This window comes from Tachyglossus aculeatus, chromosome X3, assembly GCF_015852505.1.
Source record: "Tachyglossus aculeatus isolate mTacAcu1 chromosome X3, mTacAcu1.pri, whole genome shotgun sequence".
NCBI lineage: Eukaryota > Metazoa > Chordata > Mammalia > Monotremata > Tachyglossidae > Tachyglossus > Tachyglossus aculeatus.
Window position 1 is genome coordinate 17,272,538 of NC_052099.1, and position 72,089 is coordinate 17,344,626.

The window sequence follows — 72,089 nt, forward strand, 5'->3', positions numbered from 1 at the left end:
AAAATGAACTGTATATTTTCCCATTTAGAATGCTTATTCATCTTAGATCTCAAAAATATCCTCTGAAAAAGGGCAAAGTTGCCATTGATAATTATGGCACTGATTAAACACTAATTATGTTCCAAACACTATACCAAGTGCTGAGGGAGGAATCAGATTAGAGTCAGATGCTACACCTCATGGAGATCACAATCAAAGAGGGCGGGAGAACTGAGGTAGAGAGACAGGCACAGAGTGGGTTCTGTCAAACAGGAGAATGAATTTTGGGGATCAGTTTAAATTTAGAGAAAGACAACATAAGTGATGGGCAAATATTTGAATTCTGCACTATGATCTGCATGAATATATTAGGGAATAGCATAATTGATGCATCCAAGTGCAAAAATGTAATTTTCTACCAGGGAAAAGGTACTTAGAACAGTGCTTGGCACATAGTAAGCACTTAACAAATACCATCATTATTATACTGTGCTGTGAGTTCAGGCCCTGGAACTTTAGATTAGGGCTTTTCCATTTTGTGAGGTGCACGTCTTGGGCTTGCAGGAAGGTGGAGATGTGAAGTTCGGAGACACCAACACCTCACCTAGCCGTGCATCTTACAATCTCACAGAGGCTGAAATTACCCATCCTCCAAATTACAGAAGAATTAGCAGTTGAAGGAAAATAAATCAGACCTATATGATCTTAGAATCACAAGAGTCCGTAATGGCTATCGTTGCAATTACCAATCCTATAAGACATTACTGCCCAGGAGAAGAGGTTATTTGTAATTCCCAGAATGCTTTGCACCAAGATTATCATCACATTTACTCCACTCCTTTCCTTAGACAAGCGTATAAATCCCCTAAAGCCATTACTGGAGCTTGTAACTCCTAAGAAAGAAAATGATATGGATCATTGACTACCATGGGTCATTTGAAACCGTGTAAAATTTTCAGAGTGGTTGTAGCTCCTGATGGAAAGAGACAAAGGTCATGACATGCACGGGGAGTTCTACCGGTTTACTGTCCTGGGAATTACGAGCCGTGGAGTAGGACCTCCTTTTCTAGTTGTGAGCAGCAACCCCTGACTCCACAAATCTCTTTTCCCCGCAGAGATCTCCACTATGTCCTTAGCCAGCCCAGCTGAAGGATAACAGCTCCCAGGGCCCAGCAATGGATGAGCTATGGGGGTGGCTGGCAGAAGCTTGTGATTCTGGGAAAAAACGAGTCAGACCTTTTCTTTTCTTTAGGATATTGGTTAAGAACTTACTCTGTGGCAAGCCCTGTTCCAAGTGCTGGGGTAGATACCAGATAATCAGGTCGGACATAGTCCCTGTCCCACCTGGGCCTCACATTCTAAGTTGGAGGGAGGAGGATTAAAACCCAAGTTGAGAATTGAGGTAACTGAGGCACAGAGCAGTTGTGACTTGCCCAAGGCCACACAGAAGGCAAGTTGCAGGAATAGGAATTATAACTCAGATCCTGAGACTCCCAGGCACGTGCTCCTTCCACTAAGCCTGCACCTACATTATCCTACTTACTGCTTCCTTTCCCATGGTTAATTGATCCTACTGCCTAATGCCAACTAATCAATTGAGTCTTTATTTAGGATCTCCTTTGAATGCAGAGCACTGCACTGAGTGTTTGGGAGAGTACAACAGAATTAGTAGACAACAGAGTGAGTGCTTAATGTGTGCACAGTACTGTACTAAGTGCTTGAGAGAACACAATACAACACTAAGCAGACATATTCCCTGCCCACAGGGAGCTTACAGTCTACAGGGGGAGACAGAGATTAATATAAATAAATTACAGATACGTGCATAAGTGCTGTGGGACTAGGAGGGGAGATGAATGAGGACTGAGCCTATTTGTTGTTAACAATTCCACCTGAGTTCTGTCTCCTCTCTTTCTGTTACTTGTGTAAAACAATAGAAATAGGAAGAGATCCACAGTGGACTAGCAGCACCTAGAAGAAAAGCATTTTGTTTCACAAGTGGCTTCGGCTGGATGGAGGAAAGTTGTTACCTAAATGCCAGTTTCAGTTTTCAGCCTCTCTCATCATTTTTGGTGCTGGATCTCCTGGGAAATGGCTTTACAGTCAGCTTGCCTGGATCCTTTAAAGCAGGTCCAGAGGTCTCAAGGAGTGCCTACAGATCTTACATCTGATTCTCAATTTAAAGCCCAATTTGACCATCATCGGTGAATCACTTCCTATGCTGACTGAAAAACAGCATGACCAAGTACAAAGAGCATGGGCCTGGGAGTCAAAGGACCTGGATTCTAATCCTGGCTCTGCCACTTGTCTGCTGTGTGACCTGGGGCAGGTCACTTCACTTCTCTGTGCCTCAGTTCCCTCATCTGTTAAACGGAGATTAAGACTTGTGAGCCCCAAATGGGATATGGACTGTATCCAACCTGATTAGCTTGTATCTACCCCAGCATGTAGTACAGCGCCTGGAACACAGTAAGCGTTTAACAAACACCACTAAAAAAAATGGGCAGAGTAACCATAAAGAGAGAACCCGTATTGGTGGACAAAGCACTGCTGATATCTGGCAAGCTGGTTTTCAAAGGGATTTTCAATATCCATGGATATGAAAATGAGGAGAGAAATCACTGGACCCCATGGGATTGGAATTCTAAACAACAAGTGTTCACTCCAGCTCAGTTCAGTCTGCCACACATTAGCATGCAATCGCCAGTATCATCTTCTGCTGACTGAATAGGAGGAAGTTATTTTGGATACACTCAAAGGAAGCAGTAGGTATTGACTGTATCATTTTCATCAACAAAACCTAAATGATTTTTTAATTCGTACCAGCTAAACATGACAGTAAGTGAATTACTGCTTGAAACCGTTCAGACTTGCACTGGTGATACAACCAAAGTGTCACAAAATTGCATCACATCATCCAGAGTCACGACTGTCAAGATCTTGGAAAATGAGAAATTTTATGACAAAAGTCAAGACACACACAAAAAATGCAATTAGTCAGCTGAAGGTTGTCTCCGAATCAGTTTACGTAGTCTACTCATTCAAGGACTTCCTCAATTATCCATCTTTCCCATCTCTTCCTGCTCTTGGTAATACATTCTGTGTCTGTTTCTCTCCTTGGGCTATAAATTCCATGACCGTAGGGAGCGTGTCTCCTAATTCCTTTGGACTCTTCCAAGTGCTTGATACAGCACCCTGCATAGAGTAAGTGTTAGGAAAATCAATCAATTTGGAGTTGATTAAGTGCAGCCAGAGAATGGATGGTTTTCTGCTAATGGTTTTCTGACCTTCGGACCAGTGTTAGCAGAAGAGGTTTTCAGTAACACCATCTTGGTTATAAATAGGGTTGAAGAGTGGCCATCACACCAACACAGTCAACCTTTCTCAATTTAGCATAAGCTCCTTGTGGGCCAGGAAGTTTGTCTGAAATGCAAAAACACCTGAGTTTCTTCTAAAATGTAGTGGGGCAAAATAAACAAAGACATTGCGCCTTGCTGCAATGTTATGATTTCATAAGGCAGTAAAGTTAGTAACATGATAGTAATAATGATGATAATGATGGTGAGGCATTTACTAATTTGTGGCCACTTTGTTTTGCACTTCCCAAGCCCTTACTGCAGTGCACTACACCCAACAGGCACTCAATGAATAGCATTACTACTATTACCATCACTACTACTACTCAGAAATTTGAAGAGCCTTGAAAGCTAAGTGATCTCTTAGGCCAAATCTTCTTTCATTTGTTTTTGGGACATTGTGGCACTAAACATAAACATAAGCAGCAAGGCTTAGTGGAAAGAGCCCGGGCCTGGGAATCAGAAAGACCTGAGTTCTACTCCAAGCTCCGCTATATGTCTGCTGTGTGACCTTGGGGAAGTCACAACTTCTCTGTGCCTCAGTTACCTCATTTGAAAAATGGGGCTAAGAGTAGGCACCCCATGTGGGACAGGGACTGTGTCCAACCTGATTAACTTGTATCTACTTCAGGGCTTAGAACAGTGTTTGGTACACTTAACAAGTAATATAATTATTATTACTATTATTATTATAACCTTTCCTGAAGCATACAAGTATTTGAAACCTCTGTGCAGATATGACCCTTATTTTTGGAGTGCGGCATGCTCCTGCCAATTGGTAAACCTCTCAATCCCTTGCTACATTACAAGTATCATTCTTTAGACTGTAAGCGCAATATGAGCAGGGACTGTGTCTGCTAATTCTGTTGTATTGTAGTCTCCCAGGTGCTTAGTACAGTGCTCTGCACATCACTCAGTCAATTGTACTTATTGAGAGCTTACCATGTGCAGAGCACCGTACTAAGTGCTTGGGAAAGTAATATAACAATATAACAGTTATATTCCCTGTCCACTACAAGCTTACAGTCTAGAGGGGGAGCACATAATAAGTGATCAATAAATACCACTGATTGATATATTATTTACTCGCCACACTGGATCACATGTATATAAATGAACAGCCTATTAGTTCCCCCTGCCAGAAATTTATTTAATGATAATCATAATTGTGGCATTTGTTAAGCTCTATATGCCAGGCACTGTACAAACTGTTCAATTTATTTGGTGGGAAGGAAGAGACGCACTTCACCCTGAGGGCTTTTTCTGTACTCCTTCACTAGTGAATCCTTTAAGAAAGAAAAAAGTCCTTGAATTGCTTCGGCTTCAGTTGCAAGTCTATTAATGGGATGATGGGCAGAGGGTTGTAATGCTTGGCTGCTTTTGGCTGAGTGAGAGAAATGCAAGGACCTTCTTTCAAAGTGGCATTGAAACAAAATGAACTCTACAAGGCATCTGAGTGGCTTGGCGTGGGAAGCAGAAACGACATTGAAAAATAGAGTTTTCCCTTTCACTCTCCCATTTCAGGGGGAAACTAAGGGCTCGCTGGCAACAACTTAAATTGGACTGAGGTTGACAAAGAAGCAAACAAATCGATTCATCAGTGATTGTAGGGCCCGTCATCCTAATGAGGTCTCATCAAAGGACCACGCACTGATATGTGCTCTTAGCTCTAGAAGCTTTCCAGTTTTTTCCCACACCACTCCTTGTGTTGGAATTGCAAAGAAGGTTATGGCCGGTGTCTAGGGGTCATTTTGTTGCCTTGTAAAGTTCCTATGGTTTTCCAAAAGGATTAAATGAGAGTTCTTAAGCTGTCCCAATTGGCATTCACAAGTGATTTGCGTTTACACTGAAGTTTATTCTTCTTGTCCCATAAGAGGAGAGAAAGAAATGCCAAAGAACTGAGTCTGGTATGCAACAGAGGCAAAGCAAAACTCAATAATATGAGGAATCAAAGGGCAACCTACATTTGGCTATGACTTATGCATATCTCAGTTTGCCTGTAATGGATAAACATGAGTTTCTTCAAAAATGTAAAGGGGTGAAATAAACAAAAACATTGTTTATTGCTGCAATATTATGATTTCATAAAGCAGTAAAGTTAGTAACATGATAGTGATAATGATGATAATGATGGTGAGGCATTTCTTAAGCAATTACCAGGTGCCAAGCCCTGTATTTAGCATTGGGGTACACAAAAGATAGTCAGGTCACACAGTCCCTGTTCCACTTTGATAATGGTATTTGTTATTTGTGCCAGGCACTGAACTAAGAGTTCAGGTAGATACAATTTCATCAGAGAAGTAGCATGGCTTCGTGGAAAAAGCCCGGGCTTGGGAGTCAGAGGTCAGGGGTTCTAATCCCTGCACCGCCACTTGTCAACTGTGTGACTTTGGGCAAGTCACTTCACTTCTCTGTGCCTCAGTTTCCTCATCTGTAAAATGGGGATGAAGACTGTGAGCCCCACGTGGGACAACCTGATTACCTTGTATCTACCCCAGTGCTTAGAACAGTGCTTGGCACATAGTAAGCACTTAACAAAAACCATGATGATGATGATGATGATGATGATGATGATTATTGTGTTCGTCACAGAACTTGTTCTACAAGGGACTCAGAATCTAAACAGGAGGGAGAACAGGTATTTATTCCTTATTTTATAGATGAGAAAACTAAGGTAAAGAGAAGGTAAATGATGGAACAGGGTTGGACATCAGATTCCCCTACTCTCTGGCCCACACTCTTTCCACTACATCATGCTACTATCCCAAAATACTGCCACATGTTAGTAGCTTTGAGCACTTTCTATTTGTTGGTTTCCTGGTCCTCAGAGTACCCCTGTGAATTAGATAATTGGCCAAAATATCACTTTGGAAATCAAGACATGGAAAGGCTGGGCCCTTCTGCCAAACTCTTAATTAATCAGGAGAATTGAAGAAGAGATATTTCCCCAGTCCAACCCCAGAGCAGTTAGGTTTCCCGTATCTCACAATAATCCAGGAACTAGACCATGGGGCTCCCCCATAATAATATGTGTGGCCATACCCAGACAAGCATGCCTGCTCATTAATTACAGACCTTCTCCATTCTTAATGTTCCCTCTTCAAGACAAGATTCACACACTTGCTTTTTCCTATCTTCATTTAGCTGTATCAAAGAACAATCAAGTGTCTGACGTGTCACATTTCTTAGGCGAAGGTATAATTCAAAATCTCAGCCAACCACCGTCTGGGAAAATGTATTTGAAATTCCAAGCAAGAAAGTTTTAGGTTTACATTATAAGACCTGCTAGAGGATACACTGTTTGTGAATCTAGGCCTTGGCATTATTTCTGGGTTTAAGCGAGGTTTTCATCTGGAAAGAATAGGCCATTTTAAGGCCTGAACCTCCTGATAGAAGACTTAATTATAGAGCTGGGATTTGCTCAACACCACTTGCTCTTTTTCATCCCTGTTGCGTCATCCTCAAGGTCAGGGGTATTTTTCGAATATCTTCTGTCTATGGAGCACTATACTACGCACTTGGGAGAGTACAAAGAGTTGTAAGACATGGTTTGTACCCTCAAGGAGCTTATGGTCTGGGGACAGAATGCAATGAGGGATTTTAGCGGACAGTGGAATATAAATGGGAACAGTATATTCTGGCTTGAATTCTGCTAAAATTAAGGCTTGATGTTGTTGCTCTGTTTGAGGGCCAATTGTTTTAGTTTTTTATGGCATTGGGTAAGCACTTACTATGTGCCAGGCACTGGGGTAGATAACAAGATAACTGCGTCAAACACAGTCCCTGTCCTATATAAGGCTCACGGTCTTAATCCCCATTTAACAGATGAGGAAACTGAGGCACAGAGAAGTGAAGTGACCTGCCCACGTTCACAGGAGACAGTGTGGCTGAGTGGACAGAGCCCGGGCTTTGGAGTCAGAAGTTAAGGGTTCAAATCCCGACTCCGCCAATTGCCAGCTGTGTGACTTTGGGCCAGTCAGTTAACTTCTCTGTGCCTCAGTTTCCTCATCTGTAAAATGGGGATTAAGACTGTGAACCCTGTGTGACAACCTGATCACCTTGTAACCTCCCCAGCGTTTAGTACAGTGCTTTGCACATATAAGTGCTTAATAAATGCTATCATTAAGTGGCAGAGCTGGGATTAGAATCCATGCCCTTTCCACTCCCAGGACTGTGCTCTAACCACCGCTTCTCATAGATTGCAGGTTGACTGACAAACTTATAGAGCATTGGTGATTTGAATGGAATTCCTCAATGAGAATGACAGAAGAGAGTTGGTCCTGGGGCTTGTGGATGGAGATGGAATACTCTGATATGGGATCTATGAAACGCTGGAATCTGATCACCTGTTTGAATCAATCCAGCCTACAGTACTGTGAGCCTACTCTGCATCTGGAGTTCCTCTTTCCTCTCCCCCTCGTCCCCCTCTCCATCCCCCCGTCTTACCTCCTTCCCTTCCCCACAGCACCTGTATATATGTATATATGGTTGTACATATTTATTACTCTATTTATTTATTTATTTTACTTGTACATTTCTATCCTACTTATTTTATTTTGTTGGTATGTTTGGTTCTGTTCTCTGTCTCCCCCTTTTAGACTGTGAGCCCACTGTTGGGTAGGGACTGTCTCTATGTGATGCCAATTTGTACTTCACAAGCGCTTAGTACAGTGCTCTGCACATAGTAAGCGCTCAATAAATACGATTGATTGATTGATTGATTGATCTGGAGTTGTATTCTGAATGGAGACCAAGCCAACTGCCCTAAACTGATAATTGTACAGATGTCTACAGAGAGTCAGGGCTATAGAGATTGCTCTGTTCCTTAGCAAATGGATCAGTGTTTATTTACCCAGTAAGTAAAAGATTGAATAAAGAATGATGAATAGCAAAGTGATTCAAATGTCATGAAATGGTCTTAGAGAAAGGTGACATTAGCATGCTTGCTGATCTGCATTAATTTTGTGGGAAATGAAGGTGACGGGGCATATCCTAAGCTTGCAGTTCTTCTCATTCTCTCTTGGTGACTCACTGTGGGCAGGGAATGTGTCTGTTATACTGTTACGCTGTACTCTCCCAAGCACTTAGTACACCGCTCTGCACACAGTTAGTGCTCAGTAACTACAATTGGCTGACTGACTAACAGAGACCAGGGTACCTACAGCTTCTGTAGTTCATGGACTTGGGAGAGGAGAATTGCTGGGATCCACACAAACTGTGTGATGGAGATGCGTACTAATGATAGTATTTATTAAGGGCTTACTCTGTGCAGAGTTCTGGGAAAGAATGCCGAGGTGGGAATTAGACATGGTCCCATCAGAGATGTGGGAAACAGAAGGAAAAAAGGTTGGACCAACTGTTTTTTAGACAAGGCAAGGCACTGAGGGCTCCAGGTCACAGGGAGAGGGTAGACAGGGGTGGGAGACCTCCTAAAGCCATGGGGATGGGGTTAAAAGTTTAAAGCAGGATGTGGTGAGAAGTGCAAGAAAGGGAGAAAGTGGGAGAGAGAGCAGCACTAGAAACGATAACAAAATGGTGGCAGAAAGCAATCAACGGTCACAGAGAGTTTTCCAGAAATAGCATCAACAATGGCTAGTGCAATCAGAACTAAGGCAGCCTGTTATTGCAAGCACCACTTCGTCTGGCTTCTCCAAGCAAAACTACCTAACAAGTGAGAAGCCATGAGGCTTAGTGGTTAGACCACAGGCCTGGGAGTCAGAAGGACCTGGGTTCTAATCCCAATTCTACCGCATATCTGCTGTGTGACCTTGAGTAAGGCACGTCACTTCTATGGGCCTCAGTTAACTTATCTGTAAAATTGGGATTAAGAATTTGAGACCCATGTGGGACAAGGGACCGTGTCCCACCTGATTAACTTGTATCTACCCCAGTGCTTAGAACAGTACTTGGCACATAGTAAGCACTTAGGAAACACTATTATTAATATTATTGTTATTATTCTTATTAAGTACCTTTTTTCTTTGAAAATTTGACAGTTTTGCAGAGCTTGGCTTTCTTCAAAATCCAAAAAAGATTTTTATTCCCCTAAAAACTTGTCCAAATAATCGGCAGGGAATGTGTCTACCAATTCAGTTATCCTGCACATTCCTAAACACTTAGTTCAGTCATCTGCAGGCAGTAAGCACTAAATAAATACCATTGATCAATTGGTTAAGTGAGTGTAGATAACCACTGCTGAGTAACTGAAAGTTTACTGTTTGGGCAAACTCTGCAGTTGACGAATGTGTCCTCTGCGGGGCTCTGGTTGGTCTCTGAATTTCTCCACAGTGGAGAAGGGGATTCATATTACAATGGTGAGTTGAATTCCTCCCCTTTCATTTTCCAGGCATGTGTATTTTGGAGGGGAGTTGTGCAGGCGGGGGGTGGTAACTTTGGAAGATTCCCAGTGGTCATATGCCCACAGGAGTACAACGTTGCTGGCTTTGGCACTCTGGACTGTCAGTGGCCCCGACTGAAAAACTGCAATCAGAAAACAGAATCCACTTCTCTGCACTTCATTAAGTTTGGAGAGTTCAGAGGACGATGGGTTGGCAAGAGGCTTCTATCAAGTCTCCTTTTTATATGAATCTTTCCCAGTTGGCAGATGTTCGTTGAAGACAATTAGGCAGAAAGCCAAAGGACTAAGATTTGTTATGATAAATTGAGAGTACTATTTAAATGATAAACATTTATATTCTCTATCTTTCTGGAATAATTAAGAAACAATTACCTAATAATAAACCTTCTAATGTTCTGTTAACAGATGGTGAGAGAGTTAAAAATATGTGGGATCCTAGTTAATCAGAGGATTTAATAGGTGTGGCATTCAACTTCTCCTTCACTAGTCTCCTTGCTTTCAAACAGTCAATAGCATTTATTGAATGCTTACCACGTTCAGAACACTGTAGTAAGTGCTTGGGAAAATAAAAAAACAGTTGGTAGACGTGATCCTTGAGAAAATCCTCTCTGGGAACATAATTCATGATTTGATTAGCTGTGTCATGTAATACCATGATTGTGGTTTTACATGATTTTCCTTGGTAAACTTGTGGGTGGCATCGCCTAGTGGATAAAGCATGGGCCTGGGAGTCAGAAGGGTCTGGGTCCTAATCCTGACTCTGCTACTTCTCTTCTGAGTGAACTTGGATAAGTCATTTCACTTCCCTATGTCTCAGTTACCTCATCTGTAAAATGGGGATTAACACTGTGGGATAGGGACTGTGTCCAATCTGATTAGCTTGTGTCTACTCTAGTGCTTAGAAGTGGGTTTGACACTTAGTAAGCACTTAACAAATATCATTATTATTATTCAATTTTCCACAAAACTAAATCAAAGATTCGGATTCCCACCTCTGCGAATCTACCTCACCTGCTGATGATAGTGGATCCCTTTAAGGCAGATGGAAAAGTTCTCAGAGACACAGGCCATTATAAGCTGCAATAATAATGGATAAACAGCGTGGTCTAATATGGGCCTGAGAGTCCAACGACCTGGGTTCTAATCTTGTTCCGCCACTTGTTCATTCATTCATTCATTCAATCATATTTATTGAGCGCTTATGGTGTGCAGAACACTGTACTAAGCGCTTGGGAAGTACAAGTTGGCAACATATAGAGATGGTCCCTACCCAACAACGGGCTCACAGTCTTGCTGTGTGACCTTGTGCAAGTCACTTTATTTCTGTAAAATAGGGTACCTGACCTCCTTCCTAGTTAGACTGTGAGACCCTTGGTACAATGCTTGGAACATGGTAAGTGCTCAATAAATACAAAAATGATATTAATGATAATGATGGTAGTTTTAAAGCACTCACTATGTGCCAAGCACTGGGCTAAGTCCTGGAACGGATTGGACTAAATCCCTGTCCCCCACAGACTCTCATCACCTGAGATTGAGAATGACACTCCTAAGATTTGCCAATGGTCCATGGGAACTTGAACAAGTCACTTTTTTTTAATGGTATCTGTTAAGTGCTTACTATGTGCCAAGCACTGCTCTAAGCACTGGGGTAGATACAAGCTAATCGGGTTAGACACAGTCCATGTACGACATGGGGATCACAATCTTAATCCCCATTTTACAGATGAGGTAACTGAAGCATGGAGAAATTATTTGCCTAAGGTCACACAGCAGAAAAGTGGTGGAGCCAGGATCAGAACCCAGGTCCTTGTGAGTCCCAGGCCCATGCTCTTTCCACTAGGCCATGCTGCTTCCCTAACCTCTCTGAGCCTCAGTCTCCTCATCTGCAAAATGGGAATAAAATACCTGCTCTCCTTCCCCCGTAGACTGAGATAGTGGGCTTGATTGATCTGATTAGCTGCTTCTATCTGCCACAGTGCTTAGCACAGTACCTGGTAGATAACAAGCACTTAATAAAGAGTAGGTGAGCTTCAACTTTACTTTGCACCTGTCTACCATCATAGCTCCTGGCTAGAGGAGTCTCTGAAGTCCTCAGGGGGCTTTGCTATCTATTCAAACTCCTGGAGGCCCCAGTCCCAATCAATCAATCAATCCACACTATTTACTGAACTCAAAAGCATGGGCTTGGGACCCATAGGTCATGGGTTCTAATCCTGGTTCCACCACTTGTCTGCTGTGTGACCTTGGGCAGGACACTTAATTTCTCTGTGCCTCAGTTACCTCATCTGTAAAATGGGGATTGAGATGGTAAGCCCCACATGGGACAATCTGATTACCTTCTATCAGATTACCTCAGTGCTGAGAAAAGTGCTTGGCATATAGTAAGTGCTTAACAAATACCATAATTATTATCTATGTGCAGTGCACTGTATTAAGCACTTTGGAGAGTACAACAGAATTAGTAGTCACGTCCCCTGCCCCTTAACTAACTTACAGTCTTGAGGACTGCAAGTCTAAGCTTACAAAACCTATGGTTTAAGGTCTTAAGAAACTACAAACCTCTCTGCTCCCCCACTGGGCATTGGGATCCGGTGAGGGTCTCGTCCTGAGCCAACAGTGCAGTGTGATACTGGGGACAGGCCAGCTGACTGCTGGGAAATTCCATGCTGACCTGCCTGCCTTCCAAGCTGTGAGCAAATGCTGGGGTTTGTGTCACTTCCTCCAGGAAGCTCATCATCTGCCTTTCCTACAAACCTCTCCCTGCCACCTCCATCCCTCAGTGCCCTGCCAGGAAACCATCATCATGCACCTAGACACTCTCCCACTTACATCTGAATAGATTTTCCTTACTGCACAGATTTGTAGATTTTATTTCATTTAATGGACAGCAGAGAATGTTTGCTCATCACTTACCTTTTAATGTCAGCACCTCAATTTATATTGCCTAATAGAACTCAAAATAACTGTCAAAACATCACTTGTTTATCTAGAAAGCAACTCAGATGTGGAAACAGAATGCTTTTCAAATGACTTGTAGTTTGAACATTTGCGAAAATTGAAAAAGGCAGGGAAACATTTTCCGCGCATACATAATCTTGTTTCCTTGGTTTCTGGGCAGACATGCAGTTTTAAGTGAAAGAATTGTAATTTACATCGTAGCTGGCATCAGTGTGCCTGGGAATAGTTATGTTTTTATTTTAGAGAAAGCATTTCTTTCCGAATTCTAAACTCAATGGGCACATTTGTGAGCAAAGGCATGGGGCTGCTATATTCACGTGCAACTACTGCGACAATATTGGGTCTGAGCAGCCGCACGGCCTAGTGGAAAGAGCACAGGGATGGAAGTCAGGAGACCTGGGTTCTAATTCCAAGTCCACCATTTGCCTGCTGTGTGACCTTATCTGTTTGGATTGTAGCGTTTCTACCCCAGTACCTAATATAGTTCCAAGCAATATAGCGCTTGGAACACAGTAAGTCCTCGACAAATATCACAATCATTATTATTGCTATTATTATTATTATTATTAATTATTACTACTATCAATGTCATTATTATCTCCCAAGGAGAGCAGGGCTCAAAGATTAGACTTTTCTGTTGAAGAATCGAACACAATAGTAGAAGTTGATTCCTCAACAAAGTCAAACTCCATGGACTACTGGACACCCTAGTCATGTTGGGAAGGGTAAATAATAATAATTGTGGTATTTGTTAAGCGCTTACTACATTCCAGGCACTGTACTAAATGCTGGAGTAGATTCAAGTTAGCCGGGTTGGACACAGTCCCTGCCCCATATAGGGCTCACAGTCTCAATCCCCATTTTACAAAAAGGGGACCTGAGGCCCGAAGTAATGAAGTCACTTGCCCAGGGTCACATAGCAGACAAATGGTGAGGTGGGATTAGAACCCAGGACCTTCTGACTTCCAGGCCCGTGCTCTATCCACTAGGCCACGCTGCTTCGTGGTAAGAGTTCTAGCTTTCTCTCCAAGTCCAGGAGTTTATCCATTGAGCTCTTGCACCTGATCATATTTTTCACCCACTCTATTTCCTGTGTGAATTAAGTCAATCAATCAATAGTATTTTTGGAGTAATAGTAATAAATATCATTTGATTCACCAAGTTAGCTAGCATGTAACTATATTTGATTTCTCACCATGGCAGAGACGAAGTGAACATTGCATCAGAAGAAAATGCAACTTAATCTTTAATCAATGTCATAATCTTCGAAAATATTTCTATATATCTGGAGAAACCTATCATATCAGCTACTTCATTCCCCCTATGGAATCCTTAATTTTAAAAAATCGTACAATTTAATCTATACCCATTTTATATCATAGTCTCCTTTTTTAAAACACACCCATTAATTAGAAATATAAACCAATTAGCTTTGTATATTAATTAAAAATTTGACTTCTGCTTCTTAAACACTACATTTATGAGTGCAGTGAACTATGGAACAGTAAAAATGATATCTGGAGAACAAATTCACATGCATCGGATGTGACTTCTAGCTGCTCTGGGGACAGTTTTTAGTGAAAATGCCCCAAAGAGGCAGATAATTCTACTGGATTAAGAAGTATATTTAAATTATGAATTTTTAATGCTTTGGAAGTTGGTGTGATCACTAAAGTATATACATATATTCCCACCTGTTGTTGACCATCTATTGTTAAAAGTGTTCCCTCTCACAACAAATAAGGACAATCCTGCCAGAGACACATATTCAAGCAATTCGATTGCCAGTACCATCATTTCAATAATATTAACAAAAACGATAATGATGATAGTGGACATATCTTTGAAATTGATATTATGAATTGTTTATATTAATGTCTATTTCCCCCTATAGACTGTAAGCTCCTTGTGGGCAAGGAACATGGCCTGTCAGCTCTATTGGTATTGTATTCTCTCTTGCACTTAGTACAGTCCTCTGCATATAGAAAGCCTTCAATAAAGGCCATAGATGTTGATGACGATAAATGATGATGTATAACTGTGGTACTTATGCTAAACATTGGGGTAGATACAATTCAATCAGATCTGCCACAGTCCCTGTCCCACATGAAGCTAAGTGGAGGTAGAACAGGCATTTAACTCTCATTTTACACACTAGGAAACTGGAGCAATGAGAAATTAAGTGACTTGCCCAAGGTCACAAAGCAGGAAAACGGTGGAAACTATTCATTGTACCTCGTCTATCTCGCAGCCAAACCCTTGTCCACGTCTTCCCTCTGGCCTGTAGCCCCATCCCCCTTCGTATCCTACAGAACACCAATCCAATGGTATTTATTGAGTACTTATTATGCACAGAGTACTGTACTAAGTGCTTGAGAGAATACAACATAGAAGAGTTCATAGTCATGTTCTCTGCCCACAAAGAGAGTCTTCTAGACTGCAAACTTGTTGTGGAAAGGGAATGTCTCTGTTATTGTGTTGAGTTTTACTTTCCCAACTGTTTAGTATAGTGCCCGGCACACAGTAAGTATTCAATAAATATGGCTGATTGAAGGAGTTTTCAGTCTAGAGCGGGAGACAGACATTAAAATAAACTACAGAGGTCCTGTGGGGCTGAGGGTGGGCTGAATATCAAATGCACTTTCTCCACCTTCAAAGCCTTCCTAAAATCACATCTCCCTACTCCTCAAAAACCTCTGATGGCTGCCCATTCATCTCCACAAACAGAAACTCCTTAACATCAGATTTAAAGCACTTGATTAGCACATTCCCTCCTACCTTACTTTGTTGATTTTCAACATCAACCTAATCTGCACACATCACTCCTAAAATGCCAATCTCATCTATTCCTCTGTACCTCAAGCTCATCTAATTCATCACCAGCCCCTTACCCCTGTCCTTCCTCTGGTCTGGAACTCTCTCTTCCATCACATTCATTCATTCATTCAATCGTATTTATTGAGCTCTTACTGTGTGCAGAGCACTGTACTAAGTGCTTGGGAAGTGCAAGTTGGCAACAGACAAATCACCACTCCCCCCACTTTCAAAGCCCTCCTAAAATCAAATCTCCTCCAGAAGATCTTTCCTGACTAGGCCCTCATTTCCCCTTCTTGCCTGCCCCACTGCATCACCTTTGCTCTTGGATCTGTTTTGTTTTGTTGTCTGTCTCCCCGCTCTAGACTGTGAGCCCATTGTTGGGTAGGGACCATCTCAATATGTTGCCGACTTGTACTTCCCAAGCGCCTAGTACAGTGCTCTGCACACAGTAAGCACTCAATAAATACGATTGAATGAACGATGAATGAATCTGCACCTTTGAAGCAACTGATAGTCACCCTGCCCCCAATCCCACAGCACTTATAGACATAATCCTACACTCAATCATTTCACCTCCTGTAGTTAAATTATTAATTTACGATGATGATGGCATTTGTTAAGCACTTACTATGTCCAAAGCACTCTTCTAAGTGCTGGGACATTACAAGGTGATCAGGTTGTCTCACAGGGGGCTCACAGTCTTCATCCCCATTTTCCAGATGAGGTAACCGAGGCACAGAGAAGTTAAGTGACTTGTCCAAAGTCACATGGCTGACAATTGGTGGAGCTGGGGCTTGAACCCATGACCTCTGACTCCAAAGCCCATGCTCTTTCCACTGAGCCATGCCGCTTCTCAGTTATTTATGTATTTTAGGGTATTTTTTTAAGCACTTACAATGTGTCAGGCACTGTACTAAGCACTGGGTAGATACAAGTTAACTAGAACAGATACAGTCTAGATCCCACATGGGGCTTACATTCTTAATCCCCATTTTACAGATGAGGTAACTGAAGTATAGAGAAGTGAAGTGACTTTTCCAAAGTCACACAGCAGACAAGTGGTGGAGACAGATTAGAACCCAGATCCTTCTGACTCTATCCACTGGGTCCCACTGCATCACCGTTGCTCTTGGATCTGTACCCCATAAGCAACTGATAGTCACTCTGTCCCCAATCCCACAGCACTTACAGGACTACCTCACCTACTTGTAGCTTATTTTAGTTTATTGTAGCTTGTAGCTTATTTTAAGGCCAGTCTCTCCCTCCAGATTGTAAGGCTCTTCGGAGCAAGAATCGTGTCTACCAGTTCTACTGCACTGTACTCTCCCAAGTGCTTAGTACAGTGCTTTGCTTAGTACAGTGCTCTGAACACAGTAACCACTCAATAAATACCATTGATTGACTGATATGGGGGAGTGGGGTGGTGGGTTGGAGTAGAAGGAACTGGGAGGCAGTGTAAGTATCTGCTGGCAAAGCAAGAGCAGGATTCTGCTCTTAACATGAGCCTCGGTGGGAGACAAGTATATTAGTTCAGTCAATTAACTAAGTAGTCAATCAGTGGGATTTATTGAGCTCCTACTGTGTACAATCAGAGTATGTAATGAGTGATTACTTTGTGCAGAGCACTGTACAAAGCACTTGAGAGAGTACAATAAAACAAAATTAGTGGTCAAGGGTCCCTACCCATACTGAGCCAACAGACTAGAAGAGAATATTGTACTAAGCAATTAAAAGAGTACAATAGAACATGTAGATATAATCCCTGCCCTCAAAGTGCTAACAATCTAGCAGGGGAAATGGACAATAAAATACCTTACAGGTGGGGAAGTAACAGGAGTCTAAAGATTCACTTCACTCTACCCTGCTTCACCTCACTCTATCAATAGGTTTTTTTGAGCACTTACTGTGTACAGAGCACTGTTCAAAGTGCCGTGTTCAGGAGCAGGTGACTGGGTCTTTGGGGAACCAAGAAAAGAACACTAGCAGTATCTCTTTGCTCCTTGTAGCTCTTTTGGGAGTTTCCTACCGAGCACATGAGCATCGACAGAGCTCATCCATAAACCCCTTACTGGGTTCAAAGCCCAAATCGAAATATTTGCTCCAGCTATAATCAGCCCAGCAACTCTGTTTACTTTTAAAATGTTTGGGGAGAAACAATTCCTTTCAAGTGTAATGAATCATGTCAAGTAGAAGATATAAGATAACTCTGTGCTCTTGTAGGAAAACAACACTGGCAGTTTTTTTTCCAAGTACTTTACCTTAATTAGCAGGGTGATTTGACTGGACTGGTACCAAAAAGTACTTGAGACTTAGTGGAAAAATTTGCATAGTCAGGTGGATAGTGCTTAAAATTTGTCAGACTGAAAGATCAAAGTTCAGTGATCTTTGCTTTAAAAATGAATTGAAGCAATGAGAGGAGTGAAACATGATCTCCTCCCCCCCCCCCCCCCCCATTTCATTGTATCAGAATCCTGCATCAAGGACTCTGCTTTTTTCTGCTTCTTAATTGTAAAGGCTCCAGGAGTTTTCTTTAGCATGGCGGACTTGGCATACTTGGACTTTGCTGATGACAGATTTCTGCAATAGTCTACCATACTGCCCCTCATAATTGATCACTGTGCTGGTTCATGCAATCTGAGGTTCCATATTGGGCTGAAAAGACACAGGGACCCTGTGAAAACTTTCCCACCCACTCAGATTTGAGAGTTTTCAGTACCCACTCACCATTGACAGTTCTTTCACCTCTCTCCGCTGACCCTCTCGGGGTCAACTGTCACACCCCTTCCCTCTCCCTTCCCGTCCATCTTAATTTTTTTTAATGGCATTTGTTAAGCATTTTCTATGTGTCAAACCCTTCTCAGGGTTGCACCTGTAGAGTTTCCAGTTCCCTACCAGTCTCGACTACGGGAGGGAGAGTCAAGCAGAGCTATACCAGTTCCATTCCTAGCTTGGGCAGTGGCTAGCAATGGGAAGGCAATCTGCTAATTGGAAAGCAATCTGCTACAAGTCAAAACTCCCCTGTGCTGGGCAGTAGAGGCATGGGGAAGAGTCGAGGGCAGAGACTCAAGTTCAATCAATCAATCAATGGTATTTATTGAGCGCTTACTGTGTGCAGAGCACTGTACTGAGCACTTGGGAAGTACAAGTTGGCAACATATAGAGACAGTCCCTACCCAACAGTGGGCTCACAGTCTAGAAGGGGGAGACAGAGAACAAAAAGTTCACTGTGCGGAAGGAGGCAAGGGTAAACCACTTCTGTATTTTGACCAAGAAAACTCTATGGATCGACTCCCTGAATGATGGCAGATGGAGGTGGAGTGTTCTGGGAGAGATGTGTCCATGGCACCGCTATGGGCTGGAAATGACTCAACAGCACAAGACAAGATGTGTCAAACCCTGCAATGCTAGGGTAGGTACAAATCAATTAGGTTGATACAATCCCTGTCCCGCATAGGGCTCACAGTCTAAGTAGCAGGGAGAACAGGTATTCCCATTTTACAGTTGAGGAAACTGAGGCACTGAGAAGCTGAGTGACTAGCCCAAGGACACACAGCAGACAAGTGTCAAGAAGTAGCATGCCCTAGAGGATGGAGCCCTGATCTGGGAATCAGAGGGACCTGGGATCTAATCCCAGCTCTGCCATTTGTCTGCTGTGAGACCTTGGGCAAGTCACTTAACTTCTCTGTGCCTCAGTTACCTCATCTGTAAAAGGGGGATTAAGACTGTGAGCCCCACATGGGACATGGACTGTGTCCAATCTGATTATCTTATATCTACTCCAGTGCTTAGTAATAGTGCCTGGCACATAGTAAGCGCTTAACAAATAGCATTAACAAAACAAAACAAAAAAGTGGCGAAGCCGGAACTAGAACCCAGCTCCTTCTGACTCCCAGGCCCATGCTCTTTCATTCATTCATTCATTCATTCATTCATTCAATCATATTTATTGAGCACTTACTGTGTGCACAGAACTGTACTAAGCACTTGGGAAGTACAAGTCAGCAACATATAGAGACAGTTCCTACCCAACAACGGGCTTACAGTCTAGAAGGGGGAGACAGACAACAAAAGAAAACATGTACCACACTACTTCTCCCTCCCTGAATCAAGATGGACAAGTCTCCCTAGCTTTTACCAAATCGTATCCATCTCCTCCACCAAAGCTCATCTAATAGGCCCCCTCCTCCAGTGAGCTTTCCCTGATTCCTCCCCTACTCTTCTGTCATTCCATTTTCTCAGCTGCTTCAGAAATCGCCTGCCCTGCCCTGTTTTGTTATTTCATTTTCTTATTGATTTATATTCCTATCTGCTTTTATTATTAACGCCTTCTCGCACATTCTTTTAACCATCACATCGGGTGCTCAAATACAGATATCATGTTTCTAAATCCATTTCTCATCCCTCCTGGTCGACCCTAGCCCTCTAGCAGCTACAGAGCTGTTGTCATTCCGCTACAGGTGCCAAAAAACCCTGGGCTGGCCTCTCGGCTGTGAACTTGGGGGCAGGAGCTGAGGCAGGAGGATGCGGGACTCTGAAAATCGGAACTGCAGACAGGGGACAGAGCAACTGGAACTGACAGGCACTGTGCTATGAGAACAGACGGCTGGCTGGCTGGCTGGCTGCCCTGCGTCCATTTGTTTTGATGCACTTTAGGAGATCCTAGGCCTCATGGTTCTAATTTATCAGTGCTTTTGGTTCTGTTTAAACATCACATCTGCCAGGCAGCTGAAACTTGTCCTTTTCCTTGCTCTGGGGAGTAGAAAACACCCATTTTATAAGAATAGAATAAATATGAAAAGAAATACACAATAATAGTTATTTTTAGGTACTGCAGGAAAACTGATGTTCCTCGGAATGGTAATTTAGTATTTATACAATTCTGTGAACATCGCTCCGCTGTTCAGTGCCTGCCCTCTCACGAATAAAAGAATAAAGAAAAACTTACAAACAAGTACAAAGGAGGTGAGAAAAGATTAAAATTCCAAGGAACAGAGTAGCTGATAAAAATAGAGGTGCTAAATTCATATATAACTTGAGCAAATTATGGTTAAAATGATAAGGATAGGAACAATTTATAAGTACCCTTAAGCATTTATTTATTGTAAACACCAGAAAGAACAACAAAGGTTATTTATTATACCAGAGAGGGACATAATGGTTTGAAATAAATTTAAAGGAAATAAAGTCTTTTGACAGTATATGAGGGAAAATTTAATGGTAGTAAGAGCCATTCAACTCCAATACAGTTTCCCTGGGGAAAGAGTAGAAAAATCCATCACCCGGCGTGTTCAGAGTTGTGTTATATGTAGCGAAGTCACAGCCCCAGAAGAACGGATTGGATGCTAAGTTATGTGTCTTGTCTCTAATAAAATGCATTTATTGAAACAATGCCATTTGCATTCATATTCCATTTATGCCTAGAATGCAGCCACACGATGGCCATGAATCACAAACATGCATAACCTTTCCCTTCTTCTGTAGGAAGAGAGCAATGATACTGCCACCCTAGGAATGCAGCATGGAAGTGGATACAGCATTGCTGCAGGACCCCGCTAATGAAAAGCACCACCAGAATGGCTTACAAATCCATGTGGAAGGCAATGAGAAAGTTCATTTGTCCCATAACCCCCATCCCTAAGCAGGATTCCCTTCTGCACCCAAGAGGATGGATGGGAATCGGGGAAGAGATGTGACTGGGAGATGAGATCAACTGGGGATGGCAACCCCAACCAGCCTGGCCTGAAGCACTCTTGGAGGGAGGGATGATTTTTGAGTAGAGACTGATTTTCAAGGCAAATATGCTACCATGACACACTCCTTAACCCCTACATTCCCAAACACCCCCCCCAACACACAAGCACACACATACACACATATCATTCTAGAATATTCTAGCTTCACCAACGAAATAAAATTGAAATGACATTGACTAATCCATAACTAGCCTCCCATCACAGCATCCTCATAACTACCCTCCCGTCAAAGCATCCTTCTCAGTACAGTTTTCTGGCTAAGGCTGACTAATTAGAGAATATCAGAAATGTGTTGGGCGGGTCAATAAAATGGCATAAGATAGCTGGCAATATTGACTTCCAGGAGGTCTTCCCAAATTAATTTTCCCTCCCCCATGGTTTTATCTCCTCAATTCCACCTCCTCACTCCAGCAGCACTTTGTGCCAATCACTCCCTTAGGGTATTCACCACTTTTCATTTAGGCAATTCAGTCAGTAACATTTCCTTTCTTTCCCCTTCCTATCTGTAAATCATGTGAATGTCTGCCTCCCCTACTAGATTGGAAACTCCTTGAAGGCACAGACTCTTTTGTATTCTCCCAACTGCTTAGTATGATGTTGTGCTCAGTAGATTGTGTCTAATGATGTTTATTTGGAAGAAGCACATTGGGCTAAATGAACCAAGTTGGCAAAATACCCACCCTAGGGTCCCGCTCCAACTATGGGGTATCTTGAGGCAGTCTCGTTCATGATGCTTGCTGAAATGAACTCAGTGGACTAAGGTGGTGAGGCAACTGCCAATACTAGGCTGTTGAAATGCCGAGTCAGAGATAGGAGCATGGAGAAGCAAAACTGTGATCGGACCTTTTGTGACCTCTCACCTTGTCTTAGGGGCACCTCCTGACTTTGGAAACTGATGAGGAGAGTTTTGTGTGAGCCATTATATGTGCCCAGAGAATAAGAAGAAGCAGTGTGGCTTGGTGGGTACAGCATGGGGCTGGGAGTCAGGAGGACCTGGGTTCTAATGCCGGCTCTGCCATGTGTCTGCTGTATGGCCTTGGGCAAGTCACTTCACTTCTCTAGGCCTCAGCTACCTCATTTGTAAAATGGGGATCAAGAGTGTGATCCCCATGGGGGTCCAACCTGAATAATTTGTATCTACCCCAGCACTTAGAACACTGTCTGACAAATAGAAAGGGCTTAACAAGTACCATTATTATTATTATTGCTATTATCAATAAACCCAAAATGGTGCAACAGAGGAGCGGGCTAGTGGTTCATGGAGGATCTGCCATCCGTTCCCTTTCCACTTTGCCTAACCACAATCTGGGTTCTATTTTTTCTCCAGAATGGACCTCAGGTGGGAATACAGCATGAACCTTAATTAGCCAATTAAGATTCCAGAACTCAAATGCTATTGACCTTCTTTATCTCCCATTATTGATGGGCAATAACAAAAAAGAATTTCTATTTTTTTCTTGCTCCTCCAGTGCAGGACCAGGGTTTTTTTTTTTTAATGGTACGTGCCAGGCATTGTTCTAAGTGCTGGGATGATACAAGCTAATCAGGTTGGACACTGTCCATGTCCCACATGGGGCTAACTGCTTTAATCCCCATTTTACAGATGAGGGAACCGAGGCACAAAGAAGTGCAGTAACTTACCCAAGGTCACACAGCAGACAATTGGCAGAGTTGGGATTGGCACCCAGGTCCTTCTGACTTCCAGGCTTGTGCTCTAACCACTAGGTCGTACTGCTTCTCTAATTATAATTAAACGAGTGAATACAGGGTAGTACTGCATGCTTAGAGCTGCGATGGACTAACTCAAAACTCCACCTTCACTCTCCTTAGATGGTTGGAGGTGTGTTCTCCAGGAACCTAGCATTATGGAAAACTCTCGCTATGGTACTTCCCATGTCCGACACCACACACGTGTCCATCTCCATTTTTTCCTACGCCGCACGTGCTGGATTCAGAACACAGCCACTGTTGCAGGAACATTCCCTGATTCCGCCATCAAATTCTAGCCAAAATGTGCCATGCTTACACAAACTCTGGCAGAACCCAGCTTTGTGGATGTGTTGCCTATAAATACTTAATACATATATATCTGTCAGTCAATTTTATTTATTGAGCACTTACTGTATGCAGAGCAAGTGCTTGGGAGAGTACAATAATGCAAAATAATGGACACATTCCCTGCCCACAACGAGCTTACAGTCTAGAGGGGGAAACAGACTGCAAACTGGCCATGGAAACCTTTGCTAGACCCTCTTCAAAAGATTTGAGAGCTATATTTATTACCAATTCCATATGACTTTCCTGCAGCAATGGGGTTGCTACATTTTCAAAAACAAAGCTCTATTCCCTCAAGATTAAATAAGTGGAAAGAGAGTGAATGGATACAATTCATCATTATCCTACTTTTAAGGTATGCATTTGGTGGCAAAGGAAGAAATCGCTTTAGATTCTTTAAAATTGACCTGAATTACATAAAACTACTAACCAGGTGAAACAATGGAAGAAATCAAAGACACCGCCACTGTTTCCCAAGAGAGCCAGGAGTTGAGGCAGTCACCACTGCATTTACCTCCCACAAGGTTTCTCCTGTCAATGACAATTCTAAGGACTGCCTCCCCCAGCATGTGTGTGTGGCTGAAATACTCGCAGCTGTGACACATCGCCGGTAACCTATGTCTGATCAAAATCAGATTCAATGGGATGACGCGTGGTTTTCAAAACTCTCAATGAAATTGTTTCTCCTCCAAACCCAAGAGAAAATATCGTTCAGCTGTTCTTGTTAGCTTTCAACTCAGCCTGTGGGAATTTCGTCACAGAATTGAGGCAAGGAAGAATTTTCGTCTTCTGCAATCGAATCAGGTCTCAATGGAAAGCAACCACGCACAACCAGAAGCATTTCCCTGGATAGGTTTCACTTTCTCATAGGATAGAATCTATGCAAAATAAAGACGTTCAAAGACTGAGGTGGAGATGACTGGTTATAAGCAAAAACGAGAACATCAAAAGTTCTTAGGGAGGTGACCAGCAGCCCTTGCTGACACAGGACACTGTTTCATGTGATTTCAGATGTTATGCCAGGCAGGCAGTGAAACACAGCGACACAGGCTATTTTGTGGCCATCCAACCCTAGAACCTTTCTCCGGGGGTCTCCAAGCCCTCCCCCACTCCAATTTATTTCAGAGTCAGTACTACCCTTCCCCATGCCACTGAATAAAAACACGAGACATAGAAGTGGTATTTCTGTGGCTGACAGGGAACAGACCTGTGAAAATCAGACTGACAGAAAACCATTCCATCTCCTTTGTTTCCCTGGAGGCCCTATCTCCCTTTTGTATATCTATCTACATGTATTATTTCAAGGAGGGCCTTATAATGAGAATTTAAATTATTTTTCCCTAACAGTGCCCTTGCATTCATCCACACTGAGGGTCATCTGCCATGCTTCAGCCTAGGTGACTCAAAAACAATAACAGCAGTACATGGACAGGATCAGGGGCCACTGGGATTATAATGATAATAACAATAATAATAATGTTTGTTAAGCGCTTACTGCGTGCCAGGCACTGTACTAAGCACCGGGGTGGATACCAGAAAACTGAGTTGGACACAGTCCCTGTCCCAAGTGGGGCTCATAGTCTCAATCCCCATTTTACAGAGGAGGTAACTGAGGCCCAGAGAAGTGAAGTAACTTGCCCAAGGTCACACAGCAGACAAGTGGCAGAGCCAGGATTAGAACCCATAACCTTCTGACTCCCAGGCCCGTGCCCTAGCCACTGCACCAATGCTGCTTCTCATACAGTTAGGGTTGGCCCACAAGTGGGGCAGGGGTTACATGGTTTTAAAAATGTGGTTGGTGCCTTTACTCTCACCCCGCCATTGCACGGGCAGTGCCCGGAGCCAAAACCACAATTTCTTAAATGAAAATTGATCACTAGAAAATAGAATCTGACTGATGGAAATCTGGTCCCCTAAGTCAGAGCTGAATCCCCAATTTTCCACTCTGTAGTTATTGTGAGCTTCTTTCCAGCAATCAGTGAAACACAGTTCAATCTGTTGGCTTTATATTGTTGGTTTTGCCATGAGGAGGAAGTAGTAATCTGCTTATATTATTTAAATCACATAGTTTCTCTGAGCCAGTCTGCTCTGTCCAGTTTTAGTGATTCTCTAACTTACTATTTGCATCTGTTGTAAATGTCAAGGTCCAATTATTTTCTCATTCATTCTGTAACAGTGTGGAGAATAAAGACGGTCAAATTTATTACCATCCACTTCGTTTACTGAATCTGGGAAGAGGAATGTCAGCACTTTAATGTTGCTGAGATGTAAGATTTAATAGCAACGATCGTAACGTGGAGACCACCCCATGCTAGCGTGGAAACTATCCTATCAAAATATGGAGACTACACCCATCGTAATGGAGAGGCAGCCCTGTCGTAACGTGGAGCCTGCCCCCGCCACATCATGGAGACTACCCCCATCATAGTGAGGATACTCCACCCATCACAATATGGTGTAACAGGGAGAATGCCCTCACCATAACTTGGTGACTACCCCCGTCACAACGTGAACATAAATTCCATCAAACCATGGAGACTACTTATCACAGTGTAGAGGTTGCCCCCATCATAGCCTGGAGACAATCCCCAACATAATATGGAGACTATCCTCATCTTGGCATGAAGTTGCTCCCCCTCCCCCCATCATAATGGGGAGCCTGCCCCCATTATAACACGGAGACTGCCTTTGTCATAACTCAGAGACTGTCCCTGTCATAATGTGGAGACTGTCTCCTATAAAAATGTGGAGACTGTCCCCATTATGAAGTGGTGATTGCCCCCATCACTTGTAGAATCCCCCATCATATCATGGAGGCACCCGCTGCACAGTGTGGAGGCTGTCCCCAGTAGGGGTTTGGAGACTGCCCCCCAGCAAAATATATAGACTCCCCCTAGTAGAGTGTGGAGACTTTCCCTAGCATAGTGTGGAGAATGTCCCAGCATAATGTGGAGACTACAACAGTAAGCTTATTATAGGCAGGGAATCAATCAATCAATCAATCGTATTTATTGAGCGCTTACTGTGTGCAGAGTACTGTACTAAGCACTTGGGAAGTACAAGTTGGCAACATATAGAGACAGTCCCTACCCAACAGTGGACTCACAGTGTAAAAGAATGTAACTACCAACTCTATTAGAATGTACTCTCTCAAGCACTTAGTACAGTGTTATGCACAGAGTAAACACTCAATAAATACAAATAATTGATCATTTGATGTAGGGAATGTCTTCCACTCATGAAACGGTTGTTTTCATCTTACCACTCAAACTTGAGAATTACTCTTTTATATTTTACACACTTCAGTGGAGTCATCAGGGTCAGAAATCAGTTGGTCCAAGAACTTGAAAACAGACAATTTTACTAGCACTGAGAGGAAGAGTCAATGAAATACAGCATCAAAATGACAGGATACAAATCTCTTTGGCAAACATCAGGCCAGAGAAAATGAAACAAAAAACTTGGAATGCTTTTCAATAAAAGTCTCATGCCCTACTGGAAATACCAATGATGATTTTTAGATTAAATTTCCAGGTTCATTCTTAGGTTTGATTGGGATATTTATAGTGCACGTGTTCCACTTAATAAAACATTGCAATGTTCTGAGAGTTAGACATCCCCATGCCTAATGCATAAGAGTCTAAGATAATTTCACCATCTATTCCCAAAAGGTATCTCTCCGACTACCCCTGATTGATTACAGCAATACTTCAGTGACCAGAAGTAAAGTTTGAGAGTAGTTATTCTTAGGCTGAGACAGCCTCTCATTTCTCTTTCAGAGCGTGTTGGAGCAAGAAACTTTCAGATGTTAACAGAACAGACCATCCCATTTGTTAAGCTCTTAATCTTAGTGCCAAGCAGAACCTGTGGTGATGAATTGTGTCCTGAGTCACGCAGCTGTAGGTAGGATTGGGCTGTGGACTGGCACTAGGGACCCTGGACTGGAATCTGATGTCTCTCTGGGACTAGTGTGATCGAAAGCGCATCTGTAACTCTGCACCTCTTGGCTGCGAACTCGGGGCCCCATCCGTCTCAGTCGGAACTGACCCAGAGGCAGGAAATGAAGAGACATGACTACTAGTGTGGGGATAAGGTGGACTTTCGCAGGCGGTCTGAGCTGAATTGAAAGGAGAATCTGTGAAGGACCTCGAGTGCGCGCAGAGTATTGATCAGTCAATCAACTATATTTATTGAGTGCTTACTGTGTGCAGAGCACTGCACTAAACACTTGGGAGAGTACGATATGACAGTTGGTAGACGTGTCAGACCACAAGGAGCTGAAAGTCTATCAACCCCATGGGTGAGAGAGAGAGAGAGAGAGAGAGAGAGAGAGAGGGAGAGAGAGAGAGAGAGAGAGAGTTTGTGTGTGAGTGTGTGTTTTGCAGGGAGTGGGGGAGAGAGATTTTTCACCAAATGGCCAGGATTGAAGGAGCTCTTTCTGTGGACAGGATGCCTCCAAGCAGCTAGGATGGGAAAGTCTCTTCAAAAAGTCCAGTCCCTTCTCCCCAAGCTGTGCCCGGTGTTCTATCAGGCCTGAAAATCCAGGAACATGCTTATTCGACAACACTTGGAAATATTTACATTCTCTATTTCTACAGTGGAGCAAGAAGGTGAATTGCATTGGGTCGTTTTTTCCTGTAAAGGCTACGACCATTTTTACTCATTCCATTTCTGCTAATTCAAAGACACATAATCATTAGTCCCATATTTTGTAATTTCTAATTGCATTTGTTATTTGGCCTCTTAATTGGTTTGATTCTTTAATTATAGTATCATTTTAATGAGCTTTATCATTGTGTAAAATGTGTTTTACTTTGTTCATATTAGTTAACCTAATTTAAATCCAATCATTAGGTAATCCCAAATCCCTGGTGTTTTGGGCTAGTATTTTTCTACCAGAGTAAAATGCAAGCTACTAATTTCATTCGAGATTCCTTTCCCTATTTTTTTTTAGCAAGATGATTATTAAGTTATGCAGATTGTTTCAATTGACTCACTGTACGAAAGACAGCTTTATAGGAACCTCACTGTTAAAGGATCAGACCCATTGAAGTAGCTAAAGAGTGAAGGGTTGATGACATTAAGCATGATTGATTGTTCCAAATTCTCTCTTTGCCTCTGAGGCTCTTGTGCATCTTTTAAAAGCCACCAGGGCTCCTATGGATGCCATGCCATTTTGTATTTGAAGCACTTCCATTAGGGCACAGAGGAAAGTGCTGTGGGACAGGTGAGGGAAAGAATTTACTGGACCCTTCGGAGGGGACTGAAGGATTCCTAGAAATAATGCATCAACATGGTCTACTTATGGAAATTATGAGCAGAAGTTGTTCCTTCTAAGGCTACTTTTCTCATACTCACGTGAAGAAAAGTTCCATTTTGCTTTGTGTGCAGAGTGCTCTTTCCCTCCGCTACTGCTGTGAGTTGTTACAGTCATCATTCATTCATTCATTCATTCAATCGTATTTATTGAGCGCTTACTGTGTGCAGAGCATTGTACTAAGTGCTTGGAAAGTACAAGTTGGCAACATATAGAGATGGTCCCTACCCAACAGTGGGCTTACAGCCTAGAAGGGGGAGACAGAGAGCAAAACAAAACATATTAACAAAATAAAATAAATAGAATATGTACAAATAAAATAGAGTAATAAATACATACGAACATATACATATATACAGTTGCTGTGGGGAGGGGAAGGAGGTAAGATGGGGGAGATGGGGAGGGGGAGGAGGAGGAGAGGAAGGAGGGGGCTCAGTCTGGGAAGGCCTCCATCACTTCCTTTGTTCAGTCAGTCAATTAATGCCATTTATTGAGTGCTTACTGTGTGCAACAGCAATGAACTAAGCCCTTGGGAAAGTACAATACAATTGAGTTGGTAGGCAATATCTCTGCTCACAAGGAATTTACAGTCTAGAGGGGGAGACAGACAATAACAATAATAATGATGCTAATGATAGTATTTGCTAAGCACTTACTATGTGCCAAGCACTCTTCTAAGAGCTGGAGTAGATACAAAGTAATCAGGTTGTCCCATGGAGGGCTCATAGTCTTAATCCCATTTTGCAGATGAGGTAACTGAGGTTCCAAAGAATTGAAGTGACTTGCCCAAAATCACACAACTGACAAGTGGAGGAGCTGGGATTAGAACCCACGACCTCTGACTCCCAAGCCTGGACTCTTTCCACTAAGCCACACTGCTTCTCTGATTGATTGACATTAGCCAATCAATGGTATTTATTGAGTGCTTACTGTGTGTACAACGCTATGCACTAAGCACCTGGGAAAGTACAACATAGACTAATATTAAAATAAATTACAGAAAGGGGAAATGGCAGGGGTGTAAAGACATATCCATAAGTGGTGGGCGGCTGAGGAGGAAGTGAATATCAAGGGCTATGAGGTTGTTGTTCTGAGGGAAGTAAAAGACACCTGGTGGGATGAGGGGGAGAGAGCTGTGTGCCTTTCTCCTGATGAAATGTGATAAGTATAAGATAGAGATTCATTCATTCAATTGTATTTATTGAGCTCTTACTGTGTGCAGAGCACTGTACTAAGTGCTTGGAAAGTACAATTCAGAAACAGAGACAATCCGTACCCAATAACAAGCTCACAGTCTAGTAATTAGAGAGAAGTATAACAGATTAGATAAAGGCCTCATCCCATAAGCAAGTCCCAATCTAAGCGGGAGGGAGAGCTACTATCTTATCCCTCTTTTGCAGACATTGAAAATGAGGCCTCGAGAGGTTCCTTCACTTCCTTAAGAATGGGCAAGAGCTGTCCTCAGCCTTGGAGTCCGACCAGGGGAGCCACAACTAAATGTCTTGTACCCTTCAAGGTTGTCACCCCCTGAAGTACAGGTACATTCTTTGAGGGCAGGGATCATATCTTTTCTAATAATATAACAGTTGTGGTATTTGCTAAACGATTATTACTCTATTTATTTATTTTACTTGTACATATCTATTCTATTTATTTTATTTTGTTAATATGTTTTGTTTTGTTCTCTGTCTCCCCCTTCTAGACTGTGAACCCACTGTTGGGTAGGGACCATCTCTATATGTTGCCAACTTGTACTTCCCAAGCGCTTAGTACAGTGCTCTGCACACAGTAAGCACTCAATAAATATGATTGATTGATTGATTGATTACTACGTGCCAGGCACTGTACAAAACAACAGGGGAAGATTTAGGCTAATCAGGTTACACACAATCCCTGTCCCACACGGGGCTCACAGTCTTCATCCTCATTTTCCCAATGAGGAAACTGAGGCACAAATTAGTTGGGCGACTCACCCAAAGTCACACAGCAGACAAGTGCCAGAGCTGGAATTAGAACCCAGCTCCTAATGACTCCCAGGACCATGCTCTATCCATTAGGCCACACTCTCTGTTGTGCTGGCCCAAGTGCTCAGGACAGTGCTCCGTGTGCACCAGGCCCTCAATAAATACTCATCACTGAGTGAATGATGGGCATCCCCAATTAATGTCCTGTGAAATTCTTATTCTGAAAATGCTAAATTTATTTTGTGAAGGTCTTTAAGGCTTAAAGCTGGAGGAAGGCTCTAGACATGTTATGGGCAGGGAACGTGTCTGCTAATTCTGTTGTATTGGTCTCTCCCAAGAGCGTAGTACATTGATTGACTGAAACACTTTGGGTGGGGGGTGGGGGTGCAGGGCCTCCCTGTCTGTAATTGGGCCCTGTCCCCTGGGAACCCTCACTCTTGGCCACGTCCTCTGGGAGCTGGGTGCCAGGGACTCGCTCCCTGGACCACTGTGCCCAGGGGGTTACAAGTCCACACTGAGCAAAGGGGAGGATAGAATCTCAAGCATGTTCTTTTTTCATGTGGAGTGACGCCAACACACAGCTAGTTCTTAAGCTGCATCCGCCCTTATGCAATATGATAGTCTTTCCGTATACAAGTGGAGCTACACTGAACTCCACAGTCCATCAAGGCATTTACTGAGTCATAATTGTGTCTTTGAAAGCCCTGGCAGATGGATCAAGCAAGTTCATTATCCAACAGATGATTCCATCCCATTAGAAAGGCACATCGGAACAGCACAAATGTCAAGTCAGTTATTATGTACGGAAAACAGAAAATGGCAACAATCAAAAGGTGAGCCTCAATCCAACAGGGACCAAAATTGAAACTGCTAGAATACTTCAGTGTCATCACTGAGAATTATTAGATTACCTTAAGGTCACCCCATCTGAATTTAACATTTAGAAGTGCTGGGGCTGAATTTCTTATTTATCAGACTTCTTTTTGTTTTTGTGGATGTAGTGTTCTGGTTCACCATAGACAACGAAACATCCAATTCGAAAAAGAGGGAACAGCTAATGATCAATAGCCGATATTCACTTCATTGCCAAGAAAAAAAAAATCCCCAAACCTGGTTATCTAAGACCCTCTTTGAAAAATTATAAGGCTACTGAAACAGCTAGCATTTTTGGAATATCAGGATAAACAATTTTTCACCCAGTGCACACTACTATTACTTCTTCTCCACCTGTTAGCTGTCTGTGTTCTTGATGAGCGTCATGCCTGACGAGAAATCGGGCTACAGTAAACGCTAAGTATATAGGAATTAAAGAGTAAGAGGCAGATGGTTCAAAGCTGCCACCTGACCGACATTTTTCAATGCAAAGTCCTATATAGTTGTTATGTCCACCAGTAGCAGAACCCTTCACATCCATTACATTCATCATTCCATTGGATTATGTACCTATGAGCTACCAAAACACAGAGAAAAACAAGGTCCTGTAGTTCACGACCACGTGGATCTACAGTTGTACCAACTTGGGTATTGGGTTGTACAAGAACAGACAAGTGCTGGGGGATGACAATTCCTGACTGCTTCCATCCTTGATTACCAAACTTGAGTAATGAAAATGCAGGTCATGGCAGAACTGACTGTGAGGCATGTTGACCTAGCATGCCCCATATTTCCCAAGAAGTACCCACGTTGACTTAGGTCAAATAATATTCCTTCTAATGGCTTTTTCTTCCCCAGCATCATCTGACAGGGCAGTTAGATCTGCCCTGCCATTCTTTCGTCCTTGACAAATCAATGGAGTAAAATAACACTAGGTCAAGACAAAAGCAAGAGTTTTCAAGAGCAATACCGTCGGTTCAATTTGGGGAAAATTATGCAGTGAAATGAGGTGACTTACCTTCAACTGGGCAGACTGGTGAACCACTGGGAGGCTGCAAACTGGTGGGTAGAAATTCTTAGGGCTTGTTTTCTCATCTTCATGTCCGTTACCACCAGTCAGTCAGTCAATCACATTTACTGAGCTCTTACTGTGTGCAGAACACTGTACTGAGCATTTGGGAGAGCACAATCTAACAATATAGGAACTCACAATGCACAGACTCACTCACCAGAGACTCACTGCACGTGGAAGCAGAAATTGTTCCTCATCCATTGACCACTGCACATTGGCCCGTTCTCACGGTCCACTTTTTGGAGACCCTATGGCCAAGCAAACAACACAGAACAATCACAATTCTTGTGACACTGTGGCCCACCCATGTGGGAGATTTTTCCTCTCTTTTTGTTTCAGATTCAACTCTGGTTTAACAGAAATGCCTCATTATTGTGAATCACCAATGATTCAGCATCTGCTGCTTTCAGGCCGTTAAAATCCCATTATTAATTCATCCACAGGAATGATTTGCTTGGAAACACTCTTTGACACCACTGATGGGAAGCAGGTGGAATCTGTTCCCATAGGAAGTTGTGCAGGTAGAAATGCCAATCAGTTTAAGTGGGATTAGGCTACGGTCAGCAGGGAGTGGTGCATAAAAGAACACTCTGGGGAAAATTATGGATGGAGAGGGAAAAAGGGAGTGATGTTCGATGGCCCACCCCAATAAACAGTACGATTGTTGTACATGCATCAACCATCACAAGATTCCAACCAAGCATCCCGCTGCCTCAGTAGGAAACAGGAGAGTGCACTGAATGGACCATCACCCGAACCCAGAAATAGTGTTTCCTATATGCTTATAACCTTACGACTCTAAAATAGAATTCATCTGTTCCCAAGAAGCTCATCTACTAAATTTAAACTTCATGACTGAAGAAAGGCTCTCAGTTGATTTCAGTGGAAGACGCTTCAAAAGCTTAAATTAGAACACTAATGGCAACTGAACTTTTGAACTGAGAGTAGCTGGATACTAATAAAAATGCTAATTATCACTTACACCCAAATGTCTATTGAGATAGGCAAATGCAATGAAGTCAGAATAACCCCAGGTGGCTTTACTTTGAAAATTCCTTTAGTACATATATTATGCATTTGAGATTCAAAGTTCTACACGTATTTAGTATTTTTCGATACGACTTTCAGCCTCACAAGTCATTGTTTCTTTATGACTTTGCGAGGTTCTCAGAAGATACAGGAGGCAAGTTAAATTGAATGGACAAGTCATATGTAATTCAGAGTAGTCACTCATCGTGCTCAGAGAAATAGAATTGTTGGTTAAGAGTCAGTGCTGTTCAGCTTTGTGGGTGCTAGAAATTTACCCAGATCACTGAATACAGCTTCACCAGCGTCTTTGGAAAGCTCTTCAAAAAGAAGTAGCTAAATGAACACTTACCATCACACTTATACACACATCTCACAGAAGCTAGTGTCACCTTCTACCCGTAATTTACCTGTCTGCTTGTCTCCTTGACTAGTGTGTAAGCTCCTCTAGGACAGGGATGGTGCCTACTGACTCAAACATACCTTCTCAAGTGCTTAGTACAGTGTATTGCTGATAGCTGGCACTCAATACTCACTATAGATTGTTTGAATCCTTGCCAATCAATCACATTTATTGAGAGCTTCCTGTACGCAAAGCACCGTACTAAGCTCTCGGGAGAGTTCAACATAACAGAGTTGGTAGCCATGTTCCCTCCCCCCAACAGTGCTTTGCACACAGTAAGTGCTCAGTTAATATGATTGAAGGAATGAATGAGAAGCAGCAGGGCCTAGCGGATACAGCATGGGCCTGGGAGTCAGAAGGACCTGGGTTCTAGGCCTGGATCTGCCACTTGTCTGCTGTGTGACCTTGGTAAGTCACTTAACTTCTCTGGGCCTAAATTCCCTCATCTGTAAAATGTGGATTAAGATTGTGAGTCCTATGTGGGACATGGACTGTATCCAACCTGATTACCTTGTATCTACCCCGGGGTTTAGAACAATGCCTGGCACTTAGGAAGCACTTGATGAATACCATAAAAAAACAAACAAACAGAAAAAGCAGTTTACAGGCTAGAGGCCAATTCAGTGAGGGTTGTTTGCTGATCAGATTAGAAGATTCCCACAGATGAAGCAGCTTTTGTTAGATCCCACTTGCAGAATAGCATCTCTTGTGCTGCCCAAACATCTCCTGAGCGCAAGAAGTCCAGGGCGAATAGTCATCTGACCCCTAGAGCCGGCTACCTGCCCCGGTGGTTTTGGGAGGGTGAATGCAGGGCCCCCAAAAAGGTGGCAGACCGAGGGAAGGGGGCAGTGAAGAAAAGATCCCGGGTCAGGGGCCCAGAACAGGTGGGAACATGGGAACATAGCTACACAAAAGGATTTGCTGTCTGCATCACTGCAGTGGAATATTTTTCAAATTGTTCCTTGTCAATTGCAACAAGAAGCTTGGCACCAATTCTCTTTTGGAGGTGACAGGGGGTTCCAACGGAGACTTCTAATATCTGTGTCTATTAGAAACACGAGCAATAGGCACATTTCCCCCTTGTCCCTTCAAACACTTATGGAATTTGCCTTGGTAATGTGTTCAAATCAGATGGTGATGATCGCCTGTTAAAACATTTTACAGCAATCAGATCAATACTAACATGTATTAAACATAACCATGTGCCAATACTGCACTAAGTTCTGGAGTAGATGCAAGATAAAATGATCAGACACAGTCCTTGTCCCACACCTGACTCACAGTCTAAGTGGGAGGGACAACAGGAATTGTATCCCCATTTTATACATGACAAAACTGAGACACAGAGAAGCTGGGGCTAGAACCAGATCTCTGAACCCCTAGCCCCCTGGTCTCCCCACTAGGCCATGACCATATGCTATAAACCACTGAATTCCTGCTGGACCCTTGGCCTAATAATCAATCAATTAATGGCACAATGCACAAAAATTGTCCTCTCTAAGCTCTCTCTAAGCTCAAAGATCTTCTTGGCAAATGCAATGGCCTCTATGTCATCCTAATACTCCTAGACCTCTCAGCTGCCTTTGACACTGGGGACACCCCCTTCTCCTTGACACATCCAAATTTTAGCTTCACAGACCCTGTCCTCTTCTGGTTCTCCTCCTATCTCTGGCCTCTCCTTCTCAATCTCTTTCACGGGCTCCTCCTCTGCCTCCCACCCACTGACAGAGGGGGTCCCTCAGGGTTCACTTGTGGGTCCCTTTTTATTTTCTATCTACACCCACTCCCTTGGAAAACTCATTCACACCCATGACTTCAGTGACTGTCTCCAAGCAGATGATTCCCAAATTTACCTCCCAGTCCTGACTTCTCTCCTCAGCAGTCTCACATTTCTTCCTGTCTTCAGATCATCTCTACTTGGATGTCCCACTGACATCTCAAACTAAACACATCCAAAACAGAACTCTTCATCTTCCCACCCAAACCCTCTTGTCCCTATGTCTTTCCCAACATTGTAGACAACACCACTATCTTTGTCTCACAAGTCTGAAACCTTGACAACATCCTCAACTTGCCTCTCTCATTCAACCAACATATTCAATCTGTCTTCTAATCCTGTCAGTTCTACCTTCACAACATCACTAAAGACTGCCCTTTCTACTCCCCCTAAAATCCTATCCTGCCTCAACTCCTATATGAGCCTCCTCACTGACCTCCCTGACTCCTTTCACTCTTTACTTCAGTCTATATCTCATGCTGCTGACTAGAACATTTTTTCTAAATATTCAGTCTATATTTCCCCACCCCTCGAGAATCTCCAGTAGTTGCCCATCCACCTTTCCATCAAATAGAAACTCCTTACCATCAGCTTTAAAGCACTCCATCAGTTTGCTCCTGCCTACATTACCCTGCTGATTTTCTACTACAGCCCAATCCCCTCCTATTGCTCCTTTAGCTCCAGCATGCTCCCTGTATCTGGATCTCATTTATCTCACTGCTGGCCCCTAACCCTCATCCCCTCTCTGCCCTGACACTCCCTGTCCTTCTGCTTCACCTGTGCATTTAGATGTGTTCCATTTATGTACTTGAAATTCACCCCACCCTCAGTCCTAAAGAACATATCTACCTAGAGAAGCAGCATGGCTCAGTGGAAAGAGGCCGAGCTTTGGAGTCAGAGGTGATGGGTTCAAATCCCAGCTCTGCCAATTGTCAGCTGTGTGACGTTGGGCAAGTCACTTCACTTCTCTGGGCCTCAGAGACCTCATCTGTAAAATGGGGATGAAGACTGTGAGCCCCCCGTGGGACAACCTGTTCACCTTGTAACCTTCCCAGTGCTTAGAACAGTGCTTTGCACATAGTAAGCGCTTTATAAATGCCATTATTATTATTATTATTACCTATGCAAAATTTATTGACTTACGTTATGTCTATCTTCCCCTCTAGGCTGTGAATTCCTGTATGTTTGTATGTTCCAAAGCACTTAGTACAGTGCTCTACAAACTAAGAGCTAACTGATTGATTACATAGCATTAGGCACTGTATTAAGCATTTGAAGAGAATAAAGATAGCAAGAAACAAATATTTTGACTCCAGGGAGCTTACAATATATATTATATTTTGAAAGGAAATAAAAACAAATGATGTACAAACTACAATATTTTTCTTTCAGAATCTTACTTTTGTTTTATGAAAATATAATTAAAATTTAATAGGGATAGTTATATAAAATTGTTCAGGGGAATATGCAATGGAAAGAAAAATATTCCTATTATTCCCTTTAGATGGAAAATCCTGTACTGAATTACCTACCAAACCAGAACTCTTTAGCATTAATAATGACTTTATGATTGAGTGCACTTTTGAAGAGTTACAAAGGCAACTGAAGAAGTGATTCCTTTATGTTCTTTGATCTTAATGTCGTCAGAGTAAAGTTTTCTCCTTAAGTCCGATGTGTATTAATTCCCACCTGAATATTCTTTGTCAGTGCTCAGCACAGTGTTTTGCACACAATCCACACTTCATAAATATTATTACTACTCTGACACATCCTCCTGCAGGCTCCTCACACAGCACCACCACGCTGGCACTCTGCTTTGGTCACTTTAGGTGGAAGTGAGTCCGGCATGTAAACAAAACAAAACAAAAGGTTCTGTGGGCAATTCGCCAGTGCGGCACCCCTGCTCATCTCCGTGCTTTTGACATTCTGTGTCCCAGTGAGAACATGACCCCCGGGGGCACTTTATGAGCCACTGGCACATTAATCAATTCCTCCATGCAGGATCTCAGTCTCGGAAGAGTACAGTACAAGAAACATACCCATTCCCTGCCCACAAGGAGTCTAGAGGTGGGGAGACAGACATCAATACAAATAAATAAAATTACAGATCAGTATATAAATGCTGGTTGGAGGGGGGAAGAGCAAAGGGAGCAAGTCAAGGTGACGCAGAAGGGAATGGGAGATGAGGAAAGGTAGGGCTTAGTCTGAGAAGGCCTCTTGGAGGAGATGTGCCTTCAATAAGGATTTGAGGAGGGAGGGTATTCCAGGCCAGAGACATGACAGGGGTGAGAAGCTGGCTGTGAGACAGGTGAAATCGAGGCAGAGTGAGAAGGTTAGCATTAGAGGAGCAATGTGTGTGGGCTGGGTTGTAGAAGGAGAGTAGCAAGGCAAGGTAGGAGGGGGCAAGGTGGTGGAGTGCTTTAAAGCCAATGGTGAGAGGAGTTTCTGATAGTCAATTAGTCAATCCATAGTATTTATTGTGTGCCTACTGTGAGTGGAGCACTGTGCATGACATACGGGAGAGTAAAAGTCTCCCTCAACACTCAGTCACCTCCTTACCCAAGGGTTCTTACTGAGAGGCAGAGGGGGTCCCTGCTTAACTGTATGAATTATAATATTAAGGTCTCTGATCTTGTTTCTGATGGGATACTTGAATCTAAAAATCCCTTTGGCCAGAAGTGGGAAAAAAGATTTGTTGGCTTGATCTACTTGGTGGGTTATCTCCATTTTCAACTAGAAGTAATCCTCACCTGAAATGTGGAGAGATGCCCCCGGAGAGGACAAGCTCATTTTCAGGTCTGCTTGGCACTGTTTCCTGCTGTTTACATAGACTGACAGGGTGGAGACTTCCTGGAAATACTGAGACAGGCCAAACTGGGGGAGACCGGAAGATAGTACCATTGCCAAGCCTTCGGATTCAGGGAAGGCTGATGAATGTGCTCTGAATTGTCAAACCATGGGAAAAAAATTGTGTCTAAGACACTGGAAAAGTTGCTCGTTATTTTCTTTCTGTCCTGAGCATACACATCCAGAACCTCATTTCACAAGTTTAATTTTATTTTTAAGACTAGGTTACTGAAATCACATTTGTCCAGGGCATACTAGATCCAGGAGTTTTTCTAACTGTCAATAGTTGTTTCCATCCATTAGACTATAAGCAACTTGAAGGCAGGAAACATAAGTTTTGCTTTTCTTATAATTTCCTATATTCTCCCAAGCACAGTGAAGCAGCATGTCCTAGTGCAATGAGCAGGGGCCTGGAAGTCAAAGGACCTGGGTTCTAATCCCAATGCCACCACTGGCCTCCCTTGGGCATGTCACTAAACACCTCTGTGTCCAGTTCCCTCATTGGCAAAATGGGGATTCAATATCTGTTTTCCCTAGTACAGGAAACCCCACATGGTACCTGATGATCTTCTGTCTACCCCGACACGTCATACAGTGCTTGGCACGCAGTAACCACTTAACAAATACCACAATTATTATCATTAATAATTAATAATAACAATAATAACTGTAGGATTTAAGTGTTTACTATGTGCCAATCACTGTTCTAAATGCTAGGGCAGCTACAAGACTGTCCCACATGGAGCTCACAGTCTTAATCCTCATTTTATAGATGAGGTAACTGAGGCACAGAGAAGTGAAGTGACTTGCCCAAGGTCACACAGCAGACAAGTAGCAGAGCTAGGATTAGAACCAACATCCTCTGACTCCCAAGCCCATGCTCTTTCCACTAAGCGACACTGCTTTTCTCCTTATTTTCTACTCCTCCATTACTATTATTATTTTTGTTTCTTAATACCATGTCACACTTTGTAGGCCCTCAATCAATACCATTCATGATTGATCCCCCTGCAAAGTGAGAAAAGGAGCAATGACTTCACACATGAGCAAACTGGGACTCACTGGGAGTGAGATAACAGAACAATCTCAGGGAGAAACAGCCTAATGGCAACAATGGTAACTGGAAAAGCAATCAAGCATTAATTAATCTGAGCATTGGTAGTCCATATGCACCACAATTTTTCTTTATTGCTAGTGGAAATGCAATTTGGTCCCTCCAACTACTGAAGAGACTCAGAAAATGCTTCTCTTTGGGCGTTGCTACAAGTTTGCAACAATGCAAGGCAGGAGAGTTGACTTCATACCCCTCGACCTATTCATTCGTGTCCAAGAGAATCAGCTCTTGTTCAATTAATTTCCAATCCCAAAGGGTGAATTGAAATTTTAATGAATATTTCTAGGGGTAATTACAGAATTTCTCTATTTATAGAGTACTGACACCTCATAAATATCACACCATTCTATTATCTCCATATGGGCTGGTTCTCTCTAAATATAGAAAAGTTGTAATTAGCTGGAGAAATATTCATTAAAATTTGAAGGAAGATAAATAACAAACAGGGATGCCATTTTACTATTAAAATCTGCAAAGCAAAATGCTGTGCCTGCTACTGGTTTGATGAATCTAGCTAAATATCATCAGTTCTGCCAAGTCTTCTATGTGCCTGAACTGAAATTGCACATTTCACATAGCAACCAACCATAGACAGATTGGTTTCTAGGTGAGACTTGTGTTCAATGGAACCAGATACAATACTGCCTTTTTCAAATAACACCGAAGCGACAGTTGGACTTGTTACAGCAGCACTTCTGAGGAAAGAATGGGTTTGAGAAATGTTGAGGGCAAGGAGACCTCAACAGGTTTTAACAGGAGTGGTTTAAGAAGAATCTCACATTAGTTTGGAAACCATCATCTGAATAGGAAGCTTCACACACAGAAAGGAAGAAACACATTTGTGAGGTACCAATATGCCTGCCCTAGGGGATTCATTTCGTTTACACAGAGCCCTATGAGTATAGCTGTTTCCTTGGAATCACCGCTGTCTCCAAATTTCATAGTGCACTCTCCCAGTGATCAGGGTGGCCACTAGGTCAGGATATCGGACACCAAAAAGAAGCAAGTGAACATTCCCTGCCCACGAGGACTCTAATGGGGAAGCCTAGAATAACTGAGAGGAATAATTTTATAATGAATACTGACCAAATAGCAATAACTTAAAAATAAAAGCAGAACAATAAAAGTAAACAATAACAATAAAAATGAATAATTCAATGTATAATTGAATAAAAGTAGATACATGAATGCAGAAGATGAGTGTGATGTATAAAGCCAAGGAGACCCTAGAATGCAGTGATGTCAAACTGGACATTTGACTGTGTTCCCCTGAATCTAGGGGGCTTCTCTGGGGGTCCCCCTGATCTGTCTATTTTTCCGGTGTCTTCAGGAACCACTCCCTGGTCACTACTTTCAAGCTCCAGGATCCGGTGTCTGGAGCTGAAGTGGATGTTGGCTGTGAGCTGACAATAATAACACCTCATAGAAGCACATCTGGCACTCTATCCAGAACTGGAAAGGGGACAGGTCCGTGAAAAACTGGACCGGCAACTCGATGTACAACCAGAAAAATGGCAACCTTCTCGGTGTCCTAGTCATTTGGTCTTGACATTGTGCTCTGAGTCAGTGGTCAGTAAGTGCTTGGGTCTAATCCTGGCTCTGCTATTTGTCTACTGTGTGAACTTGGGCAAGTCACTTCACTTCTCACCTGTAAACATGATAGATAGAGCACGGGCCTGGGAGTCAGAAGGTAATGGGTTCTAATCCGGGCTCCGCCACTTATCTGCCGTGTGACCTTGGGCAAGTCACTTTACTTCTCTAGGCCTCAGTTACCTCATCTGCAAAATGGGGATTGAGACTGTGGGCCCCATGTGGGACAGGGACTGTGTCCATCCTGATTTGCTTTTATCCACCCCAGTGCTAAGTACACTGCCTTGCATACAGTAAGTGCTTAAAAAATACAATGATTATTATAATTACTAAAATGGGGATTAAGTCTGTGAGCCCCATATGGGACAGGGACTGTGTCCAACTTGATTAGCTTGTATCTAACACAGTGCTTAGAACATTGTTTGACATACAGTAAGTGCTTAACAAATAGCATTAAGTACAGAACAAGCAAGTGACCCAAAGACTCTAGTGGGGGAAGCCAAAAGTAATAAAAGTAATGATTTTACAACTAATGTTTATTCAGTATTCATGAATAATGAATGAGTAGTGATAAATTCAAATTAAAAGCAGAGCAATAAAAATGAATAATTTAACATATAATTGAATTACCACCCACAAACGTATATGTGTCACATATATATGTACATATATAGACACGGAGGATGAATGTAAGTAGGTTCAGAAGTGCTATTGTTTGTTTCTTTTCCATGTTGCTTCCTTCAGGATGAACCTAACGGTAGTGAATTCATCGGCACCATTTTTCTACCCTGAAGCCTTCAAGGCATAGGTCAGTTCAATGTGAATCGTTCCCATTTCTTCATCCCTGACACCTAATCTTCTCCATCTGTTTATACCATTTAATAGACCAACTATAACTCTTGCCACACTTTAAGAATCCTTCTTGGGAACAAATTTTCCATAAATAATAGAAGCCCTGGAACAAACTGTTTCGAAAGCTGACATTTGGCTCTTGAAAAAACATTCCCACTATCATCAATGGTGTTCACAGAGAGATTACATATGCCCAGAACAGCATGCTACATAGTGAGTAATAATAATGATGGTATTTTAAAACTCGTATTATTATGTGTCAAGCACTGTTCTAAGCACTGGGGTAGATACAAGATAATCAGGTTGGACACAATACCTGTCCTACATGGGGCTCGCAGCCTTAATCCCCATTTTGCAGATGAGGTCACTAAAGCACAGAGAAGTGAAGTGATTTTGCCCAAGGTCACATAGCAGACAAGTGGTGGAGCTGGGATTAGAACACAGGTCCTTCTGTCTCCTGAGCCCTTGCTCTATCTCCTAGACCACACTGTTCTAGAAGTAAAAGACAGCTTCTGCCTTCTGGTGACTTAGAATCCAATGGGGATGCAATTATTCAACAATGCTTCACTTCTCCATCAATCTGCCCCGATCCATGCCCTTGGCTAGATAAGTTACCCTCTGGTTTTGCAAGGCAATGGCAGCATCCGACGGTTCGCCCCATGTCAACCTAGATATTCTGTCGACCTCAAATGGAGTTTCCACCTGAGGTTCCCACAGTTACTTTAATCAGAAACATCTTCAATGCTGAAGCTGTAAAGGCCAGTCCCTGCTCAAACATTAAAGACATATTCATTATAGTTCTGCTGGGTTGGTTGTGTAATGAGAATAAATGACACAGGGATGGCAATATCAGAGCTGAACAGTGAGTAAGGGGGGTGTGTGCAGGGGAGAGACACACTTAAGATTCACTGAAGTATCATTTGCAGTGACAGAAAATTGGAATTAATGGCTGAGTAACTGCTATAAAGATGAATTACCATGGCTTGGAGGAATCTGGGGGTCCGGCTGCAGGGTGGTGGAGAGAGGGAGTGTGGAGAGGGAGGCAGGCATTCCACTGAGAAGTCCTATGTCAGCCATAAACTCAGGGATAGGGGAGAGAGTAGCAGCTGGATTTCTTTCAACTGAAGGACGGCCAATTAGAACAATGAAATCGAAGGGGCCAATGGCCTTTCATTTAAAATTTGAGTCCTTTCCACTAGCCCTGAGAGTATCACTTTTTACATCAATTAGGGAAGTTAGAGTCTCCTGGCGTTCTCAGATTTAGGGATGTGTCCCAATGGGTAAGTCTTCTGGAAGGTCCCTCAGCATTCCTATAAAAGAAGGGTGGCCACTTTTCCGTGGGCCTCGTTTCCTCCCAGGGCTACTGTAGGATTGCCTTTAAATAAATCAATCGCATTTATTGAATGCCAACTGTAGGCAGAGGACTGTACTAAGGGCTTGGGAGAGTACACTATAACAGAGTTGGTAGACATGTCCCTTGTCCATAACAAGTTTACAGTCTAGAAGGGGAGAGAGACATTATAAATAAAGAAATTACAGATCTGTACATAGGTGCTGTGGAGCTGGGAGGGTGGGGTGAATAAAGGGGGCAAATCCAAGTGCTCCTTTGGGATGGAATAGGCTAGTGCCTGGGATTACTCTTTCCTCAGTAGCTTCAGCCTTAGAATCTGGACATTTGGGCTAAAGTGGCCCTGGAATTCCTGTTGAGATGGTGGAAATCCAATTCCCATTTCTGTGACTTAAGCTAACTGGGAGACACAGGAACATGAAGCAATGTCACCTTCCCAAGGGGAAATGTCTTTCCAGGCAAGAAGAAGCATTTTTGTTGGTTAATAGACTGGAAATTTGTTGTGGGCACAGAATGAGTGTTGTGCTGCTCGTGTTATCTTACAAGCACTTACTTCAGTGCTCTGGGCCCAGCAGGTATTCAACACATACCAAGGTTCAATTGCCTCTGCCTTCCAGGACACTGGGAGAACATTTTGGGAAATGGCTGGAGACCTGAAGCCCACAGAGGTTGAGTGAAGTGACTTGCTCAAAGTCACAAAGCAGGCAAGTGGTGGAGCTGGGTCTAGAATCTGGGTCTTTTGACACCTTGACCTGTGTCCTTACCATGAAGATTACCCCATTCAGGAACTTTGCCTCATAGTTCTCTTGGAATTGTGGGCCCGGGAGGGAGAGGAACTGGGTTCTAACCCCGGCTCAGGCAACTGCTTGCTGCGTGACTTTGGGTGAGTTATTTAACTTCTCTGGGCCTCAGTTTCTTCAACTGTAAAATGGGGATTCAAAGCCTGCTGTCCCTTCTAATTAGACTGTGAGTACCACGTGGGACAGGAACTTTGTTCAACCTGTCTCTACCCCAGTGCTTAGAACAGTGCTTGACACATAGTAAGTGCTTAAAGAGGAAAAAACAATATTCCCTCTGGGCCTGTTCCATGGTATCACACCAAGTAGTAGGGTACTTCTACCACTTCTTTGGATGGACAACAGAGTGAGGTAACAACATTAAGCTAATCATCCAAAGAGTTATAGTATGACAGACTTTATAACACTCTTCTCCTAGGGCCTTTTCAGCTGTACCAGTATTTAATTTTGATATTGCTGTTCTTCATTGTTATTTTTCTCTTGGAGTTAAAGTCATTCATTCATTCAATCATATTTATTGAGCACTTACTGTGTGCAGAGCACTGTACTAAGTGCTTGGGAAGTACAAATTGGCAACATATAGAGACGGTCCCTACTCAACAGCGGGCTCACAGTCTAGAAGGGGGAGACAGACAACAAAACAAAACATATTAACAAAATAAAATAAATAGAATAGTAACTATGTACAAGTAAAATAAATAGAGTAATAAATATGTACAAACATATATACAGGTGCTGTGGGGAGGGGAAGGAGGTAAGGCAGGGGGGATTGGGAGGGAAAGGAGGGGGAGAAGAAAGAGGGGGCTCAGTCTGGGATCCTACCTAGGATCATACCCATGTAAATATTTTCCCTTCCACTTCAGCCTTTGAGTAGAGAGATTCAAAGTCCAGAAATGGACTTTGATAACTCTTTGATATTTGCATCATTGACATCATTAATGTCTACCTCATTAGACTGCAAGCTCCTTGAGGGCAAGTCCATGGTTGTTGATTCCGCTCTGCTTCCCCAAGTGTTCAGTTAGACTTCTGACACAGTGGGCACTCAATAAATACTTCTGACTGATCTGAATCATGATTTAAGACCGCTTTACTCTGTAAGAGGCTAAAGGTGGGCATTCTACCTTTCTCACAAGGCTCATGGATTAACAGATTATTAAACCAGATCATGTAGAAAATAAACACATTTAGGAGCACGTGTAAGAGAGCAATGGATTAAAGAATAAAATAAAATCAAACTCTCGTCTTTCCCTTCCTCTTCACTGAACTAGTTTTGTGATGTTTCCAAAATTCTTTCTTGTAATTGCACTGTCTGTTCCAGCATCAAAATTGCTAAGGAAGTTGATTCTGTTACCCACATTCTTGTAGAGGTCCCAAGTGTAGTAGAATTTACACAAAGGTACTGCTCCTCTGCAAATCCTGGAATTTTTCCCTGAATTGTAAACTCAAGTGCTTTATTGCTGACTTGGGGACATTCTGAGATACAAAAGCAGTCTTTCTCCTACAAAAAAGGGAATTAAGAGGCCTGAGACAACTGATCTCCTCCAGGTTTGAGCTAGGCTACAGGACTATAGATGAAATGGTGGGGCTGTGGCATTTTTAGGGATTTTGTTAAGCATTTACTATGTGCCTGGCACTGCACTAAGCACTGGTGTAGATACAAGCTAATCAGGTTGAATACAATCCCTGTTCCATATGGGGCTCACAGTCTTAACCTCATTTCATAACTGAGGGAACTAAGGCACAGAGAGGTTACATGATTTGCCCAAGGTCACAAAGCAGATAGTGGCAGAGCCAGGATTAGGACCCAGGTTCTTCTGACTTCCAGGCCCGTGTTCTATCCACTAGGCCACACTGCTTCTTGAGGCTGCTCCAGGAGACTGGATGTTGGGGAGGAGGAGTCCTGATGATGGTGTTGGGGGCCTTTAATAAACACTACCATCCACTTAAGATTTCCCACTCTAGGTGACTGTTCTCTGTGTGAGGAGTGACTTTTATTTCCTGAGCCTCTCCAGGGTATGCTTCACCTTGTCACATTCCCTACATTCCTGAGCAAGAGAAAAGTCCCAGGGGCCACCCAATTTGGTAATCCCTGTCAAAACTCCTGGTGCCCATAGCTGGGGAGCCTGCACTACAGGTTACGTGTTGATTGCTGTTCGAAAAAAAGAAAACGTCTTTCATTCAAAAGCATTCTGGCAGTCTCGCCAACATGAAGGATGTGCAAGTTTTGATTTGCTTTTAATTGTTTGTGTTAGGCACTGTAAGGCAGATAGAATGCTAATCATGATAGACTCACAGTCTTAATCCCCATTTCACTTATGAGGGAACTGAGGCCCAGAGAAGTGAAGTGACTTAGCACTTGGCTAAGGTCACCCGGCAGGCAAGTGGCTGAACCAGGATTAGAGCCCAGGTCCTCTGACTTCCAGGCCCGTGCACTTTCCCCTCGGCTACGCTACTTCTCATTTAATGTTGCTTCCACCAAAATGTGCAGGAAGGCCCAAGTCCCAGCTCAGTCTCCAGGCTGCTGTGTGACCTTGGGGAGGTCACTCAACCTCTTTGAGTGTTAAGGTCTTTTTCCTGTAGAGATCTGGAAAAGGGTATCAGCTCTCCCCCGCTCTTGCACTGAGAGCCCCATTTGAGACCTGTCTAGGCCTAATCTGATTATTCTGATTGAGATGCAGCATGGCTCAGTGGAAAGAGCACGGGCTTTGGAGTCAGAGGCCGTGGGTTCAAATCCCTGCTCCGCCAATTGTCGGCTGTGTGACTTCGGGCAAGTCACTTAACTTCTCTGTACCTCAGTTCCCTCATCTGTAAAATGGGGATTAAAGACTGTGATCCCCCTGGTGGGACAACCTGATCACCTTGTAACCTCCCCAGCACTTATAACAGTGCTTTGCACATAGTAAGCACTTAATAAATGCCATCATCATCATTATTATTATTATTATTATGTATGAACCCACAAGTTTGGCAGAGCGGGCACCACAAAGGAAGCGCTGAATACATGCCAAAGGAGCTGAAGAAACTGCCTGTGCACTAGCTACTTGCTGGAAACTTGTGGAAATTTTGGTATCACTTGTTTAAATGCAAATATGTGTATTTAAATAAATGCCCCTCAACTACTATTTGTGCATCTAAAAATCTGATGCATGTAAAAGGAACATCAGATAACAGTTGTCACAGAGCCAAAGTTTCTGAGAAATCACTACGGATGGAACATGAGAAATGAAATCATACATTGCAAAATGAGCTGTAAAATTTAGAATCTTTCCTCAAGCAGACCATCTGTGGCCCCAGGCACTTTTGATAGTGCTAACAAGGAAATCCTTATTTTTTGTTGTTGTAGTATTTGTTAAGAGCTTACTATTTGTCGAGCACAGTTTTAAGTGCTGGGGTAGATACAAGATTATCAGGTTGGACACAGCCCTATATGGGGCTCATGGTCTAAGAATGTGGGGAACAGGTATTTAACCCCCATTTTACAGATGAGGTAACTGAGGCACAGGAAGTTTTAAGTGGCTTTCCCAAGGACACACAGCAACCGATCCTCTGACTCCCAGGCCTGTGCTCTTTCCACTAGAGCCACACTACTTCTCTACTGTAAACTTTCTATGCCCATGGGAAAGTCCAGAATGACAAAGCTGGTATGAGGAATGTGACATGGTGAGTGGCTAAAATACATTTTTGTGGAGAAGCATATGGACTGATTGTTGTACCACACTAAGATAACTGGAAGAAAGCACTAGGAGGGCCTGGTTACATTTCCCTTAGATAGATCATGGTAGGACCACCCATTTAAATCTCTAGAATAAAGAGTTGTAGAAGACCTATTTAAATCCCATAATGGTAGGTAGCACTAGCAGCATCCAGTTAAACGTTTAGAATTACCACGAATGTAAAATGCAGAGTGGCTTCAGCACTGCAGAAATCCAGACTTCCTAACCCAGGTTAGCCTGGGGTGAACCATGCTGATTTTCCTTGGGGGACAGGGACTAGATCTGATATAACTACTTTGTATTTTAGTAAGGTGCTTAAAACAGGGCTTGACACATAATAAGTGTTTAACTTACATCACAAAGGGGACCTCCCCATTGAATCTCCAGATGAGAGAATGATTACGGCTAATAATTCTTCCTTAGGATGATTTAATCAATCAATCAAGGGGATTTATCAAACAGTTTCAGGGAGGCCTCATAGAAAGGGTAAGGAGCTGGGAACTGGGGGACTTGGTCTCTCATCCAAATTCATTCATTCATTATATGTCAATCGATCAATGATATTGAGCACTTAGAGTGTGCAGGACACTGTATTATAAGCTTGGGAGAGTATAGTACAGAGTTGGTAGACCCATTCCCTGTCCACAAGAATCTTACAGTCCAGAGGGAGAGACATTAAAAGAAATTATACATAGGTACATAAGTGCTATGGGGTTGAAGATGGGGTGAATATCAAGTGCTTCAAGGGGACAGGTAAGTGTCTAGGTGATGTTAAAGGAAGAGGGGAGTCGGGGTAAAGAGGAGCTGATTATGGAGGGACTCTTAGAGGAGGTGTGATTTTAATAAGACTTTGGAGGTGGGGAGAGTGGTGGTCTGCTGTATATGGAGGGGGAAGGAGTGCCAGGTCACAGTGAGGACATGGGCGAGACAGATGAGATCGAGGCACAGCAAGCAAGCTGGCGCTAGAGTAACCAACTATACCACCTGGATTGTAGCAGATCAGAGAAATAAGGTGGGAGGAGGTAAGTTGAGTGAGTGCTTTCAAGTCAATGGCAAGGAGTTCCTGTTTGAAGTGGAGGTGGCAAGGCAATTCCCAGAGGTTCTCGAGGAGTGGGGAAATAAAGACTGTTTTTTTTTTAAATGATCCAGGCAGGAGAGTGAAGTAGGAACTGAAGCAGGGAGAGAGAGGAGGTAGGGAGGTTCCTGAAGAGGCTGATGTCAAGGCAGGATAGGATAAGTGCTTGGATCATCATAATAAGTTCGGAGGGAGAGGAAAGGGCAAATTTTAGTGATGTTGGAAAGGTAGAACCAACAGGACTGTTTGATATTGAGTATATGGGTTGAATGAAAGACAAGAGTTGAGGCTAATGCCAGGGTTGTGGGCTTGTGAGGCAGGGAGGATGGTGGTGCTGACTACTACTACTATTACTACTACTACTAGTCATTCAGTTGGATTTATTGAGCACTTACTGTGTGCAGAGCACTGTACTAAGTGCTTGGAAAGTACAATTCAGCAACATATAGAGACAGTCTCTACCCAACAACGGGCTCACAGTCTAGAAGGGGGAGACAGACAGCAAAACAGAACAAGTAGACAGGTATCAATACCATCAAAAGAAATAGAATTATAGCTATATACACATCATTAATAAAATAAATAGAGTAATACATATGTACAAATATACACCAGTGCTGTGGGAAGGGGAAGAGGGTAGGGCAGAGGGAGGGAGTGAGGGAGATGGGGAGGGAAGGAGGAGGAGAGGATGGGGGGGGGGGGGGTCAGTCTGGGAAGGCCTCCTGGAGGAGGTGAGCCCTCAGTAGGGCTTTGAAGGGAGGAAGAGAGCTAGTTTGGTGGAGGTGTGGAGGGAGGGCATTCCAGGTCAGAGGTAGGACGTGGGCCAGGAGTTCGATGGCTGGACAGGTGAGAATGAGGCCCAGTGAGGAAGTTAGCAGCAGAGGAGCGGAGGGTACAGGCTAGACTGTAGAAGGAAAGAAGGGAGGTGAGGTAGGAGGGGGAGAGGTGATAGAGAGCTTTGAAGCCAATAGTGAGGAGTTTTTGCTTCATGCGAAGGTTGATAGGCAACCCCTGGAGGTTTTTGAGGAGGGGAGTGACGTGCCCGGATTTTTAAGGGAACTCTGCCATAAAATCTTTGGGGAAAAAACTGGCCTGAAGGGGAAATGGATTTCAGGATAAATATTCAGTTTATCTAGACCATCCTCCTTACTAGCTTCTCTAATGCCTGAGTCAGGTTGCTGCAGAAAAGATAGCCTGTAAAAGGAGTAGGTCTGAAAGATAAATGCCAATCTGAAGTTATAGTTCACTAATCTAATACACCCTTGAGATTCTATTAAGGTTGCTGCATTAGATAAGCAAACAAACAAGTGACAAAGAATGAATGCAATGTAAATACAAATGAACATTCCAACCAAATATTGATTAAGCGGTCGCCTAATGCATTTTTATCCACTGATCCTTCAAAGAGCATCTGCATTAGGTACTTCTAATTTGCTAAAAGTGATTGTCTAAAGTACATTTCCTAAATGCAAACACATCCATAAATATAAAAATGTATGCCTTTCAAATGAAATAGGTGATGCCAGTGGTAGATATAACAAAGAAAGTTGGACACAGGAACAGCTATGTATATTTGGGCTGGCTTTAATTAAAGAATGAATAAAAAAATGCAACAATAATGAAACTAGAGAAATTATGTTTCCTTCCATTAAATGTGCTAATTATGTTAGAAGATTCTGAACAGGATTTCCCTAAATAAACAGGATCAATAGCAGTTAACCATCCAGAGGCTAGAGAGGTTTTGTGATTCAACAAGGTCCTTATGTAATACATGCTTTCATTTTTTCAGTCCATGGATCCAGATTCTAACCAGTTTTACCCAGTAAATTCACTTAATGGGTGTGGAATCCTTTGACTCCCCTGGATGAATTATGTTAAACGACCTCTCACCCTCTGCCCAAACCATCTCACCATCCTTATTGGAGCACTATTAGAACCCAAGGTAGGCTAATTGCAAACACCCTTGAAAAGGGAGATTAGCATTTTCATTTCTACAGCGCTAGAATTAGTAGGTTTATTAGCTACATAGAGCATTCCCTAAGAGACAGCTGTATGAAATATAAACTATTTAACTGATAAAGGTTTCAGGATTCTGGGGTTCCTCCGACTATCCAAAATTAAAACTTAAAGCAATGGGCAAAGAACTGGCTCAATGCACAATTCACCTAGCATTATCAAGGTATGTAAGGTCCAATAAAGGAGTTAATGTGGACAAAGGTGTTGTACTTAGGGAGGCAGTGTCTAGTGACAAGAAGCCAAACCTGGAAGTAGGACGATCTGGGTCTCTTCCTGGTTCTGCCCTTGCCTGTTGTGTGACCTCAGGCAAATCACTTAAAACTTCAATGTGTCTCAGTTTCTTCATCCATAAAACAGGGATTAAATATTTGTTCTCCCTCACTATTTGACTCCTAGCCCCATGTGGGACAGGAACTGTCTGCAATTCATCAGTCATCAATGCTGTTTACTGAGGATTGATTCATTCACTCAATGATATTTATTGAGGATTTACTCTAAGCAAAGCACTGTACTAAGTGATTGTGTGACCTTGGGCAAGTTCCTTAACTTCTCTGGGCCTCAATTACCCCACCTGTAAAATGGGGATTAATAAGGATTAAGGCTGTGAGCCCCGTGTGGGAAAGGAACTCTGCCCAACCCAATTATCTTCTATCTACCTCAGTGCTTAGAACAGTGCATGGCACGTACTAAGTGCTCAACAAATACCATTATTATTATTATTATTATTATTATTACTATCATTATTATTATTACTATTACAATAGAACAATAAACAGACACTTTTCCTGCCCACAGAGAGTTCTCTACGTTCATTGTACCTAGTGCTTGGGAGAGTACAATACAATAGAGTTGGAAGATATGATCCCTGCCCACAAGGAGTTTACAGTCATCAGGCTCCAATATGATTATCTTGCATGTACCCTGGCTCTTCCCCTCTCAGGGTCATACCTGGAGGGTCTCCAGTACTCTATGATTCTTGGCTATGGGAGGGAGAGTCAAGCAGAGGCACGGCCGTTCCGTTCCTAGCTTGTGCAGTGCCTAGTGAGTGGAAGGCAATTTGCTACGAGTCAAAACTCACCTGTGCTGGGCAGCAGTGGCATGGGAGAGAGTCTAGGGAGGAGACAAAAGTTTACTCTGTGGAAGGAGGCAATGGTAAATCACTTCTGTATTTTTACCAAGAAACCTCTCCAGATCCACTACCAGAATGATTGCAGATGGAGAGCGGGGCGTTCTGGGAGAGATGTGTCCGTGGTGTCACTTTGAGTCGGAAATGACTTGACAGCATAAGAGAAGACAAGACTCTGGCTCTTGGCATATAATAATTGCCATCATTGTGAAATGGGATGCAATGGTATATGGGGGGGGGGCGGGGGAGAGAGAGTGTGCGTGTGTGTGTGTGTGTGTGTGTGTATGTGTGTGTGTGTTTGTGACTCACTGACTGCTACAAAATCTGTTTGAGAAAATTCCCCAAACTGATTTTTAATCATGCCAGCACACATTATCTACATTCACAATGTTTTTGCATATTTGCCAATATGGTGGTCAAGTATTCATATTCTTCTTTCCTCTCCCTTTTGTTGAGGGGGAGATCACTAACTTAACCAATCAATCAGTTGCATTTATTGAGCATTTACTGTGAGGAAAGCACTGTACTAAGCATTTGGGAGAGTACAATACAATAGAGTTGGTAGAGACATTCCCTGTCCACAATGAGCTCACAGTCTAGATGGGTAGACAGATATTAATATAAATAAATTACAGACATATAATAATGAGTCACATTTGTTAAGGACTTACTATGTGCCAGGCTCTGTACTAAGCACTGAGGTAGATACAAGCCAATTGAGTTGGACGCGGTCCCTGTCCCACGTGGGGCTCACAGTCTCAATTCCCATTTTATGGATGAGGTAAATGAGGCATAGAGAAGTGAAGTGACTTGCCCAAAGTCACAAAGCAGATGTGGTGGAGCCTGGATTAGAATCCATGACCTTCTGACTCCCAGGCCTGTGTGGCTGGGGGGATGGTGAATAAAGGGTGCAAATCAGGGTGACACAGAAGGGTGTGGGGATAAGAGGGAATGAGGGCTTAGACAGGGAAGGCCTTTTGGGGAAGATGTGCCTTCAATAAGACTTTGAAGGTGCAGAGAGTAATTGTCTGTCAGATTTGAAGAGGGTGGGCATTCCAGGCCAGAGGCAGGACGTGGGTGAGAGTTCAGCAGCAAGACTGACAAATTTGAGGTACAGAGAGTAGGTTGGCATTAAAGGAACAAAGTGTGTGGGCTGGGTTGTAGTAGGAGAGTTGTGAGGTGAGGTAGGAGGGTGCAAGGTGATTAAGTCCTTTAAAGGCAACGGTGAGGAGTTTCTGCTTGACATGGAGGTGGATCGTTAACCACTGGAGGATCTTGAGGAGAAGGGAAACATGGCCTGAACGTTTTTGTAGAAAAATGATCAGGGCAGCAGAGTGACGTATGGACTAGAGTGGGTGGAGACAGGATGCAAGGGAGGTCAGAAAAGAGGCTGATAGAGTAATGAAGGCAGGATAGGGTGAATGCTTGGATTAAAACGGTAGCAATTTAGATGGAGAGGAAAGGGCCAATTCTAGCAATGTTGTGAAGGTTGAACTGACAGGATTTGGTGACAGATTGATTATGTGGGTTGAATGAGAGATGAGTCCAAGAAAAGGCCAAGGTTAGGAGTTTGTGAGACAGGGTGGGTGGTGATGCTGTCTACGGTGATGGGACAATTGTGGGGGGCAGGGTTTGAGTGGGAGGATAAGGAGTTCTGTTTTGGACATGTTAAATTGGAGCTGTCAGTGGGACATCAAAGTAGAGATGTCTTGAAGGCAAGAGGAAATGCAAGACTGCAGAGAGGGAGAGAGATCGATGCTGGAGAAGTAGATTTGGGATTCATCTGGATAGAGGTGGTAGTTGAAGCCATGGGAGCAAACGCATTCTCCAAGGGAGTGGGTGTAGATGGGGAATAAAAGGGGACTCAGAACTGAACCCTGAGGGAGGCCAGTTAGGGGGTGGGAGGCAGAGGAGGAGCTTGCAGAATAGGCTGAGAATGAGCAGCCAGAGAGCTAGGAGGAGAACCAGAAAAGGACAGTGTCACTGAAGCCAAGGCTGGATGAGATGGCTGATGGCATCAAAGGCAGCTGAGAAGTCAGGGAGGATTAAAATGGAATAGAGGCCATTGGATTTGGCAAGAAGGAGATCACTGGTGATCTTTGAGAGGACAATTTCTGTGGAGTGAAGGGGACAGAAGCCAGATTGGAGGGGGTGAAGGGGATGAACTTGAGACAGTGGGCATCGACAACTCAAAAATCCTCAAAAATCTCCAGTGGCTACCAATCAACCTACGCATCAGGCAAAAACCCCTCACCCTCAGCTTCAAGGCTCTCTATCACCTTTCCCCCTCCTACCTCACCTCCCTTCTCTCCTTCTACAGCCCAGCCGGCACCCTCTGCTCCTCTGCCGCTAATCTCCTCACCGTGCCTTGTTCTCACCTGTCCCGCCGTCGACCCCCGGCCCACGTCATACCCCTGGCCTGGAATGCCCTCCCTCTGCACATCCACTAAGCTAGCTCTCTTCCTCCCTTCAAGGCCCTACTGAGAGCTCACCTCCTCCAGGAGGCCTTCCCAGGCTGAGCCCCCTCCTTCCTCTCCCCCTCCTCCCTCTCCTTCCTCTTCCCCTCCTCCCCGTCTCCATTCCCCCCGCCTTACCTCCTTCCCCTCCCCACAACACCTGTATATATGTATATATGTTTGTATGTATTTATTACTCTATTTATTCATTTTATTTGTACATATTTATTCTATTTATTTTATATTGTTAATATGTGAGCCCACTGTTGGGTAGGGACTGTCTCTATATGTTGCCAACTTGTACTTCCCATGCACTTAGTTACAGTGCTCTGCACACAGTAAGCGCTCAATAAATACGATTGAATGAATGAATGTTTTGTTTTGTTCTCTGTCTCCCCCTTCTAGATTGTGAGCCGACTGTTGGGTAGGGACCATCTCTATATGTTGCAAACTTGTACTTCCCAAGCGCTTAGTACAGTGCTCTACACACAGTAAGCACTCAATAAATATGATTGAATGAATGAATGAATGAATGAACTCAAAGAGTTTGGAGAGGAATGATATGAGGAAGATGGGCCTGTAACTGGAGGGAGCCGTGAAGTTAAGGGAGGTTTTTTTTTTTTTTAGGATAGGGGCTACAAACTCAGTCTCCTCCAGTATGAACCCAGATGCCTTCCATATGAATCAAGGTGCTTTCAGTGTAGACCCAGTTCCCTCACCCAATTCCCTCAGAGAAGCAGTGTGGCTTAGTGAAAAGAGCATGGGCTTTGGAGTCAGAAGTCATGGGTTCAAATCCCAGCTCTGCCACTTGCCAGCTGTGTGGCTTTGGGCAAGTCACTTAACTTCTCTGTGCCTTAGTTACCTCATCTGTAAAATGGGGATTAAGACTGTGAGCCCCCTGTGGGACAACCTGATCACCTTGTAACCTCCCCAGCACTTAGAATAGTGCTTAGCACATAGTAAGCGCTTAATAAATGTCATCATTATTATTATTACATTAAAAGCCAGGTCCCTGAGGGAATTCAAATAAACAGACAGATGTTGCATTCATGTGGAAACAAGAGCTGAAGAGTCTGAAAGATGTCAGCAAATGTCAGGGCCTCACAAAGCTTCAGATTGTGAGGTTTGAATGACTAAACTGAGTGCCTAATTAGTAGTCAGAGAGCTCGGCGGTGCAGGCTAAGTGACTAAGGAGATGTACTGTGCTCTGCAAATCGAGTAGCAAAGATTAATTAGAAATGTGTGTAGCAGCTAATGTGACCAAGCCTTCATCAGCATTTCAAGCTCAACCTATCTAGATTGTAAGCCCCGCTAGATGCAAGCTTTTAGGCAGGAAAACCAATTTGATAGTACTGTATTCCCCCTAAAGCTTAGTACAGTGCTCCGTTCCTGATCAGGGCTCGATAAATACCTTTAATTGATAGCTAAACTAGAACTCAGCTCCCCAAATCCTCCCCTCCAACTCACTTCCCCATCACTGGTGATATCACCATCATCAGCCCTGTTTCTTAAGCCACAATTTTGTCATTAACCTTAACTCCTCTCTCTCTTTCAACTTCAAAATTTGGTCTATTGCCAGATCCTGGCAATTCTCCTCCACATTTCCAGAATCTGTTCCTTTCTCTTCATCCAACTGGTCACCTTGCTGGTCCAAGCACTTGCCTTGTCCCGACATCAGCTTCTTTGAGGATCTCCCTGCCTTCAATGCCTCCCCACTCCAGGCCGTATTTCATTCAGCAGAATGCTGACGGGGTCACCTTGCTAAAACACTTAACCGTGCACATCTCCCCACTCTTCAAAGAACTCCAGTTGTTGGCCATTCCTCTCTTCATTAAACAAAAAATCTTGACCACTGGCTTTAAAGCACTCAATCAACTCTCTTTCCCCTGGTTATCCACTCCCTTATCCCAGTACACTCCAGCTCCCTGGCTCACAGTCTTCATTCTTCTCAAGGGAAGTGGCTCATTGTGACAAGTTCTAACCTTTCTCATGCCCCCGCCTCTGCCTGGAATACTCTCCCTGTTCACATAGGACACATCACAGCTCATCTCCTTTTCACAGCCCATCTGAGATCCATCTTCTCCAGAAGGACTTTGCAGAAGTAAACTCTAATCTCCCCACTTTAACTGCTATCTCAGCCCTTCTGTGCCCATATAAGCATGTTGGTTACCACAGACCTCCATAGCACTTACGAACATATCTGGTACATTTTATTACTCCTCCTAAAATAACTTATTTTAGATCCTGTCTCCTCTGCTACTCCCTAAGTTCCTGAGAGCCGGAAACCTATTGTCTAACTCTAACATATTAGTCCAAATATTTAGTCCAGCGTTTCTCACAAAGTAGGAGTTCAATAAATATGGTTGATGATAAAGTGCTTATTACAGTGCTTGGCACACAGTAAGCACTCAGTGAGAACCACTGATCAATAAGATTCAAGGTGGGACTAAAGTTAATGTGGCAGAGAGTTCATGAGCAACAAAGCGAGGCTACCATGACTGAAAAGGCACACTAAAGTCAACGTTTCACTTTCAACCTACATATTCAATGTCACCAAATCCTATCATTTCAACCTATACAATGTTACTAAAATCCACCTTTCCCTCTCCATCCAAATTGCTACCATGCTGATCTATCCAAGCACTTATCCTATCCCAGTATCTGACCAGCTGGTCCTCTGGGAGATTTCAATGCCTATGTTTGCAGATGTGTCACCAGGCAGCCCAAGTTTGGAAAACGAGAGAAAAATGGACCACTACTTCTATGTCCATGAAGTTATGTGACTTTGTGATCATCAACACACACTTTCACTTCCCAAATGAGCTGGCTACTGGTCCTCGCTTTCTCTCTGACTTTCTGTTGGACTTGAGCAAGTCATTCTCTCTGCTTCAACTTCGCTTGGAATTAGTAATAGTAAAATTTGAAAAATCATATAAATGTTCTTTTTTTCAGAAAAAATCAAACTAGTAATTTAATTTGAAATATTAGATTACCATTAGATTGCACAGTCTTTCAGAGAGGGACCAAAACCTATCACTTCTTGTACCCTCCTTAGGTCTAAAACAGTGCTCCAAACCCGGTAATTAATAAATACTATTGAAGTGTTCTATAAACTTGTGGAAGTAAATCGATCAATCAATCTCATTTATTGGGCTCTTACTGTGTGCACTGTACTAAGCTCTTGGGAGAGCACAGTATGACAGTTGGTAAACAGTTTCCCTGCCCACAACAAGCTTACAGCCTAGAGGGGTAGACAGACATTAATATAAATGAATGCATTAAATGATGGCTATGTACACATGTGTTATGGGGCTGAGAGAAGAGTGAATAAAAGGTGGAAATCTTAGTGCAGTGGTGATGCAGAAGGGAATGGGAGAATCAGAAATGAGGGCTTAGTCAGGGAAGGTCTCTTGGAGATGTGCTTTTAAAAAGATTTTTAAGGTTGGGAGAGTGATCATCTGTCGGTTATGAAGAGGGAGGGTATTCCAGGCCAGAGGGAGGATGTGGAAAAGGGGTTGGCAGCAAGATAGACAGGACCGAGGTACAGTGAGTAAGTTGGCATTAGAGGAGCAGGCTGGGTTTCAGTAGGAAATGAGGGAGGAAAGGTGGCAGTGGGGGGGGGTGGGGGGCGGGCATCATGATTGAATGCTTTAAAGGAGCCTCTGTTTCATGCAGAGATGGATGGGCAACCAGTGGAGGTTCTTGAGGAATGGGAACACATGGACTTAATGTTTTTGTAGAAAAATGATCCAGACAGCAAAGTACGGACTGGAGTGGGGAGAGGCAGGAGGCAGGGAGGTTAACAAGGAGGCTGATACAGTAAGGCAGGAAAGGATGATAATAATGATTATTATTATGGTATTTGTTAAGCGCTTACTATGTGCACTGTTCTAAGCGCTGGGGTAGAATGATACAAGGTAATCAGGTTATCCCACGTTTTACAGATGAGGTAACTGAGGCACAGAGAAGTTAAGTGGCTTGCCCAAGGTCACACAGCAGACAAGTAGCGGAGCCGGAATTAGAACCCACATCCAGTGATTGTATTAACGTGGTGGCAGTTTGGATGGAAGGGGCGGGTTTTAGCAACGTAAAGGTGGAACCAACAGGATTTGGTGAAAGATTGAATATGTGGGTTGAATGAAAGAGACAAATCAAGAATAATGCCAAGGGTACGGGCTTGTGAGACAGGGAGGATGGTGGTGCTGTATTCCGAAGTAAATTTGTTTGCACCAACAAAGTTGACTAAGAAAGTTGTTCAATTTTTTTTTAAAAAAAGCCTCCAGGGAATTCTGCTCCTTTGAAATAAAACAAACACCAGGAAATCTCTCTCATGGCCATTGGCGTTGCCCATCTCTGAGCCTATTTATGAACCTGGACCAGCGAGGGGAACCCAATTCCTAAGTAGCTCATTGTCATCTGCGTGCAATTTCTCATAGCTGAACTCTCCCAAGAGGACTAGCATGGCCTGGTGGAAAGAGCACAGCTGTGCGAGTCAGAGGATGTGGATTTGAGGCCCGGCTCCACCACGTGCCTGCTGTGTGACCTTGGGAAGTCACTTAACTTCTCTGTGCCTCAGCTACTTCATCTGAGAGATTCGATACCCATAGTCCTTCCCACTTAGATTGTGAGTTTGGTATAAGACAGGGACTGTGTCTGTTTAGCCTGTATCTTCCCCAGCACTTAGAACAGTGTTCGACATATTTGGAATGCTCTTACAATAGTAAGAGCTTAATGGAAACCACAATTATCATTATTATCTCATCAATCAATAGTTTTACATAGTGGGTGTGCAGCATTGTACTAAGCCCTGGGGAGAGTACGATACAGTTATTAGATATGATCCTTGCCCTCGAGCAGTTTACAAACTAGTGAGGGAGACAGACAGGGCTAATTTACAGCCTGGCAGAAGAAGAAGGGGATCTGGACAGGTGCAAACCTTCTCTCATAATTCTGCAGTGGTGCTGGCTGTCAGAAGATACTCCTAAACACATACTCGTGGTTTCTGTCCTATTAACATGCATCTTACTACCTCCCCAGGGAGAGTGTGAAAGACCAGGGAGTAACTTTTTGGCAAGTGTTGGGCAAATACGATAACCTTCCAAATAGCTACCTTCCAAAAGGCAATTTATATCACCAACTGTTAGCACTCCAGATGGTTGGCAAAGCATCTAATTTCTTCCACAAAAGTTGCTTTCTTTTATTAAATCATATCCTCTAATTTTCCTTCATTATTTGATACACAGTTTGGCTATTCTAACACTTTATTTTCAAAGGCTTCCTCCCACACTATAGTGAACATGATCGTAGCATTCGAAAATGCCTTGGGAAGAGCAAGTTTTACGTTGACTGGCAAGGGGATTTTATGTTTCACTGGCCTCTCTACAGAACCACTCACTTGGTCTTCTCTGGCCATCTGAGCCTGGGCCAGACAGTGACCCCTGTATCTCCAATAGAGCAGATGGCTGAATGGAGGAAAAGCCACAGAGAGGTCATTTCAGCCACCCTAGCTCATATGGATGGGATCGCACCACCAGTAGCATCAGATGAAGATGGAGAAAGATACATAAAAACAGCTTGACGGGCAGTGGAGAAGCCAGTGTGATGAGCATCAATTTCAAATTACTTCCATCTGAACTAGGACCCTCTGCTGCCCTCACCCACTGAACCAACTTTTCATTTCATAATTTGGTATAGGACCTTGAATGATGCCCCCGCTGAATGCCTTGTAAGCTGCGGCTTGTTAATAATAATAATAATAATAATAATGATAGTACTTGTTAAATGCTTACTATGTGCCAAGCACTACTTAAGTACTGGAATAGATACAAGTTTATCAGATTAGGTACAGTCCCGGTCCCACACTGGGCTCACACTCTTAATCCCCATTTTACAGACGAGGTAACTGAGGCCCAGAGGTTAAGTGACTTGCCCAAGATCACACAGCAGGGATATGGCAGAGCTGGGATTAGAACCCAGGTCTTTCTGACGCCCAGGCCCCGTGCTCTACCCACTAAGCCACACTGCTTCAGGGAACGTATCTACCCACTCTGTTATATTGTACTCTCCCGCAGTAAGTACTCAATAAATATGACTGATCGAATGATCAATTGAGAACAACAGCTATAAGGGTGGGATGGGTGGACCATATCAAGTCATTTGGCCCCATCAATAGGCTGGGTTCAGATAACTACACTCTTTTCTATGGCTCCTACCCCTCCGCCTTCAAACACTCTCATGTCTCTGCCATGCCAATGATGCTTCTCTTGGCCCCACCATTCATTCATTCATTCATTTATTCAATCGTATTTATTGAGTATTTACTGTGTGTATAGCACTGTACTTAGCACTTGGGAGAGAACAATACAACAATAAATAGACATATTCCCAGCCCACAATGAATTTACAGTCTAATAATAATAATAATAATAATTTTGGTACTTCTTAAGCGCTTACTATGTGTCAAGCACTGTTCTAAGCTCTGAGGTAGATAGAAGTTCATGAGGTTGGACACAATCCCTGTCCCTAATGGGGCTCACACTCTTAATTCCCATTTTACAGATGGGATTACTGAGTCCCAGAGAAGTGAACTCCACCTATCACCCCAACTTCCTTCTGTCCTTTCCCATACTGCAGCTAAGCAATATCTCCACACGAGTGACCCTCCAGCCCCTTAAACTCAATACATCTAAAACTGAAGTCACCCCCACCCTGATCTACTTGTCCTCACTTCCTCATCCCTGTTTACAGCATCACCATCCTCCCTGGGTCAGATCTCTAAACCAGGTCATCTTTTTTACTCCTCACTGTCTTTAATCTTCCTCACTCAGTCTGTATCAAAATTCTGTCAAGGATGATGGAACCGCCACTTAGGAACCACAGATGAGCCTTGGTAGGGGGGCTTCTGGAATTGATGAATTGATGTAAGGAAAAAAAATTGATGTTAGTGCTGATGGCTCACAATAATAATGGTATTTGTTAAGCACTTACTATGTGCCAAGCACTGTTCTAAGCACTGGGGGAGATACAAGGTAATCAGGTTGTCCCACATGGGGCTCACGGTCTTCATCCCCATTTTACAGATGAGGTAACTGAGGCACAGAGAAGTTAAGTGGCTTGCCCAAAGTCACACAGCAGACAAGTGGCAGAGGCGGGATTAGAACCCATGATCTCTGACTCCCAGGCCTGTACTCTTTCTACTGAGCCACGCTGCTTATGCACTCTCACACTCTCTGGTCCTGGCTCGGAAACACACTACAGCTAGAAGTCTTCAGTTTTGGTTTCCTGAAACCAGCAGAAATCAATCAATCAATCATCGTAAGCACAGCACTGTACCAGGCACTTGGGAAAGTACAATACAACAGAAGGGCAATCCCCGCCCTTAAGGAGATTACAATCTACAGGTGTTAGTTCTCTTATTTCCCAAACTTCTACCAAGTACATTAGTCAATTTTCCACAAATGCTTTTCTGATTCTGTACATCGGAGCCTGAGGCTTCCTCAGCTGTGCACAAGGATTATTTATGGTTAGTGGTAGCACTTTATATTTTTAAAGTGGCCTTTCTATTTCCACGATTCCCTGAAATAAATGCACCATGCTAAAATGGCTTCATTCTAGTCCCCCAGAGCACGGCCAGCAGAGTGAGTTACAGGTCTTGAGGACACAAATACTGTCTGTTTCCAATTGGAAAATGACTAAGAAATACATTGTCCGGGGCAGAATTTACTGGAGCTCCCAAGTTGTCTATCCACTCTGGAAAAGAATATTTGACAAGGAGCTGCTCAGTTAACAACATAAAAAGGGAAAATTGAAAACATATTCCCACCGGTCTCAATCAGGAGCCCTTGGGGAAAGGAGATTCTTTCCACAGACCATAAATTTCGGCTTTCCAGTATTCACTTCTCTCTTCCAACCATGCTAAGTGCAGGACTCAGAAGGACGTGAATGAATCAGTGTTTGCGTGAGTTTTGTAAATGAGAGTGGTGAAGCAGAAAGCACTTTCGGTAGTTTTATCCATTGCCTTTTACAATAAATCCACTGGCTAATATGGAAAAGTTCGTCCTTGAAAAAACATTAAAGGAAAAAAGGATGGTGTGTGAACTCTGCATCAAACAAGGATAAAAACTAAAGCTAAGTGTAGAAGTGATCTTTTTTCTTTCCTCCAAATAATGCTCCCTCTTTACTAGTAGGGATCCAACTGAGGCTCATGGTACATTCATTGGATTTGTTTGTTTCCCTGTTTCTTTCTGTACAACCCTACTTACTTCTGCCTCTGCACCTTTCTCTTAGGCTCTTGCCATTTCTCCTCATCTCTCTCACCACTACCCGGATTCTCTCTGTCTCTCCTGCTCCTATTTGGCGGTTCTGAGTCTCCTCTCCTACTTCTCTCTCCTGGCACCCTGCTGTCTTCCTTCTCTCTCCCTATACTAGGTCTCAGCCCCATTCCACTCTGGTTTCCCCTTCTTCCCCTTCAACATTTGCTTGCTCTCTTCTCCCACTGCTGCCACAGCCATTGTGAGGAGAGAGAGGAGAGTTGGCAGGTTCCTTCCTCTCTCACTACCATTATGGAGGAAGACGGATGGAGGTCGGAGCCATAAGATAAGCAGCATGGCCTGGTGATTAGTGCATGGGCCTGGGAGTCAGAAAGACCTGAGTTGAATCATGGCTCCACCAATTCACTGCTTTGTGACCTTGGGCAAGTCAATTCACCTCCTTGGGTCTCAGTTACCGCATCTGTGAAACGGGGATTAAGATCGTGAGCTCCATTTGGCCTTGGTGGACTGTGTCCAACCTGATTAGCTTGCATCTACTCCAGTGCTGAGTACAGTCCCAGGCACATAATAAGCACTTAACAAATACCAAGAAAAAAAATAGTATATTTTCAGATAGGGTATCTGCTGTTCCAGAGATACGCAGATTTCTCTTTATGGGAACAGTGAACACAGAAAAAGAAAGCGTGCAAGAACTCACATAGATGAAGTAAAGACTGCAAAGAGAAGCATAGTGTTTTGGTCCAATTCTAATTATGTTTTGAGTGTATACATAAGAGGCCTTCCCTGATTAAACCCTCCTTTCCCTGGGTCCCTCTCCTCTTGGTGTCATCTGTGCACTAGGAGCTGTGACCATGGACCAACTGGCATTTATCCCTCCTTCAGCCCCTGAGCACTTATGTACATATCTATGAATTATAAATTATTTATTGACATTAATGTCTGTCTCCAAATCTTAGACTGTAAGCTTGTTGTGGGCAGAGAATGTTACTACCAGCTCTGTTGTATATTGTATTCTCTCAAGTGCTTAGTACTGTGCTCTGTACATAGCAAGTGCTCAGAAAACACCATTGATGGGTCGAGTCAAAAGTACATGCGTCAAACTCCTTCTCACCTGATGGTTCCAGAATGCACTACTGAAAAGGTAATGAATAAAATTAAGTGTCAAACACTGAGTCAGGTCCAGTGAGAAATGAAAGTTGCCTTTAATTTCATTCTTGAAATTTTAAAGGAAAAATCGGACTGGATAACATTTAGAACAAAAATGAAGACCACATTTTCTGCTCTTTAAAAAAGTACTGAAATGCAGATATCCGGAACATGCTGTTCTAACAATAGCAAATCAGGAATTTCCAAGCAAGCAACTTTTTAAAGTTCTTAAGGAAGGAACACTTCATTGTAGCTGCTTGAAATTAGCATCTTTTCACTTGATATTAATTATTTCACTTTTCATTTCATTTCTCAACAAAACTGGTTCTTTACTAATGCAATGTTTTGAGTTGGAATGCTAGCTGCATTCAACATGCACATTTCAATCTAAATGATCCAAAGGCAGTTTTCTATCCTCATTTAGGGCATAGAAAGCAAATGTTCTGATTCTTCTTAAGTCTTTACTCTCACATTTGGGGACTGTGTTGTAGAAATTCAAGAAAGGTTTTAGTAATGAAATGTCAAAAAAGGCCTTAAGGAAAGAAACCAAATCCTCACTAATGAATTCTGTATCAGAGGAAAACTAGAATAAACCCCACAAAATATATCTTCTCATTCAAAAGCATGCACCTACTTAATTTTCACTTACAGACTAGAGAAATTCATTTCACTCTGTAATGCTTTTTATTCTCCCAAAGAGTATTTTGTTAATCTACATTAAAATAAAGGATGTATTACAAAGCGGACCTCCTTTATTAGCAGGCTAAGCATAAAATCTCAGCCGGGAAGTCGTAATGTGATTTTACTACAATGCTCCGAAAGTGACCTTATGCTCCACTAATGATTAAAGAAAGCAATTCCATTCGAAACCATTCTCTAAGCAGTAGGAACAAATCGTACAGTCTGTACTTTATCCAAATCCTCACGTGAAGCCAGGTCTACCTTTCAGAAGAGACCTGCCAATGGAAAACCAAGTGATTATTTTCGTACAATGAGCAACAATTGCTCCCCAGATCAGTATGCACCTGAGGGCCCCCACAGAGACTGCCAGCAGATACTGAGGCTGTCATTTGAATAAGCTATATTGCATAGGCCCACTAAAACCTTTAAATGGCTTCGTAAAAACCGAGGCCAAATTTCTACTTTCATTTCATATGGCCATCATAAATGACCGCATTGTTTCAAACAGGACTGGGAATGGAGGCGAGGGAGAGTGAGGAGGGTTAAGAAAAGGTTGGCTGAAAATTGACACAGAATCTTTCTTTTCTTATTTTCCATTTTGAAAGGCAGTCACCCAACTCGTAGAGGGTCACCTCTGCTTTTGCTGCAGTCATCTTTCCAAGTGGGGCCAATGGAAGACAGAGAGGAGTTGAAATGACAGATGAAGGGAGAGACGTTCAGAAATCTCTGTTTGTTCCTTGTCCTCTCCTATGGATTTCCATCCTAGAGTCTCAGGACTGTCTTGTACAATCCCCTCTTACCTGTAAGCTCCTTGTGGGCAGAGAACATGCTGACCAACTCTGCTGTATTGTACTCTCCTAAGGGCTTAGTACCGTGCTTAGTAAGTGCTTAACAAATAATAATAATAATGATGGTATTTGCTAAGCGCTTACTATATGCCAAGCACTATTCTAAGCGATGGGGTAGACACAAGCTAATCAGGTTGTCCCACGTGGGGCTCACAGTCTTCATCCCCATTTTTCAGATGAGGGGACTGAGGCATAGAGAAGTGAAGTGACTTGCCCAAAGTCACACAGCTGACAAGTGGCGGAGCTGGGATTAGAACCCATGACCTCTGACTTGCAAGCCCAGGCTCTTTCCACTAAGCCATGCTGCTTCTCTAATAGCACAACTACTATCATTAATATTAATAAATCCCAACTCCTACAAGTTTTTTTCTGATTTGTTTCCAGCATTACAATTTTCACAAACTCACCAACAATCTAACCCATCCTGAGCATACATAGAGCATTACATAGACCCATCCTGAGCATTTCTGTGGATGTTATTCGGTGGTATTTTAAATCGCTTCATTTCACTGCTCTATTTGCAGACGTGTTCATGTCTGCCTCCCCCACTGGAGTGTAAGTTGCTCGTGGAAAGGGAATGAGTCATTTCTCTGTTTTTTATTTCCCAAGTGCTTAGTACAGTGCATGGCACTGAGTGGCTGTTCAATAAATATTCTCACTACTTACTCGTGTGATCTTGGCAGAGGAACATGAGGGTAGCCATGTCTCCAAGAGGAGGGGGAGACATGGCTTACACTCCAGCTTACACTCCAATGGGGGAGGCAGACATGAACACATCTGCAAATAGAGAAGTGAAATGAAGCGGTTTTAAATACCACCCAATAACATCCACAGAAATGCTCAGGATGGGTCTATGTAATGTTCTGTGTATGCTCAGAATGGGTTAGATTGCTGGTGGGTTTGTGCAAATTAGAATGCTGGAAACAAATCAGAAAAAAACTTGTAGGAGTTGGGATTTATTAATATTAATGATAGTAATTGTATTATCAGAGAAGAGCGTGGCTTAGCGGAAAGAGCCTGGGCTTGGGAATCAGAGATCATGGGTTCTAACTGTTCTGACTGCCTGTTTGCTCTAAGAGCCCCCTCACTCCACAGTTAAGGCTCAAATATGATACCTCAATCACCACTTGCCACAACTCATCACGGCAGCACTGGCGGATAAATACTTGGGAAAAAGGGCAATTCCCATCTAGACTTCAGGACAGGACAATACTGGAAATAGTTATGACGTCACTCAGACAAAGAGCGTTATAGCTTGCTTTTTCTTTCGAGGCTCCTTACGGACCTCTGGTGCTATGATAAAGTCACTTAGAGTGAAATAATTTCCTGGCCTACTAGAATTGACAAAATGAAAATAAATCCATGTGTATATTTTGGGACCTGACAGGAATCAGAGTGCTAAATAGATATTACTCGATGATGTGACTTTCATTTACTCCACGTTCACCTCCTTGCACTCCACCACCTCCCCCTGTCTCCCAAACCAATTTCATTATGCCTTTACTCTGTAACCACCAGTATATTGGAAAGAGCTTATTGGTGTGAATGACAAAATCTGTCATAAGCCCCCCAGACTAAGCAGAAATAGGGGTATAGGAAAAGTGGACTTAAATTAAGCTCACAGAGATCAACAAAACAAAGTTGAGGCACTAGCCTGATGATAGGAGATTGAAGTGATAGAGGAAGTATTTTTGCGGTGAGAAAATGCTCAGACCCAGGATCTCAGATGGGGAACAGTCCAGCGGGTGGAGTGGGGTGGAGCGGAGCTCTTTGGAAAGTGTCGTGAGAAAGACTAGTATAAATTTGGTGGGAAGATCAATTTTCTGAAACTCTGCAAAGCTTCCTCTGGAAGTCTCACTGAGAATCCTGAGTATTTTGGGAAATATTACATGGTCACCCAGGGAATTGGCATGCCCTGGAAGCCTAATACTTCTTTTTTTCAATCTCTGTAGATAAATAATGTCAACCACGACTCCACTGGCTCTGGTTGGAGCCTCTCAAAGGTCCGTATTAATTGTTGCTGAATCCATCGTTTATCACAGAGGAAGTTTGTCAAATCATGAATTGCATAAATACTTATCATTTATTTTCAGATTATTAGCTAAAACATTAATTATTTTCAGCAATTAGTACACCCTAATGAGCAACTAATATTAATTCATCTAACAAAGTTCACTAGTATTTGAGAGACTCACTAAGGTAATTAGCAAACTCCCTTCATTCATTAACATTTCAAATCTCATTAAAATGTAAATGGCAAAAGTTTCTGTGCATTGGAGGGTGTTTATTGACATTTATCATGTTAAGTCGATCCTCATTAATTGTAAAAATACAGTAAATAGTTGTTTGACTTGCATAAGAACAGTTGAAGTAAAGATTGTTCTGTTCATGCTTTTAACCTCAAAAAAATATATTGCTCAAAGCATTCACCACCCTGTCTCTGTATTTCTCCTCTCTGCACTGAATGGATGCTCATTTTCTTCCATCCCTGTGTCTGAACTTTATTTTATTTATTTATTTATTTTATTTGTACATATCTATTCTATTTATTTTATCTTGTTAGTATGTTTGGTTTTGTTCTCTGTCTCCCCCTTTTAGACTGTGAGCCCACTGTTGGGTAGGGACTGTCTCTATATGTTGCCAATTTGTACTTCCCAAGCACTTAGTACAGTGCTCTGCACATAGTAAGCGCTCAATAAATGTGATTGATGATGATGATGATGATGAGCTTGAGACTCATTTCAGCATTTAAAAAAAAACACAAAAACCCCAAACAAACCCAAATATAGTAATGACATGTAAATGCCAATTTAAAAAAAATATCTAATTTAACCTCTTTACCTAAAGGAGCAAGTTGAGAAGATATTTCCATTTGCAGTCTATACATATGTGCTCAACATATTTATACACATCCCCTACAGATCAACTTTGACCTTGAAGAAGATCTAACTCTTCTAAAACACTGTGCCCATTCTATGAAATTAACAACCACTCAGTTCCCCTTATAGTGTATGCATGACTGTACTTACAGGGAGGCTTTTATCAGCAATTATGGTGCATTTAAAATTAAAAAAAAAACTCACGTGGTATCAAATGGTATAAGCTGTAGCAAATTTTCTTCCATCCATTTCAGGAATAATTATGATGAACTTGAAATTTGTTATCTTTTCTTTAGCCAATCAATTAATGGGATTTATTGAGTGCTTGCATGAGTACACCAATAGTACATCTCTCTTCCCTGGAAGGAAAAGTGAAGGGCTGAATGAAGCCTAATGGATAGATGAAGGGACCTCTTAAATTTTCTCTTTGGTCCAGAAAGCAGCATGGCTCAGTGGAAAGAGCATGGGCTTTGGAGTCAGAGGTCATGGATTCAAATCCCGGCTCTGCCAATTGTCAGTTGTGTGACTTTGGGTAAGTCACTTAACTTCTCTGTGCCTCAGTTACACCATCTGTAAAATTGGGATTAAGACTGTGAGCCCAACAACCTGATCACCTTGTAACCTCCCCAGCACTTAGAACAGTGCTCTGCACATAGTAAGCACTTAATAAATGCCATTATTGTTATTACTATTATCAGCATTTTACAGTACTTGATCACTGAATCATCTTCGTCATGAATTGTACACTGTAAGCTCATTGTGGGCAGGGAATGTGCCTTGCTTACTGTTATATTGTACTCTCTCAAGCACTTAATACAGTGTGATTAATAAACCCACTGTGAGAAATAGGTTCCCTCTGATTTGTTTAGAATCTAGTGTTTGAGCGTCATCCCGAAGCTTGGGCATTTGAACAACAGTAATTCTGCACTCATCCTGACTAAAAATTGCATGGTTTTGCAAATGTCCATCCCAGGTTTGTTCAACCTTCACTTTCCTAGACTGAAGAGAGCTCACCTATTTCAACAGCGCTTAGAACAGTGCTTTGCACATAGTAAGTGCTCAATAAATGCCATTAAAAAAACCTCTCTTCTTATGGAAGAATTTCCGTTTTCCTGATCATCATCCACACTCCCAGTTTCTGAGAAACTAGGCTCTTTTCTAATTTTGCCAAAGTTCAATTTTCAAACCTGTGAGGATTAGGCCAAAGACTATTTTTTACACTATCACATATGATGATTAAGATAGTTTTCATTTTTCCATAGCATGATGGATGGAACAATTGTGAAGACATTTTAATATTCTATGAAATTGAAATTACTGAGTTGGTGATGTACGTAACACAATAAGTTATGCAAGGGGAATAGGTAGTACCATGAATAAGAGAACAGACCTTGAATCCACAGTTTCACCTATTTCTGAATCAATTTTTTAGGGAGAAAAGGGAAATTTTATTTTTCCAATAAGTGCCCACCTTCTCAAAATCTACTGAACAGCCAGAAATGTCCTACAAGCAATGAAGCACCTCATCTTCTCTAGACTTGAAGCTTGTTGAAGGTAGGGAATGTGTCTACTAATTCCATTATATTGTGATCTCCCAAGCACTTAGTACTGTACTCTGCACACAATAAGCACTCAATAAATGCAATTTATTTATTGATTGATCAGTTAATTTTTATTATGCTCTTCTTTTGTAAAATATACCAGTCCCCCACTGCTTAACAACCAAGGGCTTGAATTTGGATTGCTTCACTAACGATTTAGGGCACTAAAATGGACTCAAATACCTAAAATAGCAATGCAGATCTCCTATCTCTGGCCAAAACAACTGATTCATTTTGGCATTCCTCCTACTGCCACAGTGAAAAGGATTCTGCCTTTCTAAACATTTTCAAAAGGTACCCCTACCTGCCGGAGACAGAAACAGTTTTGCCTTTAACATTTTACCTTTAAAAAGTTATTTTTCCTATGGTATTTGTTGAGCCCTTACTATGTGCTAGGTACTCTACTGAGCATTGGGGTAGAAAATAAGATAATAATAATAAGATAATCTGTTTGGACAAAGTCCCTGTCCCACATGGGGCTCACAGTCTTAACCTCTATTTTACAGATGAGATAACTGAGGTGTAGGAAAGTTAAGTGATTTACCCAAGGTTGCACAGCAGAACCAGGATTTAAACCAAGGTCTTCTGTCTCCCAGGCTCATGCTCTTTCCACTAGGCAACACTATTTCTCATGCTGTTTTTTATGAGTATAATGCAGCGCTCTCTACACCTGGAAAGTGATCCTGTACCTAAATGGTATCTGAGAGATTACAAAATAAAGGATCACCTTTTTCTAGCAAGATATCTATCTTCTCATTTGGAAAATTCCCAAGAGATAATGATAATTGTGGTAGTTACAAGCAAATCTGGTTGGACACAGTCCCTGTCCCATGTTGGGCTCCCAATCTCAATCCCCATTTTACAGATGAGGTCACTGAGGCCCAGAGAAGTGAAGTGACTTGCCCAAGATTACACAGCAGACCAATGACAGAGTCGGGATTAGACCCCATGATCTCACGGTATTTCTGGAGCACCCATTAGGTGTAATCAGTGTGATTAGGGATGGATTTACTGAACAACCTGTGAGTGAAATGAGCATGGCAGGGTCACTAGGGTGGAATTTACTGCATGCTCACTGACTGGGGTGCACGAACCTGTATTGAACAGAAGTGAGAAGGGGAGCCACTGAGACTTGCAGAAGGAAAAACAACTTCTGTTGAGTCCCGCCTCAAGCAAGAAGTGCAAGTGTGGGCTTTATTTCTGGTGTACTCGCCTGAGATGTCAGGACAGCGATCCCCTTCCAGTGGGTGCTCGATAAAGGCCATCAACTGACTGACATGCAAGATGTTGATGATGAGGAGGAGGATGATGGTATTTGTTAGACACTATTCTCAGTGCTGGGGAGCATACAAGCAAATCAAGTTGGGCACAGTCCCTGTCCCATGTGGGGCTCACAGTCTCTATCCCCATTTTACAGTTGAGGTAATTGAGGCACAGAGAAGAGAAGTGTCTTGCCCAAGGTTACACTGCATTCATTCAATCACAATTATTAACAGCTTACTGTGTGCAGAGCACTGTACTAAGCACTTTCACGGAGCCAGGATTCAAACCCATGACCTTTTGACTCCCAGGCCTATGCTCTATCCACTAAAACCATGCTGCTTCTCTGCCTGGAAATGTCTGAGAAGCCCTGTAAGGAGAAGAAATTTCATCTTCTTCCAAAACCCTGTCTACCAAAATGATGCAAGATTTGGGATGCTAAAGAAAGAATGACTCCCAGCCTCCCCAAAGCAGAATGTCCAATGTATCCCAGGCACCTTGCCGATCCTCACTCACCAGATAACAACAACATATCATTAACCATGCACTATCCACACTGCGTGAAGGCCACAAGAAAACTGAAAATTCTTCTTTCGGGCATTTTTAAAAACATATTTAAAATAGGGTTAGCAGTTTTACTCAGTGAATGACCCCTTGAAATCAATCGTGAGAGCTAACTAAATATAAGGTGAAACAGATTATTTTTTTCCAGTGGAAAAGCAACTAAATCGGATCTCAATTAGTAAACAGACATTGTGC